Source organism: Cupressus sempervirens, chromosome 5 (genome assembly GCF_028749045.1).
Source record: "Cupressus sempervirens isolate cs-2001-9-10 chromosome 5, ASM2874904v1, whole genome shotgun sequence".
NCBI classification, from domain to species: Eukaryota; Viridiplantae; Streptophyta; class Pinopsida; order Cupressales; family Cupressaceae; genus Cupressus; species Cupressus sempervirens.
Window position 1 is genome coordinate 715136422 of NC_143122.1, and position 72089 is coordinate 715208510.

General features: G+C 36.5%; 1 protein-coding gene and 1 non-coding gene across 2 annotated transcripts; one reads left to right on the forward strand and one right to left on the reverse strand.

Annotated features, from left to right (window-relative positions):
- Positions 1 to 4496: 4496 nt before the first annotated feature.
- LOC149557992 (small nucleolar RNA Z43) lies at positions 4497 to 4591 on the forward strand. Its single transcript, XR_016352513.1, has one exon. It is a non-coding gene; the product is annotated as a small nucleolar RNA Z43 (small nucleolar RNA).
- A 10859-nt stretch (positions 4592 to 15450) lies between these two features.
- On the reverse strand, positions 15451 to 50232 carry LOC149557993 (uncharacterized). Its single transcript, XM_089832441.1, has 2 exons — positions 49369 to 50232; positions 15451 to 16318 (listed from the first exon to the last, which is right to left on the reverse strand). Exons 1-2 carry the CDS (start codon positions 49489 to 49491, stop codon positions 15692 to 15694), a joined length of 750 nt encoding a protein of 249 aa, XP_089688567.1. The 5' UTR covers positions 49492 to 50232; the 3' UTR covers positions 15451 to 15691.
- Positions 50233 to 72089: the final 21857 nt, after the last annotated feature.

The following is a 72089-nucleotide window of genomic DNA, read 5'->3' on the forward strand; positions in this document are numbered from 1 at the left end:
ATCAGCTCTTCAGGCTTTGGTGTTTCATGCCATCTGTATCTTTGAGTTCAGTTGTTTGCCTTTGTGTGCCTCCTGTTTCGATGCAAATTATAGTCTTCTCTACCTGGTCAGGTTCTATTTCAATGGAGGTCTTTCAGATCAGCAGTTACTTTTGATAGAGCTTTGCAGCTTCTACATGCTTCAGTGGTGTTCTACATGATCATCTTTGTTCCTATCTTCTGGGACATTCCCTAGTTTGGAGGCTTCTTCAGTCCTTCACTAGTTTATTTCAGCATGTTTTTCCATCTCTTTTTGGAGTAGGGTTTTTCCCATGTGGTTTTCTCTATTTCTCCTCTTTTCAGAGATTTGGTTGTGCTTGGGTACCTCATCAGGCTTTGTTTGCCGGGACCCATTTCTACTTTTAGCAGTAGTTTCTAGGTTTTTAGCTACTCCCTAAGTTTATCTTAAGGGGGGGTGTTAGAGTTATTAGATATTTCCTAAGTAACTCTAGTTGCTTAAGCTAAACTTTAGGCATCTAATAATTAATTTCTTTTATTAATTATTTTGATGCAACCTAGGTTAGACCTTTTTTAGGGTTTTGATCTCCTTTATAAGGATGATCTCTTATTGTAAACTTAACTTGAGATAATTCTCTTTTGATAATAGCAATTTACTTTTTTGCTCATCAAGAATGTCTCATCTATGGATCTGGCAATTCTTGCCTCCATAGCTTTTTGCCTCTTTCTTCTGTAATAGGTGTTTGCATGCAGGTGATTCTTGGGAGCTGTGGGGTTGATCGTTCATCAACTTCAACAAAATCTACTGTGATGCCTATACACAACCTTCAAAAACTTCTAGACTAGCTTGTTGTCTTTGTAAAATATATTAATTGCAAGATAAAAAATGTCTTGTCAATCTATGCATTTTAATCTTCATCCCACCTTACATTACACCTAAAGTTGAAGGTTTATCTTTGTTCTAATACCAAAATAAGAACAATGAATGCATATTTTGATGATTTCATTTAATCAAACAAAGTGCATTTAAATAACATTTACAAGCACCGATGGTGATAACCAATACAAAGGCAATTTTATAACAGTATAACCATAGAAATAATGTGGTAGTTTTATTAATCAAAGCTAAAATTAAACCTTCATAATGTAATTCCACAACCGAAGGACAATTTGAAGGACTAGCACTCCCATCACCTAGAGACTTTAATTTATTCTTAATTTTATATCTTTGTAACCCATCATAGCAACCATCTGAAAAATGGAAATTGAAAACCTTTAAGGAAGATTTTATCTTCCTTTTTATAAAGGAGAGAACATCCCATAACATGATAGACTGTAACCCTCCTTCTACCAATTATTTAGTCTCTTTTTATAAATCATCATAAACATATTCAACTCATCATCTGACAAGATTAAATATAAATAATATGCACCCCTCACAATGCAATCAAGCAATTTCTAAAAATTTATGTTCACATCAATTAGACTTATACCCATCATGATTTTCATTCTCAACTTTGTCAAAATTATATGTAGAATCTTGTTATTGCATAAAAACTAGTTTGCAAACTTGTTTCAACAAATGGTTTCAACACTATTAGAATTGATATTCTAATTTCTAACATCTTTGGGATTGTATTTTCTATCATCTATTGGTAACAAATCAAAGTTATATACTACATTTGAATCCTAAATCCTACTTGTGTCATCTAATCAAGAGGTTCTTCATCATCCAACTCAAAGAGTAGATTATCATATATAACTTCATCATATACTTCAAACAATGGATCACAAACAAACTGGAAAATTGCTACCTCGTGATTTAAACTCTCATTTTCTATTTTCTCAATTAAAGGGGAAAAAATGTTTTCATCTTCACATACAAATGCAACTATGAACTTAGCTTCCATATTGTATATTAACACCACTCTAGGTTCTTTATCCGATGAAGCTTTTAACACTACCTCTTTCCCATCATCTAAGAGCTCTAATTGTATCTTATGTTGATCCAATGTGTACCTACCAACATATTAAAGCTACCATATGCCTATAACCATGTAAAATTGTTCTAACTTGATCACATAGTATCTATCAATCAATATATAGACCCCCAACTAGATACTTATATGAGGAATTATTTTAGTAAAACTCAAGTTTCCCCTACTAGCAACTATCAAATCTACCCTATTGCTAGAGGTTTTTTTATCGTGAAATTTGCTAATGTTGAGGATAGGGTTGTTGTCCTTTTTTGTGGATTCTCTTGGGAGGAACGGTTCCCCCTATGGCCAAACCTTGGTTTTTGGCTTTTGACCCTACTATGGAATCCTTTGATAAGATTCCTCTTTGGGTTCATTTGCCGAATCTTCCCCTTCATCTTTGGCAGGACTCGGTCTTGGAAGCTGTGGGGGATGGCTTTGGGGATTTCTTGATGGTTGATTCGGTTTCTTCCAATATCTCCAGGCAACGTATGCTCGTATTCTGATGGAGATGGATATCTCTAAAGGGCTCCCTGCTATGATTAAGTTGCCTTCTCCTGGTGGTTCTTGGATCCAACTTCTGGATTATGAAGGTATCCCCTTTAGATGTAGGAAGTGTCACGATATTGGTCATCTTGCTACTCGATGCCCTACCAAGGTCAAAACGAGGAAATCCCCGTCTTGGTGGTTTGGGGCTTCAAATGATCATTATACAGTTCAGAAAGTTGCATCAGTTGAGGAGGGCTTGATTAGTCCTTCGCATAATGATCTCACTTTGGATGAGGTTTTCGCTGATACCTCAGATGTTGTACTTGGGGTCCCTTCTACAGTTTGGCCTCCATGTGCTGCTGAGGTTCTTTCTTCTGCTGATTCGGTGGTTCCTGACTCTTTGCCTTCTTTGAGTTAGGTTTCGACTATTGTCCCTTCTATCCAGAACCTTGCTCCACGCTCTTCGGCTGGGGGGTTTCTGGGGGTTTGCGGGGATTGGCAGAGTATGGCAGGGAAGGTGGAGGATGGTTGGACTACAGTTAAAAGGAAAAAAATGAATTCTTCAATTCCCTTGTTTGATATGGCTTTAAGATCTCAAAAGAAAGGACCAAAATGTAAATCTTGATCGTCTATTTGTGCCTTGGGTTGTTTGCCCTCTTGTTGGGATTTTTGCGTGTCCCTCTAAGTTTGTTGGGTGGTTTTCCATAGTTGTATTTGGTTCTCATTGCTATATCTTTCTTGTCCCTTTGTACAAGGTTTCGGGACCTTTCAAATCCTATTTTTACTTAATCAAAACTATTTCCCTAACACTAGTAATACCTGATAAGTAGGAGATGATTTCCACAGCTAGTCAAATTGTGATGTGAATATCAGGATTTATGTGAATATGGGAAGTCTCGGTGCTTCACCCCTGTGAGCATCACCTAGATCCAATGAGTGCTAAGTGTTCCATTTATTCTCATGAGAGATGGATTCATGTTGAATCACTACTCATGAAACATGGGTCATCGAGTTTGACTCAAAAAATCACACAGTTAAATCTTGATATTCACATCACAACTAGTAATACCTCTAAAAAAACAATTGGGTTACAAATTATTCTTACCTAGCAATTGACTCAAAAAAGTTTTTGTAATTATGGATTAAATTTTAATAAAACCTTTGATTTACATATAAATAATACACACCATGATAATATTAGTCAAATTGTGAAGAGTTGTCACTAAAACACACTACTCAAATTAAGAAAACAAGTGTATAAATTTATTCTTGAATAATCTTTGCAACTAAGCCTAATAGTGAATCATTTTTCTCATCAAACCTCACAAGTTGTTAGGAGAACCAACTCTAATACCACTGTAATTATGCCGAAGTCGTCCCTATACTAGAGTTTCAAAACATCATTGAACAATCAACGGTTGACAATGCTCCTTCGACAATGCAAGACGATTGAAGCTTTCTCAGCCCTCAATTTCAATTCGTTGCCAGCCGTCCATTTTGCCTCAACGGTATGATCTGGATCGTTCAAAATGTACCACCTCTGCCCGGCACTGTCGAATGTGCGTTTGAAATTTAATATACACGCTAAAATCAGTGTGATTGCCACGTTGGTTTTGGTAGTGACAAATGGAAAACCCTCGAAAAAACAAAGCAGATACTTTGAAATGGGTTGTCAGGTAATTATTAAGAAAACACGTTAACTTTCAAATAAGTCAAGGCGAGGAAGATGACAGAAAAAATTTCAGCGTGGAACATGGCGTCAATTAACGGAATAGCCCAAAATATCTAGAGAAAAATATCGACGATAAAGTGGCGAGAAAAACCCTAGCCCTAATCCAATCAGTTTTATAAACCCATTTCAGCGAGTTTCCGGATTGTTGTGGAGGTTAGAAACCTCGTCCGGTGAAGAAACTAATTTAGTTTTGGTTTAGATCAAGTTTGTTTGCTGAAGAATAAATTTTAGCTTCAATTTATGTCATTTTAGTTTGTCGAAGAATCGATTTTGATTTCTCTTTGTGTTGATGGAAGTACTGAAGGGCAATGATGAGCTAAATGAATGGTCTTGTTCGACGTAATGGCGAAAAATCCTTGAAGACAGCTCATATATATCACCACCCCTAATCTGAGCCTTTATGCAACGGTCCTTGTGAGGCATTTGTTCATCTTTTTCTTGTTAGGTTTCATTGTTGATTTGATTTTGCTACAGGCTTTTTTCTGGTTGTTTTTTGAAGGTGTTTTGTAATTTTGTCTGTGATGTAGTGTATAATAGCTTTTGTTGCCTTCGTCCTTGATCATCTATTAGGGTTTGTTTGAAAATTTCTTACAATTATAGATTTGGAGATTTGATCAATAGCTCATGGGTTTGTTGTTTTTCTTTGGCTTTATTTTATTGTTGACATGTAAAACGATCGACAGTTCTGTGGGTTATGTCTATTTCATGGGGATCTTTATGATGCATTAGCTGCTAGATATGGTGAATCTCTCAAGATTTATTTTCCTTGCCAATTTTTATTCCGTGTTATCCATTTTGGATGCTTTTTGGGGTTTGAAGATTTTTTCCTCTAGAATTTAGTTTTGGAAAGTGTTATTTATATTGGAATTGTGCCACTGTGCCTTCTTTGGAAGGGGTTTTAAATCCAATCCTTTTGATTTCAACTCACAGAGATTGCCCTGGCCATGGATCTCAATTGATTTTGAACTTAGTTACATTTTCATTCTCATTCAAATTTATATAAAATGTTAGATTTAAATATTTTGAAGGTAATATTATATATTTATTATTTGTGCAAATTATATATTATTAATTATTAAATTTAGTATAGTAGAAGATAATATAATATATAATTAATTAAATATTAAATTAAAAAATTTAATTTGATATAAAACAAGAATAATGAAATTAATTTTGTTAGCATTATTTATTTTGTATTACAAATATATCTAAAAGATATATGGTCTACTTTTTGATAGCACATAGACTATTTAGTTATATTGTTTAATTATCTAAATTTACTTCATTCAAAATTTCTATTATTATTTTTAGCTTAAATAATGTAAAATTTTGTTTATTTATTAATATTATGTGATCCTGGGTATTATAGTTAGAACAAAAGTTTTCATTTTCATCAAGATTATTGTCAAGTCAAGATTACAATTATGTTTTAGACTGTAGAATTAGGATTATAGTTACTATTATGATTAGGGCTAAGATTTATATCATAGTTTATATTCTTATTAGGATTTGGATTTGGGTTTAAAATTATGATTATGGTTCTCTTTAAAATGTATATTGTGGTTGTAATTATGATGAAGGTTAGGGATTTGATTTAGATTCATAATTAGAGTTAGTAGTAGGATAATGATTTAGGTTTATGTCACAATTATAGTTAAAATTAGTTTTAGAGTTTGGGTTATAATCTTGTTTTGTGTTAGGTTTTAATGTTTGGGTTAGGATTAGAGTTGAGATTAGGAAAATGTTACAATTATGGTTAGTATAAGGGATAACATACATATTATCATGGATTAGGATTAGGGGTAGAATTAGAGTTAGACTTTAGAACACATTTAATTTTATGGTTAAGCATATTTAGGTTTATGTAATAATTAAGGTTAGGGTTGTGTTTATAATCTAGGTTATGATCTTTTCCATAGTTGACCTTCAAAATTTATTCGGCGTACCTATTGCACACTAAAGTGCAATTGCTAGTATAATATATCCCTAGGATAGTTTCTCCAATATTTTACCAAATGTTCTATATGAATTTACACAACATTCATATACAAATTGACTTCTCTTCATCTAACTAATTATATGAAAAATATATAATATTAGACTAAAATAGGATTTTGAATTAATAATGAAGATAAATTATTACAAGCTTATTTTCAAGAAAATATGAAATATGTATCATGAATCCACCAAGGACATGAATTGGGTTTCCGTCCAATCCAACAACAAATATTGAAGGTTTTCGTGCTCAGGTTTCGACACTGAAATCTTAAAGCTCTCAAACTCACCAAGAAAGAATAATAAACCAAGTTTAAACCTAACATGTTATGAATAATCCTCTCCTTGTACTTTTGTATCCTTCTCTAGAAAACTCTTGGCATTCCATTATCCCTTCTCTTGGAATTCTATTTTTATATCTTTTAATTTCAAATAAAGTGACTTTATTCTACAATTCAGGTTCATATAAAAAGTCAAATTAATTATTCTATTAAATAATTAATTTAAGTTGTCATTAACTTATGACAACTTAAATTTTTAACTACGTAATTAATTTCTAATATTCAAAAAAGGGAACATTACATGTGATTAGTAATAACCATGCCAAATGACTACATCATGACAGGTGTCCTTTCTAGAACTAACTAGATCTATTAATTCGGTTTCTTGCATTTTCTAATATAACATAAAATATTTGTGCATGGTGAAAATGGGAGAAAAGTCAAATGAGTTGATTACTCCACCTTTTCAAACTTACATAGTCAAAATGAAGATGCCCCGGTAGGTTCATGTGAGGACCTAACTATTTGCCAAATAAAGAGTTGAAACAAGGTCTAGATTGTTATACTAACTCATGATTTAAATATGAGTTGACTTGAGTTGAGATGAAAACATATATCTCAGGATGAGATGGAAGAATGTATAGATAAAGATCTCTTAGTTGGATGCAAAAAATTGTCTAAGTATCAGACAGTTTTATTGGTAGCACATGAATAGTTTTGCAGATTTCAGATGATAGAGAAATAGTTGACATGTGTGTAGTTAAGGGGAACTATCATAAAGTGTTATGATGACGTATCTAAGTGCGCAAGCCTGTATGGACAATATAGAAGAAGTTATGCAGTAAACACCAGTAAAGGTAGTGAATAAAGCATAACAGAGCATAACAGTAAAACGCAAATTACAGGTTAATGCATTATTTTGGTTACAAAATCATTACTTAACTAATTAGGGATGACATCCTAGATGTTAAAACTAAGAGGGAAAGAATTATTTTTGTATTATGCCAAGCGTGTGAATTCTCAAAGGCCGACAGGGAAAGTTTCATAAAATGGAAAGGTATAAGTAAAAGATCAAGTTATGCAAAGTTGCGTAAAAGTGTGACATATGATATTTGAAGTATTATGTGAAATATAGGACGTGAAATCTAATCAATGATCAAAATATTATGAAGTAAAATAAACAGTAGTAAGAGGTTTTTGTATGTATTCTTTTGTATATAAGAACTACATTGTATAATTGCATGTTTGGGCAATGGGCTCATCTTGCATACATTTTGTAATATCAACTCCTAATAGGGTTGAGGATTTTAACAAGGCCTAGTCATCTATCAAAGACCGAGACACTATATGTACTTCATAGACTCCTAACAGGGTCAACATACTTAACATGATACTTTTGTTTAGTTGATCATTTTGTGGTTATCATCCCCTCAAAGGTTTTACCTTGGCCAAGGTTTCCCTAGTTAACAAAATGGTTTTATGAGTTCTCTTTGTATATGGATTTATATACTGTTCAACATTGTTGGTTTACTTTCATATGCATGTTATAAAGTAATTAACAATATTTAGTTGTGGGCAAAATTTTGTAGAATACTGATTCAACCCCCCTCTCAATATTACTTATTTATAATAATCGATATTAGAGCATAGTTACTCAGAAGAGGCTTAATAGCTTGAGTAAGACCCCTATGAACATGGAGCAGTTAAAGAGGAATCTTGAAGAAACCCTTGAGTAGATTGATCCTCTTACTAAAGAAAGAGACAAACTAAAAGAAAGGTATGTAGATGATAAAAACTACATTGGGAAACTAAAAGATAAGATTGATCATCTCAAATCTAGAAAAGAACCTATAGAGGAGACTAGTGATAGTAAGGAGTTAGCAACATTAAAGAAAGAAAATGAGATTTTGAAACATGAGTTGAAGATTGTCGAACTGAAACAAGGTCTGAAGAAGGATGGTAGAAAAATTGAATCAGCTCTAAAATTTGAGGATGCAGATCTAAGATCTCGTCTTACAAAAGTGAAATCTGAACTTGATTCTATCAAAATAGAGCATGTAGAACTCAAGAAGTACAATATCATTGTAAAATGTGAATTGACCCAGGCTAAGAAACAGTTAGAGAAGCTATATTCTAGTAGTGAAAAGATTGATGAACAAATATTCTATCAAAGATCCTCTTATGATAAAATAGATCTTGGATATCTCATTGGAGAAAATTGAAGTGACAAAGGAATCAAATCCAGTTGTTGAAACCCCCGAACTGAAGAAGAATGCTCATAATGAAATTGAGTCAAGTAAGTCGAAATAAGTATCTAAAGAAATTGAGTAAGTAAGTCAACTTAAGAAATTTGATGATACTAAACAAATAGAGCATGTTGAACCACCTAAAGAAGTAAGATATGAATTCAAAGGTAGATGCTTTATATATAATGAAGCTGGTCATATGAAAAGAGATTACACACGTAAGTCTTTCAATCCTATGACTAATTTCTATTGTTATAATTGTCATGGTTTTGGACATAAAGAAGTTGATTGTAGGAAACCTAAGTTTGGTAGAAATAATGGAAATAGTAAAATGTCTAGGGTAACTAACCCTACAAATAATGAAAGAAGGAGATCCTCAAGCATATATAATGAAGGAGAAAGAACTAATGGAACAAGGAGAAATATTGTGTGTTACAAGTGTAACAACTTTGGACACACTGCGAGGAATTGCAGAGCACCTTTAAATCAAAATGGACCTAATCAGAGGAGTACACCTATATGTCATTTATGCAATAACTTTGGTCATATTACAAGATTTTGCAGAATGGATATGAGGAACATCAACAGGAACTCAAAATTCAGAAGGAACAACAATAGAAGTGATAGAAGGAATGACACTAGCAATAGCAATTAGAGAGAAGCACTCAAAGAACATGTTGAAGAGTTTAAGGAAGTATTTGTGAAGGAAAAAGATTTATCAAGTTCACATGTGGTATTAGAAGAACATTGTTTTGATGCACCTGATGAGAGATTAAAATTAGCCATTGTGTGTGATTCATCTTATTATAATTAAGCACTTTTGAATCTACTAGTTGAGATTTTATCGCAATTAAGAATTTTCTTGGAGAACATGCTAATTTTATTTGGAGAAGATGAAGATGAAATAATCTAGACTAGGCCAAATGAGGAGCATATAACTCTAGAGATGGGTATAAAATCATGGTTGAAAAATAAGGATTTCAAAAGACAGATATTCCTACCTACCTTTATGGATTAAACAGTCTCCCCAAAGTTGGGATCTTCTATTGGGTAGTGCTTCAAAGTAAAAATTTAACAACGAAGTCTCTTATTTGGTGCCACAATAGCTATGAATTTTATTTTGTACTGCCCACATAAATCCAATGAAAGCATTGGGCCCGTAACAACTTGTAATGTCCATGTAAATAATACACAACACACAACAATTCTAAAATAATACAACCCACTGCTAACCCTATAAGTTTTCAAACCATCTCATCATTCAACACAAATTAGAAACAAAATCCCAAACATCTGCATCGACCCAGAAAAGACAGTGTAAACCCACAAAAGACTAGCTTGCAAATTTCATGGGCAAAAATGAACAATGCATCTAAATTTATTGCATGAGAATTTACCTCCAAATCACTTACACCCTGCACCATGCATATGTCTATGCCTTGCCTCTGAATCTCTGCCTCTGCAATCATTTTGGAACCCTAAAAAATATATAACGAAAGATGCAAAAATGAGAACCTTGGAATCATACAAAACATGAATGCTACAAATGACAGCACGCAACCATACCTGCAAAAAATGGAGGATACGAAAGACCACAAACTCCATCGCCTAATACGAAAGACCACAAAATAGATATATGAGAACCTTGATGCAAATATGAGAACCGTCGCCTGATACGAAAGAACACAAAATGGAAATATGAGAACCGTCGCCTGATGCAAATATGAGAACCCTGAAATCATACAAAACACGAATGCTACAAATGGAAGCACACAACCATACCTGCAAAAATGGAAGATACGAAAGACCACAAATTCCGTCCCTTGATACGGAAGACCACAAATTCACGGACGTGAGTGGCAACGAAAGACCACAAAATATTCATGGACACGAGTGACAAAGGCAAATTTGAGAACCACGGACCCGAAATTTTATATTTTTCAACAAAGGAAATATGGAATAGGAATAAGTATTCCTATTCCACCTATCTAGGTGGAATTGCATATGCCAAGTTTTTGGGCAAAATTGGAATACTTATTCTGGTTGTATTCCTATTCACATTTGAAAGTTTTTGCACTCAAACGAGGAATACGGATGCATAAATGCCTATTCCGTTGGTATTCCCATTGCCAAACGGGCCTTAGATTTTTTACATTTATTTTGTGCTTATTTTAAAATTTATCTTAAGTCCAATTCATAAATATTAGATTTAATTTTTTCATTTTTATTTTTTAAGATGCATTGTAGAATATTCTATCATCATTTTTTAATGGAATTCCTCCTCAATTTTTCACACTTAAAAATGATATTCCTTATAACCATATTAGTATGTTAAAATAATATTTAAGAAATTTTTAAAATATTTAATTTATATGTAACACAATCATTTGAATTTTCAAGAAAATTAAAAGAAAAATATTTATTAAAAATAAAAATACAAATAAATTTTAAAAAGATCAATGGCAAGAATAATACAAAATAATTTAATTGTCCAACAACACCAGAAATGCAACCAATACAAAATTAAACTACGTCTTCTGATCATACACTAAGGGTCCGTTTGGATCGTGGATTTGAGATGGAATGAGAATTCTGAATTCTAAAAATTTCCTAATCCACTGTTTGGGTCTGCAAAACAGGAATTGGAATTTGTGAAAAATAGAATCCCGTATCCTCATTTATACTCCAATTCGAGAATTTGGTCTTCCATCCAGATACTTGGAATTGCTCATAAACCTGTTTTAATTCCAATTTGGATGAAAACAAGCATTCCAAATTTATTGAAACCAAATGGTTTTTTACGTCCGCTACAACTCTTTTTGGTTTGGCGCTCATTTTGGGTCTGCAAAATATTGTCGTTGCTGCTTGTTGTTCATCTCCTTTGCTCTATTCAATCAACTTCCATCGGTATACGATTTATTAAGCTTTGGTTTGCAGCTCAGCAGGGTTCGTTTTCTTCATGTCTCCTTAACTTTCGTTGATGTTTACTGTGTCGTTTAATCATTTTTGTAAGCAGACCCTGCGTCACTGCTCTTGTCTCTGTAAAAGACCTTTTTTCCCTGTCCATTTAAAGATACCCGACAGTGACTTCCAGAGCCCTATTTCGTCATTTCACTTCTCCTCCCCTGTCTGCCTGTGAAAATCCAACTCAGTGTTGAGCGCAAGCTAAGTAGGAAAACAATTCTACCATTTTCATCGCTTAGCCAGCAAGGGTTTCATTTTTCAAAAGCCCTAATTTTAGAGCAAATCAGATTTTCTCATAATGAATTCTTGGTAAACTAAAAAGAGAAAATTCATCTTCTCATAATGAATTCTTGGTGAACCAAACGGTCCCAAATGAAATTCCCAAAACTATAATCTGGATTTCAAGTTCGAGAATCCCAAATCACGTATTCCAAATGCCAAACCTGATATCATATTCCAGCAACCAAACGGGCCCTAAATCAATACACATAAAATAGAAATTTAAATTCTGGATTTAGCGCCCCTTTTATACATTCTTGAAGCAATCCGCATTCTGCTGAAGCAAGGCAGTGACCATTTATTGTTCTTGCGCAATCAAGAGTTGTGAATTCAGTTAAGTTCTATGTGACCAAATTTTGTGGTCATTTACCACATCCGTTTGCTCCTCTTGCAATTCAATGTTAAATTTAGTTTTAAACTGAACTTCAAAAATTAAATCACTCGGATTTGGCGCCCCTTTTATACATTCTTGAAGCAATCCGCATTGTGCTGAAGCAAGGCAGTGGCCATTTATTGTTCTTGTGCAATCAAGACGTGTGAATTCTGGTAGTTCTATATGACCAAATTTTGTGGTCATTTACCAGATCTGTTTGCTCCTCTTGCAATTCAATGTTAAATTTAGTTTTAAACTGAACTTCAAGAATTAAATCACTTGGATTTGGAGCCCCTTTTATACATTCTTGACGGCCCCTTTTATACATTCTATATGACCAAATTTTGTGGTCATTTACCAGATCTGTTTGCTCCTCTTGCAATTCAATGTTAAATTTAGTTTTAAACTGAACTTCGAGAATTAAATCACTTGGATTTGGAGCCCCTTTTATACATTCTTGACGCAATCCGCATTCTGCTGAAGCAAGGGAGTGAGTAACCATTTATTGTTCTTGCGCAATCAAGAGATGTGAATTCTGTTAAGTTCCATGTGACCAAATTTTTTGGTCATTTACCAGATCTGTTTGCTCCTCTTGCAATTCAATGTTAAATTTAGTTTTAAACTGAGCTTCAAGAATTAAATTACTCGGATTATTTCACGGAATATCTGAAAATATCTCCGGTTCCCGTAATTTTAGAAATGCGGAATTTATGAGGCATTCATTACTCTTGTGTGAGTCCGTGGACTCCCTTATGATAGGAGTGTTTCCGTCCTATCATGATTATATTAATTACGGAGAACCTATTGTCGGGCGAAATGTTGCCAGTCTCATTTACCACGCTCTCGGAAGTCATGAATTGCGATTGGAAGAATCTTAGAATTCCGAACCCCTGCATTTACATTAGCCTTAAAATAATCTGATCTCCCATATTTTCAGCTCAAAGCTGGTTCGTCTGTCATCCATTACTCAAAATGGAGCACTGAACATTGTACACATTAGAGCTCTATAGTCTCTTTAGTGGAGCATCTTAGTGGTGCAGAGGAAGTTTTATAAATATTTAAGGCCTTCAAAATTCCCGTATACAATGACAAAGTTTTATTGTTTAAAATTGCAATGTAATGTATCCAAAATAGAAGGATTTCGGCCACCAATGTTATCGATAAATTACCATAGGGAAGTTGATGAGTTTGTTTTGTAACTGTCAAGAATCCGAACCATCTTGTAAGACTTCATAACTACCTCAAATGTTATAAGAGGAAGAGATTGAAGGGACAGAGAGGAGAATCGAGAAGGGCAAAAAGATGATATTTTGATAGAGAGTGAGCAAATAGCAGGAAATGTAAGTGGCTCTCTGGCATCCATTTTGTAATCTGCAGATAGTTATATGCAGTGAAAATATGTGTTGTTTTTAATGGTGAATCAGTCTTCTTATCAATTCTTGTTAGGTTCCCTACGCTTTTGGTTCGGTACAGTATGTTTTTAGTGTCAAGTTTGTGATTGCTCCTCATCACTTAGGAATGAAGATTATCAAGTTCTCAAGCTCTCGAGAAAAAATGGACACTATGACTAGACATTAAATCAAACACGTAGAAAGGCAAAACTGAGGCAAAATAAATTTTAGGAACGGTAAAATAGATTATGTTATGCATATTATATTCGAACGCTGATGGTAACTGTCTTGAACTTCCATAGCAATATTTTGTATTCCCACGCTTCTCTACTCTACATGTTGTACTCGGCTTCTTGCTTTTCAACTTACCAATTGTTTTAAAGTGAGAATTCGTGTGCAGATGACTATCCACCTCACTTGATAATGCATTTTCATTAACCTTCTCCTTGTTCCCAAACTTCTCTTGGCTGGCCTTCGTGGAGGACAATGCATTTGTAGAGGAGAATGCATGAGCACTGGACAAGAATGAATGCGGCATAGTTTCTCTTGAAATTGAATTGCTAGAGTAGATTACTGAAGTCTTATGTGATATTTTCAAACAGGATCATCTTGAATATCTTATTCAACGGTTATCTGCCTCATGTTATATTGCAATTCCAAGTTCATTAGCATTTGCTGCTGCTTGTTGTGTTGATGAGTCTTCTTCGCAGTTTTCTTCACCACAATTCATCCTTATTTTACATTCCAGACTACTTATCTGAGAGGTTTTCTATTTTTTCATATATTTATAACCTCTCAGATGGCAGTTTCTTGTTTTCTCTCCAGTTTCCTAAACTGCCACTCATATTCTAATCTCCTTGTCGATTGAATCAACATCTTCATCTGATAGAGGATTAACCAATGATGGCAATTATTGCTTGTGGGCAAATTACGACAAACCACATTTACTTTTAGTGGTTGCCTGCTCGGACAATCCATGCCTCCAAGCTTTATCCATGTTCTCTGCATATATTGTCTTTAGTAATGGTTCTATGGATCTGATTGATCCTGAAACCTCTGTGCTACCATTAATAGAGGAAACTTGACAAGATTGATACTCGTTAGAATTTGAAGGTGTTGATGTTGGAACATACACTCTAAAATAAACATGTCGAGAGTCTTAGATCTTTTGTTAGCTATCCATCAGCGAATGTTTTCTTACAATGTTATTAGTTTGCTGTCAACATAGTTAGCAGATTGTAGGATGCAGTTGAATTTTTTCTTTTAGTCTAAATATGTCTTCCTGTTTACTATGTATGAATATGATAACCACTAGTTATTCTGATGTTTAATTTTTTCTAACTAAACATACCTGAGATTCAGGCGAAGTTGGATCCTCAACAGCAATGCAGTCATGGAAATAATGATAAAGAACATTACGATGATTCACGGAATATTGGAAAGATCTCATCTGCTTAATATGGAGAATTGTTTTTCTGTTAACCTGAAAAGTGACTCCTGAAAGCAACCATGCATAACTGCACATTTAACTTGTCTGCAAAAAGGCAAAATTCCAGGCATGTTGCCAACCTAGTAGCGAGACCCCAGATAATCTAATAAAGAACTGTCATGTGAAATGGTAGAAAAGTAATCACTGTTAATATTATTGTAGCTATGGTTGGATTCCTTCAGGCTGACATAGAGTTTGTGATAATATAATTATTGCATTGACAATTATTATATTATATATTATATTGAATTGAAAATATTATTTTTTCTATTAAATATAAGCCAGAGCAACGGAAAAGATAAAGTTTCAGTTCACCATAAGCATAGACCAGAGTATTAACTACCAACCCGAGAGTATGGGTAAACAAAACACAACAAAAAGCAACGTACTCGGATCGGGGCCTGTTCAGATCACGACATATACATCAGGCCAACAAAAAAACTAAGCTAGATATACTGATTAGCCTGTCATAAAGTATGATTAACCTTCAAACCAAGTGGTCCATGCAAGAAACCCGTCAGACCATCCAAATCTCCGACCCTGATCTCTAATCACAAAGTGAGGATCATTAAGAATGGCAGAAGCAGGGATCCTTGTAGGAATAGGCCTTCTACCAGCCCTTATATCAGAGTTGTTCTGTACAAAGATCAAAGAATTCTCTGCCCTATTGTTTGGAATCAATCTATCTATAACATCCCCAACTGTATTGTATTCTTGATTCCAGTTGTCCACCATTATGTCCTGCTGTCCAGGGATGACCTGCTGCACCGGTCCACTAATCCTATCAGGAACTTGCTGAGCACTGGAACCAGCCTGCTGACTACTAGGAGGAACTTGATGTGTAGTAGGGACCAATTGTTGTGTGCTAGGACTAGAGCTACTGATTTCACCAGCTCTATCAGGTACCCTTTGTTCATTCATTGGCAAAACATTGCCTTTCTTCCTTTGAATAATATGGTTCAGCATTTCCCCCAAGGTACTTTTTGTGGCTTCCTCTTTACTCCCTTTTTTGGCCAGATAGGGTATGCCCTCCTTATCCAGGATCTCAGTACATTTGCTAATGACCTTGGTAAATTGTTTCTCATTCACTTTGAAGCTCAAGGTTACCTGCAATAAGACATGTTTTAATATGAGTCTCCGTAGAGACTTAGTAAGAACCCTACTCCTACCTTTGAAAATATCCTCATTTCTAAGAATCCACAGATGCCAAAACAAAATAGAAGAGACAGTGGCCCAAACTAAGTTAAACTGCTTGCAAAGCTCAGGAATATAACCAGCAATAATATGAAATATCGATGTGTGTAATGTCCCCATCTTTTTAGCATCTCAATGGAGTTCTTAGCCTTTACATTCTCTCAAGGCTAAGTGGAGAAATAAGGAGAAATTGATTAAATTAATTTCTTATAAAGTCATTAAATAAATTAAAATTAAAAGGTGACTTTATATTTAATTAATTTAATTAAAAGTGACTAAAGTTAAATTAATTAATTAAAAGAATCTTCTAGAAGGAGGAATTTAGTATTATCTTATTTCTTCTAGAAGGAGGTCCATCTATTGAAGGAAAAGAATAAATAGGTGGGGCAGCCTCATTGTTAAGCATCGAATGTGTTGCCATCTACTCTTCTAGATAGCTTGTGGAGTCAAGGTTTTCTGCAGTTGTTACATTGATCGTTGGGAACGAACACTCCCATTGATTTGCATAACTGAGGTGGTGAAATTATCTTCCGAAGGGTTGCAACTGTTGCAAAAGACAAATGAGTCTTTTCATTGTGTAACAACTACCTTTTTTCCGGGTGTTAACTAACAATTAACATATCAAAGAAATACAGTGATTACTTTATTTTCATAGGAAGACAATTATATCAGTTACGTTCATGTGAATGAGATTAATGGTTACAATCAGTTAAACAAAATTCCATAACTAAAAATTGAAAACACCATCAATGAATTTATTATGGAAATTAAAATCTACATACCATGGAATTTGAAATTGAAATCAATGTAGGGATGCTTCTGCAATCACCCAGGTTAGCCCACAAATATCACTTAGGATCAAATGACAATTACCATCCAATACCACTATATCAAAATCAATTGATGATTACCATCAAATGCCACTATATCAATTAGGCCATCGATTACCATTGGATCATTTAGCACATCACATACCACAGTATCAATTAGGGCATCTATTATCATTGGATTATTTAGGGCATCAGACACCACTGTATCATTTGGGGCTTCAGATACCACTGCATCATTTAGGGCTTCAGATACCATTCTATCATTCATTTTCTTCTGATTGCTTGACTGTGGCAATAACATAAGATTAGAAGATATGCTCATAATCATTATTCTTATAAATGAAAGACTAAAATAACAATCCATCAGATAAATCTATCTCTTGCAAATAAATATATTCCACGTTCAGTTAGAAGATCAACCAATCTAATTGGTTGCCAATTATACTTGATGATAAGAGTTGCCTTCATTTTAAAAAATAACTGTAACGATGATACAACTCGATTAATCTTACCTTCTACTTGAATATACATCATGAAAGTAAAAATACCTGTTCCCGACAAACTTTTGAATGTATAGCTTATCTTTATTTGATGCACTTCCTGACATCTTGTGGAGAGGGGAAACATTGTCAAGGGCTTAACCACCAAACCTCAGACCATAACTTATCCCCACGCAATCTCTAACGAGAAAGGCCCTCCCTACTCGGAAGTAGACATGGAACAACTTAACCAGCCACTGAGCATCCTGGTACTAGGGTATCATTCCCACCGCTCGACTAAGCATAAGGATTTGAATATTGGACTACCATGAGCCGACTCTTGTTGATTAATATCTTTTTTCTTTTGAGCTTACAATTATTATTAATAATGGTTATTTTCTTTTCATGCAAGAAATAATTCTATGGTACAATAATTTTCATCTCACCCTTCATCTCAGCCAAGATGGCCCTTTTGGATGAATTTTTGGGTGCATGCTTAAGTGTTCCTTCTGTATTATAATCACAATCCAATCTAATCCCCTATCCAAACTTATCACAGTATTATGAAGTATACTATACTTGCATCTTATTTTGCTTGTTGTCCTTAACTCATGGACTAAAAAGTAGAGGTCCTTATTCTGAGGACATTTCACAGATTGACTAAGCAAAAACATGTATCAAGTTTAGATGCATATATATTTCAAAGACTACATAAAAATTCAAACATGAAAAACAAACCATGATCTGGACTGTACTCCACCTGGAATCGATTCATACAATTCGCTGCCATGTTCTATCAAACCAAGGTGCACAACAAGCATCACTTTCCAATGACTCTACTCGGGAACTATATGCACTCAAAATGTAGGAAGAATTCGTATCAAACAGATGTAAGAACTACAACTATAGTTCTGAGAAATAGCGATGCAAATATAGACGGTATTCCATGTTGCTGAGGGTTTGTGCCTTGCAAAACAAATGTAGACTTAGTGAATTTCGAGAGGAAGAGCCCCGCTTCCTAGGCAGTGGAAGAATAAATAAAGAAAAGCCATATGCACATTAATAACAAGAAGAGGGTGGTGGTGAGAGTTACAAATGTAAACAAGAAGTCATTGGCCTCAATATTTAAAATGGCCAACTCAAATTAGTTAAAATGGCCAACTCAAATTATAAGGCCCGATGGAAAAAAAAAATATGAAAGGTTGCCACGAAAGAAATAATAATAGACCACCACCAAGATGAAAGAAGTAATAATGTCTTAGTATATAGCATCATGGTATCTATAGATACCTATATATGTATGTATGCATATACGTGTACATGTGTAAACCCCAGCGATATATTTCTTACGTATACGCCAAATATCAAGTATGAGTATACATCCTTATATATATAAAGTTGGTTTACGTATGTACATGTATAGATATGTAGGTATCGTGATGTCGACATGATAAGACATGATTATACATTAGAAGACTCCAATCAATAACACAATTACAAAGGTACATACTCGCTCAATTTCCAATTCATGCTTAGTAATCTCTTTTACTATTAAATGATATGTAATTTAAAAGTTAGCTCATGGTCGTCCAACATACACTCTTGCCTACCTAGTAGTTATTTGTAATGTCCCCATTTTAGCAGTTGACCAAGTGTGTGCGCGTTAGCCTTGTTCTACATGGTCCCGAGGGCTAACGAAGGGTTTAATGGGATCTTGGAGTGTTTTGGCCTAGTCATTTCCAGTTTGGGCCAAAACGAAGTTGATTTACTCAGTTTCAGGCATACTTACTATTTTTAGTAAGTCGACAGGACACAGTGCAGGTCAATTTTGGGGATTGGATTCGATACTCCTCGGTGAGAGCTTTCCGATGAGCTATCACTCGCATTATTCGGAGTCCGATTGCTAATACATTTTAATGCCTGAAGTTTTATTAAAGTAACGTCTAATTTAATTGTAAAATATTAAAGTGTTACTTTAATATTTATTTTATGGTGATGTGTACCCAAGGGAGACATAAGGGGTAGTTTAATATATGTTTTATATTACACATCTTTTATCCCACATTGCCCATATGAGTTGAGGGGACCCGTGGGAATAGAATAAAAGGAAGCATTTGTGGCTTCATTAGACAGGTTGAATATGAGAAGAAATTGGTGTGTGAGTTGCAGTTTTGTTATTGGCATTTGAGGACGTCTATCCTCTCTTGTAACATTCTAGACGTCATTCCCTTGGGGTTTGGCCTTTGGAATTCTTTCTTATTGGCTTTAGTATCAGGCAGTTTAGTTGCATTTCCGGCTACAGGCAGATTTGGTATTTTGCTCATATCTTCTTCACTACTTGTCCGACGCTTATGCCGCTTTGAGGGAATGGTATTATGAAGGTAGTGGACTGATTGAAGGACAAAGTATTGTAGCAGCAAGTTCAAAAGCATGGGCTGGAGTATTATGTCAATACTGCTGAAGTAATTAGTGAGTTGTTAAATCTGCCATGTATTTGGTTTTATGAATTCTGAAAATAACATTTTATTAGCAGCAGTTCATTTCCACTTTGCATATTATTGTAGTTTCTTTCTTGTTTATGTTGTATGATACCAATTCCATGCACAAAACACAACAAACAAATAAACGTTTGATTTCCGGAGTTATAAGGGGTTTTAAGAAGTTGAATGCAAACTGTTTGACATAATTTCATTTCAGCAAATTGGTTTAGTTTTATGGGACATCCAGGGGTGTCCATTACAATGGTATCAGAGCTATAAGTCCTGCCATCCTGTGGAGGTCTTATAGGGAATTTGGAACAGCCGGATAGAGGGAAAAAGTAAGTAAAAAAAACACAGGCTAAGCATTTATGTTTGAGCATGCGACAGGGGTCTTATAATTTTCGCGATACCAGAGCAAGACAAAATAGGATTTCAGACTTGCAAAGCAAACAGTCTAGTACATCCGTGCAGGGGGACATTGAATTCAACCATACAGACACAGAGGAGATATTCTGTGACCAGGACAATAATATGGGTGATCGAGATGACAGGAATACAGGATTAGGCGGAGGCAAAAATGCTGGTCCAGATCAAGGGGAGGTACTGTTCCGACAGTTACTGGATACATTAGAGCAGGGGCAGCGTATGCAGCAGGAGCAGAATAGGCGAATGGACATGATGTTGCAGCTCATGGCTAGACAAATGGGTGTCAATATTAATCCAGGTGATGCCAACAACAGAAACAATAACAACGAGGGAAACAATAACAACGGGAGAAACAATAACCATGAAAGCCAAGGCAACAACAATGGTCCTGAGAATAACATTAATGGTAATAATGGACACGGCAACAATGGGAATGAGGCTGATAACTTTAGACACGTTGCACGCCCAGCACGGACTGTGAGCTCGAGACCTCTTCTACCCACTTTTCCACCCAGAGATCCGGTTCATCCAGTAAACGAACCGCAGATTACCGAGTTACAGGATCAGTTCAGGAGGGACTGGGAGGCTAGTGGACCAGAGTTTCAGGCAGATATTTCTCTTAGAGATTATATGGACTTGAGGATGAGACACATGCCTAAAGCAGGAGGGAGGAATCAAAACTTTGAGCTGAGGAAGAAAGTTGGAAAACTTTCTTTACCTTATTATGATGCTTCAGGGAAGATGACTGCACGAGCTTGGGTGCAGAAGGTAGATACATACTTGCAGCTTAATCCTATGCCTGAGGAGGAGGCTATCAAGTATGCGGCTATGCACTTGGATGGCGTTGCACATGAATGGTGGCATCATGGCATGGTGACTTTGGGGCATAATCAGATTACATCCTATGAGGAATTCACCGAAACATTGATTGGGAGATTTGACACTAAGGATCCCGAGTTACATTTCAAGGAGCTAGCACAGTTAAAACAGTCAGGTTCTGTGGATGCTTACATTGCCGAGTTTCAACGCTTGTCTGTACTTGTTACTGATATCTCTCCTAGGAGATTGGTGGTGTTATTTTGTGATGGTCTTGCTGATCCATTCCGAGGTTGGGTGAAGGGACATGATCCACTCACGTTAGCTGAAGCAACTAAAAAGGCACGAGATTTAGCCCCTTCGGTATACAAAGGAAAAAACCATTCAACAGATTCTTCCTACCGCAAGGACAAAGACAAAAAATCATTTCAGAAAGAGTATAGCAAACCCAAAGAAGGATCAAAAGGACTAGACAATGAAACCTTGAATGAACTTCGAAAGAAGAAGCTGTGCTTCCATTGTAGAGAGCCTTGGGACTTATCTCATAAATGCTCTCTCAAGGCTAAGGCAAATCAAATGGAGTATTTTTCAGCAGAAGAGTCAGAGTCAGAAGGGGAGGATCAGCACTACGATTCAGATGAGGGTAACACTATAGAGGAGAGCAACATTCCTAAGGATGATAGATCGTTGGCACGCTTGACAGGGGCCCAAAAGGCAATCACATTTAAGGTCAGGGGTACTATCCAAGGGCAGAAAGTGATATCTCTTATTGACACTGGGGCTACACATAACTTCATAGATGCACAGTTGGTAGCCAGGAGAGGGTTACAGACAGAGGAGCATGATGGGTTTAGAGTCATGGTGGCTAACGGTGATAAGTTATTATGCACTCGGAAGATATCTAATCTTCGCATCAGGTTTGGAGATGGCTACGAGTTGGAAGATGAGTTCTATGTTGTGGACATGGGAGATTATGATGTCATCCTCGGCATGACATGGATGGCTTCACTAGTTGAGTTCACACTCAATCTAGCCAAATTGGAGATGAGATTCCAGCATGAGGGGAGAACTGTGGTACTTAGAGGGCTTTCAGATGGAGGTTGCAGAATAGTGTCCTTGAGGAGAATGCAGAGACTTTTTCGTCATGATGACATAGAGTGGGCAGCAAAGTGCCACATTATGCCAACTTCACCAGAGCCACAAGAAAAGAGTCATCCACTAGACGTCCAGAAGATACTTGATAGACACGCTAAAGTATTTAGCGATATTCCTCATGGGGTTCCTCCTGACAGAGGGATGGAACATGTTATTGAGCTCGAGGAGGGAGCCAAACCAGTTATGATTACTCCCTATCGTCATCCTAAGAAACACAAGGATGAGATAGAGAAGGCGATTAAGGATTTGTTGGAGATGGGGCATATCAGGCCCAGTAAGAGCCCTTTTGCTTCAGCAGTAGTATTGGTAAAGAAGAAGGATGGGACAATGCGCATGTGCATCGATTACAGGGCACTGAATAAGAAAATAATTAAAAACAGGTATCCCATTCCTAGGATTGATGAGCTGATTGATGAGTTGCATGGGGCATGCTTCTTCACCAAAATTGATTTGCGATCCGGATACCATCAGATCAGGATGAGAGCAAAGGACATTGAGAAAACAGCCTTCCGATGTCACTATGGCCACTTTGAGTTCATGGTTATGCCATTTGGTCTAACCAATGCACCTGCTACATTTCAAAGTTGTATGAACCAGGTATTCAGGAAGCAGCTGAGGAGATTTGTCTTGATCTTCTTTGATGACATCTTGGTCTTCAGTAAGACCTGGGAGGAGCACTTACATCATCTGGAGGAGGTGTTATCTATTCTGGAGAGAGAGTCATTGTATGCCAAGGAATCTAAATGTGAGTTTGGCATGACTGAGCTCCTTTACCTGGGGCATATCATTAGTGCAGATGGCGTTCGGGTTGATCCCGAAAAGATTAGAGCTATTGTAGAGTGGCCTACTCCCACAAACCTTACACAGCTTAAGGGATTCTTTGGTTTATGTGGTTTTTATAGAAGGTTTGTTAAGGGATTCTCACAGATTGCTACACCCTTGATAGATCTTACCAGGAAAGGAGCCTTTGTGTGGACAGGGGCAGCACAGAGGTGTTTTGAGCATTTCAAGCAGGTAATGTCTTCATGTCCAGTTCTAGCTCTACCGGATTTCACAAAGCCTTTTGAGCTTCATTGTGATGGGATTGGAGCAGTATTGATGCAGGAGAAGCATCCCATTGCATTCGAGAGTAGGAAGCTCCGAGGAGTTGAGAAAAGTTATTCTGTCTATGACCGGGAGATGTTGGCCATAATGCATGCATTGGCCAAATTTCGATCATATTTGGTAGGTGGACGTTTTGTGATCAAGACTGATCACAACAGTATTAAATACTTCATGAGCCAGCGTGATCTTAATGACCGACAACAAAAATGGGTGACTAAATTGCAGGCTTATGACTTTGACATAGAGTTTGTCAAAGGTAAGAAAAATGTGGTGGCTGATGCCTTATCTCGGAGACCTCACTTATGTGCTCTGGCAGAGATTTCAGGAGATTGGAGAGATCGGATTATAGCAGAGTATGTCGGAGATGCTTGGGCTTCTGGATTGATTTCAGGTACCATATAGGATGATCGCTATGAGGTGATAGATGGATTGATCAGAGTTCAGGACAGGGTTTATTTGATTCCGTCATCACATTTGAGAGAGGCGATATTGAAGGCATTTCATGATGCACCCACAGCAGGACATCCGGGGGTCTTCAAGACCTACAGGCAGATCCGAGAGCGGTTTTCATGGAAAGGGCTCAAAGATGATGTTCAGAGGTATGTCAAGGAGTGTATGGTTTGTCAACAGAATAAGGGAGAACACACATTTCCTGCAGGTTTATTACAGCCCTTGCCCATTCCTGATAGGAAATGGGAAAGTATTTCGATGGACTTCATCACTGGTTTACCACGAGTGCAGGGAAGGGATTGCATCTATGTGGTGGTGGACCGCTTGACGAAGTTTGCTCACTTCTTTGCTATTCCGTCCACTTACACAGCAGCACAGGTGGCAGATCTTTTCTTTAAAGAGATATTCAGGTTACATGGGCTGCCCAGATTCATTGTCAGCGACCGGGATAGTAAGTTTATGAGTGTTTTTTGGCAAGAGTTGTTTAGGTTGTGTGGTACAGATCTTACACCTAGCACTAGTTATCATCCGCAAACAGATGGGCAAACAGAGATTGTGAATAAATGGGCGGAAGGATATTTGAGGAACTATGTAACTACACAACAAAAGGCTTGGATCAGATGGTTGCATATGGGAGAGTATTGTTATAACACCACTTATCATATGTCCATCAAGATGACTCCTTTCATGGCACTCTATGGTTATGAAGCACCTAGCTTCATGGATTTAGTTTTGGGGGACAGTAGAGTACCCAAAGCCAAAAACTTATTGCAGGATAGTCAGGACATCCTGAAAGTGCTCAAAGAGAATATACAACAGGCCCAGAATCAACAGAAATTGTATGCTGATCAGCACCGAATAGAGCGTAGCTTCGAGGTAGGGGATATGGTTTACTTGAGGCTACAACCATATAGACAGTCATCGCTCAAGAAGAGCGGAGCTGAAAAGTTGAAACCTAGATTTTATGGTCCCTACAGGGTGATTCGCAAAGTGGGCAAAGTCGCCTATGAGCTTGAGCTTCCAGAGGGCAATCGAGTGCACAATGTGTTTCATGTGTCTAGGCTTAAGAAAGCCATTGGTCAGAGTGTAGTGCCTTCTGCAGATTTACCCCCTTTGGATGAGGAGGGGAAGCTTGTGTTAGTACCTGAGGCTATTGTGGATACTAGAGAGAGGAAGCTTAGAAACAGGATAGTGAAGGAGTATTTGGTCAAATGGAAAGACCTGCCGGAGGAAGATTCTACATGGGAGAGTGAGCAGGTTATTCAGCAGGCTGGACTGAGATTGCTTGAGGACAAGCAATTTCAAGGGGGGCGGACTGTAATGTCCCCATTTTAGCAGTTGACCAAGTGTGTGCGCGTTAGCCTTGTTCTACATGGTCCCGAGGGCTAACGAAGGGTTTAATGGGATCTTGGAGTGTTTTGGCCTAGTCATTTCCAGTTTGGGCCAAAACGAAGTTGATTTACTCAGTTTCAGGCATACTTACTATTTTTAGTAAGTCGACAGGACACAGTGCAGGTCAATTTTGGGGATTGGATTCGATACTCCTCGGTGAGAGCTTTCCGATGAGCTATCACTCGCATTATTCGGAGTCCGATTGCTAATACATTTTAATGCCTGAAGTTTTATTAAAGTAACGTCTAATTTAATTGTAAAATATTAAAGTGTTACTTTAATATTTATTTTATGGTGATGTGTACCCAAGGGAGACATAAGGGGTATTTTAATATATGTTTTATATTACACATCTTTTATCCCACATTGCCCATATGAGTTGAGGGGACCCGTGGGAATAGAATAAAAGGAAGCATTTGTGGCTTCATTAGACAGGTTGAATATGAGAAGAAATTGGTGTGTGAGTTGCAGTTTTGTTATTGGCATTTGAGGACGTCTATCCTCTCTTGTAACATTCTAGACGTCATTCCCTTGGGGTTTGGCCTTTGGAATTCTTTCTTATTGGCTTTAGTATCAGGCAGTTTAGTTGCATTTCCGGCTACAGGCAGATTTGGTATTTTGCTCATATCTTCTTCACTACTTGTCCGACGCTTATGCCGCTTTGAGGGAATGGTATTATGAAGGTAGTGGACTGATTGAAGGACAAAGTATTGTAGCAGCAAGTTCAAAAGCATGGGCTGGAGTATTATGTCAATACTGCTGAAGTAATTAGTGAGTTGTTAAATCTGCCATGTATTTGGTTTTATGAATTCTGAAAATAACATTTTATTAGCAGCAGTTCATTTCCACTTTGCATATTATTGTAGTTTCTTTCTTGTTTATGTTGTATGATACCAATTCCATGCACAAAACACAACAAACAAATAAACGTTTGATTTCCGGAGTTATAAGGGGTTTTAAGAAGTTGAATGCAAACTGTTTGACATAATTTCATTTCAGCAAATTGGTTTAGTTTTATGGGACATCCAGGGGTGTCCATTACATTATTCTTAGCCCTAGTGGTTCAGGGCTTGTACCTATGTGCTCAATGATGGTGGTGCTCCTCCATGCCCAATTCCTTTCTAGCAATGCTTCCCCCCCTTCGACGTGCTCCTGCAAGAGAATTCTCCACGATTATATTATATTCCTCAATATAATAACAATTTACCATAACAAATTATTATTCATAAACCACCATAATAGAAAACTACCATCCCACTTCCCATGATAATAACCAATTTTCTAATATTTCAAGATAACAATATAATAGCATCATAACGATTAACTAGCATGTCATCTTCATATGAAATTATAACGATTAACCATCTTACCATTTCACATGATTATAACAAATTTCAACTGACTTCACGTGACATCTCAACGGCTATATGAACATTTTAAATTAGGTCAAAAATTGGGACGTAACACATTGTGCCAAATTTGTGGCCTAGGGCCAGATTTGTGGAGTAAGGAATAAGTTGGAATTTGCTACAGTGATTTGCTATAGGAAAATTCATATTTTTTGAGCAATTCCAAGTTTTTATCTACTACATTTTGCATTGTTTGAGAGTAGATATTTAGGGGATTGGTAGGGTTTGTAAAATCTGTTGTAATCTGATTTATATCAGAGTTTTATGTTAGAAGTTGTTGCCCTAATGTCTTATTGATGTAGATGCATATTTTCCTATTTGTAATCAGTGTTATTAAAAAACAATTGCATCTTCATTGTTAGTTGTTTGGTGTGTTCTTTGCAAGCATATTTATTACAGTTTGGCATTTAGAAAGCAATCAGAATTTACATATGCAATATATCTCTTGCTTGCAAAGTGTTTGATGAAATGTCAAACAAGTGAATTAGAGAGGACTTTGTGTTTGACGAAGTTATAATCTGCTGGGGTTATTACAATGTGACTACCAATTTGAATCCCAAACAACTTCCAGACCTCTCTAGCAAAAATGCAATCAGCAGAGATGTGTTGGAAAAACTCAAGTAACTAGCAAATAGAGCAAGTAAATGGAGTGGAATCAACTTGAGTAGTAGGGAGTTTATGTAAAAGGACTTTCCATACAAAACACTGGATCTTGGGTTGCACAGGCTTTTTCCAAATATTCAACACTCTGTTATTCCAAAAGGAATCATCAAAGTTGACATCCCATGCCAAATTAAGGTGCTGAAGGATTTCATTGGTCCCGGTTAGGAGATTATATACGAGTTTGGCTTTACAATCTGTCAAAGGGGTGTTATCTGGCCATTTCAAAGTGGATAATCTGTCATCCAGGTCACCACATACACAGGGCAGTTTTAGAACCCTCCAAGCATCAACAATAATGGAGTAGGTTCTTTTTTGGGAATGGGGAAAGTTAAAATCTCTTGAAAGATCCTCCCATGAGATAATATTACCATCCTTGACAAGGTTGTTGAAGGTTTTAATCCCAATCTTGTTCCAGTGTTTGGTAGAACAATCTTGAAGGAGTGCTAGAGGTTTACCATTCCTTTCCAAGCTCCACCATATGGATTTTTCCCCACGAACTTTATTATATTTATCTATTAGGTGGTTTCCTTAGACCGAGTGTCTAATTTGCTCCCACCCTTTCCAAATGGCCTTGAAAACTTCAGAACCACCAACTCTAATCTTCCATTTCCCGGACAATAGTTGACAAATGTGTAGATTTTTCCATGATCTACCTTTTTGAGGGGCAACTCTCGTAAATATTATTTCTAATTAGAACCTTCCAAGGTTCCTCTCCTTAAATAGCTTTGCTATCCATATGACTGCAAGAGCTACTCCTTGTTTCTTGAGGCCCTTCAGTCTAATCCTCCAATTTCTTTCCTCTCACACACTAATCCCATCTAACTGCATGTCCTTTTTTATTCCCTTTACTATCAGACCAAAGAAAGTTTCTGATAATCTTTTGAATGAAGTTTACATGAGCTTGGTTAAAGAGCCAGGCAGAGGAGTAGTAAATAGGGTAAGCTGATAGAATCTTCTGACAAACCTGGACCTTGCCAGCCAAAGACAAGTAATTCTTGTTCCATTCATTAAGCTTTTTATCAATTTTCCCTCGAACCCATTCCCACATATTGTTTAGGTTAGGGGAGATGGAAAAAGCAATACCAAGATACTTGACAAGTTGACAAGGTCCCCCTCAAGCAATACCAAATCTTCCAAACCAATTGGGAGGTTGATATTTCCAGCCAAGCAAAATAGACTTAGAAATGGAAATCTTACTCCCAGAGGCCTTACAAAACAAGTCCAATTTAGAAGTGAGGTTCTCTATATTCTGCTCTGAAAACTCTATAAGCAAGGAGGTGTCATTTGCAAACTGAACATTTGAGATTTCTTCCTCATTAGGCAGCCTAATACCTTTCACTTTTGGAGAGAGATTCATCTCTTAATATATAATGAAGACAATTTGCTGCAATGACAAATAAAGAGGGAGCAATGGGGGAACCTTGTCTTATTGACCTAGATCGAGAGAACTCTTTAGATCTTGCACCGTTAACCTCTACTGCTGCTGAAGCATCTCTCATGAGCACAAAAGTCATCTGGATGAATATAGGAGGGAATCCCAGACTCTCCAACATCAAGCGAATGAAGTTCCATTCTATCTTGTCGTAAGCCTTCTCATAATCTATTAAAAACATGGCTGCTTCTTGTCTTGAATCCTTTGGCCACTCCATAGCTTCCCAACAAGTTATAACTTATAAGATTCTCCAAGATGTATCTTCCCTTAACAAACCTAGTTTAGGTATGACAGATGACTTTAGGAAAGATTTCTTTAATTCTTAGTGCCAAGATCTTTGCAAAAAATTTATATGAGACATTCAAAAGAGTCATAGCTCTCCAATTTTTTATTCGAGTCTTATCCCCATCCTTAGGAATAAGCTTAATCAGCCCTCTATTAATCAGGGGTCCAAGAGATCCATTCTAAATAGCCTGATTATATAGCTCCAATAGATCTTGCCATATCCATTCAGGATGCTCCTTGAAAAGTTCAATGGGTATACCATCTAGCCCCGGGGCTTTATCTTTACTCATCTGGGATATAGAATACAAAATTTCTTCTCTGCACAGGGGCCTACTTAAATGGCTCTGGTCTTCTAGATTGACTTTTTTAGGTACAAGAGACTGAATGCTGGCCCTAGATTCTACCATGGTATTGCCTTGATCCTCAGAGGTAACTAAATTGCATAATATTTGGTAAAGGGTGATGTCCCTTGATGATAGGGCACTACCCTCATATATTAAGGAAAATTGAGTTCTCCAAAGTACATCAACTGAAAAGAATATACAAATAACATGTAGACAATCAAATAAATGACATGGTATCAAAGCAGGACGAAAACTTGGTTGCACAACGATGGTCATTATGAAAAGATTGTGGTGATATATATGACAAGGATTATTTAAGTCTAACGTGCTTGATATCCTTGAAATCAATTGAGGGATTCTCTGTTGAAGGTGAAACCTAACAATCATTGAGCTTTTTTTGACTCTTCATATTCAAGATAATGTTATTATAGCTGTCTATAAAAGAATGTTGTTTATTGCATTGTAATGTGGAGATTTGTATCTCGGGATCAAAGATTAATAAAATTATTGCTCTGTTTGAAGAATGAATTGTAAAATTTGGGTTTTTTTCGAATCTCTACTTTAATTTTATGTTTGATATTTTAACAATTGGTATTAGAGTAGGTTGTGCTCGATCGTGTTTAGCAGGATGGATTCAATTTTAAGGATAAATTGTATAAAAACCCTTCAACACCAAATAAAGTTTTTCTTATTACACGGTTGGTTATTATGAAAATGGCTGAAGGTAAATCTGTGGTAGAACATTTAGTCAGTTAGCTTTTGTAAAAACTACCTTTTGATGAAGAAGTTCAGGCTTTGTTAATCTTATCCTAATTGCCAAGAAGTTGGAATAGTGTAGTTATGACAGTAAGTAATTCTATTTCTGGTTCAAATTCCTTGAAATTCAATAATGTTGTTGGTGTAATTCTAAGTTAAGAAATGCGCAGGAAAGGTGAGGGTGAGACACCAATAGGCAATGCTTTTATTGCAGATGATAGAGCTAGATCGAGAGAAAGAGGAAGGAATCCGAATGATCGTGACATATCACAAGCAAGGTCAAAATCTAGAAGTAGAGAGATTGGATGTTGGTTTTGTGGCGAACCAAGCCATGCCAAAAAGAATTGTTGGACATATAAGAAGGTTTTGGAAAAAAAAAAAGGAGAGGAAGCCAATGTAGCATGTCAATACGATACATGTATTCTCATTCTAACCGCTGAATAAACTACAGATCATGTTTGGGTGCTTGATTCACGAGAATTTTTTCATGTGATTCTATATAAGGAGTATCATGAAAGCTTGCAAATTGGTGACTTTGGTAAGATTCTTTTGGGTAATAATGAATCCTGTAATATTTTTGATCTAGTAGATGCGCTATTGAAATTAAAGAATGGTGATAGTTGGCTGTTAAAATAAGTCAGATATGTTCCCCAACTCACACACGATTTGATTTCAGGTGGGCAACTCTGTTCACAAGGGTGTGATGTCAAGTTTGAATCAGAGAGATGGAAGGTTAAGAAGTGGGCTTTGGCCATTGCTCAGGGCAGTAAAATACGTAGCTTGTATGTAGTAGAGAGTCACAGTAGAGTGGGAATTATTTGTCCCATACAAACTTGTTTTATGTCACTGTCAAAGCCTTTTGTTGAAGAATATGATGAAAACATGATAAAAGTGGATAATGGGAAATTAATGTTGGTTTTTCGAGATTGCTGCAGATGTACTAAGAACTGCCATGCATTTGGGTATGTATTTTCCAAATGGCAGTGACCTCTTATTTATAATGGGTAAGGGCTAAGAAGAGACATTTCCCTTCACGGGGCATGTCTATTTGTTAATTTGACAATTAATATAATAATAAATATAATCATAGTTATATATGTATATCTATGTTCCCCGGGGACGTGTCCCCCCCAAAAAAGCCAACGCTTCGGGGACAGGGATGTTCCCGTCCCGAGGACTTCATTGGGGACTTGCATCTGTCCCCAATTTTTTAACACAAAAAAAAATTAAAAAAACAAACAAAAATGTCACTTTTATCGTCCCCGTTTGCCGTTCCCTCAGTCCCCAAAATCGACAAAAACATTTGCTGTCCCGGAAACCCGTCCCCGTCCTAGAAACTTAGGGGAACATATATATATATATATATCATATTATATTAATTTTTCTCATTTTATAAACTTCTATCTCATATATAATAGCTTTATCAAACTGAAGCTATCAAACATCAACGCTCCCTCTTAGATTAGAAGGATAACCACATAAGAATAAATATTACTTCAACGTAATATTACACACAACAATTTTAAAGATATCTAAGAAGAATTTCACCATTTGATATCACATTCAATATCATGAGTATTGGTCTTCCAGAATATCAATACATGATACTCACCAAGTACTCAAAATAAGGTTTGATATCACATCTGTTATCAAGAGTATTGGCCTCCCAAAATATCCATGATATTCACCAAATACTTAAAATAAGGTTTGGTATCACATCTGATACCAACAGTGTTGGCCTCCCAATATATCAATGATATTCACCAAATACTCTGAGTAATGGCCTTCAAGAATGTTGAGATGCAAGATATTCACCATATACTCAATTTGTTTGATCTCATAATATAAGTTATTGTAAGATCGTCACCTTACAGTAACTTCTACAAATACAAGTGACATCATTTGGAAGTCGTCACTTCCTCATGATGTACTTAGGGGATAGGCCCATTAAAATCACATTGTCGTGAAGTATATTCATGAATCACAGTCGTCTTGACTACTACAATTTATTGATCATTGGACAATACATCACAACATGGTTTACTCCCTCTAAATCAATATGTTCGAGATCACAAAAGGTTGATTGAATCATATCCTCTGTCTACTCCCTCTCTTTCAAGGTTGCGTTTAATGAAATGTCAGTTTCCCTTTGAATCTCAATCTCCCGCTTTTCGTTACCTTTCATAATGGGACCCTCTAGTCCTCGTGGTAGTCATACATGAGAATAACCTAATGTTATAACATTGCACATTCTTACATATCGCATGTAAGTATCTTTTCGTGCAAATTGACTTATGGAATGTCTCAATAAATTTATGCTCAGGGATTTCCCTTCTATCAAAACACATGCCATGGCATTGGGTCTTGTGCTTAGTCAACGTCACAGGGTTGACTGTTCGATATACCTTCTGCCAGTGATGACGGATTCACCCCTTCGACCCTATGCACTCATATCTATTGGAAATCGTGTTTATCAATTCAATTGTTCAATATAAAATTCTACCCGAAGCGCAAATGAATCATTTCTATTGTATTTTATCCTTGATTCATGAATTTGCTTAATCTATCGTTCATGATGCCCAGTAATTTGATGAACAAGAGGTTGCTCAGACTGACATCCAAAACACCCATGCTTGTTTCGAGTGTGAATGGGAATGTGGTTTATTCTTCCACCGTGTCTACCCCGCCCAGCGTAGCGAAGGTGTCTGTAGGATACACACGCTATTTGTAGAAAACAATGACATTCCCAGTATTTCTCGATGGGTTCATTTTTCGTAAGTTGGATTTATGGAGCTTCCATTATCTTCCTTAATTTATTGATTATCATATGTGGAAGAAAGAACTTCTAATTCGATGTTAGATATTATGTAAGCAACAAATATGAGCCCTAATACTATCAATGAAGACACCCTTATATTTATATTGAAGGCTTTGTACTCTATTCCATTTTGCACAATTGCTCTTGTTTTGATGTGGGCTATTAAATTTTGATTTCATCTATCAACAGAGAAAATAAATAGTGTAATGTTTTGTTCTTGTTTGTAGGCGAAGGTTCCGGATTCGACAATTCCCTTAGTTAAAAGTCAATTTGTATAGCATGCGCAATGGACACTAGAAGTCCGTAAGGTGGACAAAAAAAAAGCAACCGCAGGGGTGAAGAAATAGTCTGTATTGCCTAGATACCGTACGGTAATGTTGGCATGGAGGTCGTACGGCCTGGATGTCGTATAGTGATGTGTCTCAGTCGTATGGTAATGACAGTACACTCTGATACCACTGATGAAGGACCACACCACCCTTACTAACTTGCACCAAATAAAATGTCCAAGATCCAAGTGTAAACTGCCTCACATTCGGCGCTCTGTCTACACACTCACAACACTACTACAATCCTGCTGTAAACTGCCTCACATTCGGCGCTCTGTTCACAGACTCAGGAAAACTCACTCTTCACTTCCTCCTTCTCTTTCACACTTTCCAGCTTCACACATTCAAGCTTTTCCTTCTCAAGCTTCTCCTTGAGCTTCCACTTCTCAAGCTTCTCCAAGCTTTCCTCTCGAGCTTCTACTCCTCAAGCTTCCCCTTGAGGTTTCACCTTCTTCTCGAGCTTGATTAGAAATGCTCATATGCCTTGCTTAAATAGGCACTTACCACCCTATGCATGACTTATCCACAACCTTCTAGAATTCCTCCTACACAATATCCACAACCTTCTAAAACTTCCATAACCTTCTAGAATTACAACTAAGCACCACCATGTGGCCCAATTAGAAAATTACATTTCCTTTATGGATCACAACAAATATTAAATGCAAGATTTAAGAAACTTTCCACAAGCTTCTAAGATGCCACCTACACACCTCGATTAATGTAATGACAACTATTTTTTTTTATTTTTCTATTTATGCCACCTATGCACCTCGAAAATAAAAATCCTCTTTTCCTTTCTTTTCTCCTTTTTGTTTTTTATTATTTCTCCTCTAATTTTCGTCACTTTTCTCTCTCCTCCAGAATTTTTTTTTTTTTTTTTTTTTTTCCAATAATTTTTCAATGCAAGATGCTCCTGCATCATATGGTGGAGGCACTATTTCATATGGTGGTCTGTGGGAGCCGTACAGTGATGTTGAAGTAGTCTGTACAGTGCAAGTAGGGAGGGATTCCAGCAGAGAAGGTGGATCTGTACGATGTAATTCGATGGAGGCCATACGGTTGCGTGTATGAGCAAAGGGTGATGGGTTGTAATAACAATAGAATCTTTAAAGACAAAGTGGGCCCTCCTAAGGTGGTCTTTTCTAAAATTGAGAATGCTCTTGCCGAGATTGGTTTGAAAGGTACTATTGAGAACATGTTTTCGGGGAACCCCATTGATAAAAGAAGAATGGAATCTAAATGGACTTTTCCACATGAGGATTGGTGTAAGGCCAACTTCAATGGGGCAGCTAAGGGCAATCCTGTGCTTGCAGGGTGTGGGGGAGTGATAAGGAATCATCATGGTTGTTGTCTTGCAGCAGCGGCTCTCCCCTTGAGAACTCAGACTAACCATTTCACTGAGGCAATGACCGTACTCCAGATAACCAAACTAGCTAAGGCTCAAGGGATATCTAAATTATGGTTGGAAGGAGATTCTTTGAATATAGTCAATTGTCTTAATGGAGTCTCTCAACCTTCATGGAACATAGATAATATCACTAGGGAGACCATTAACATTCTAATTCTATGGAGAGCTACCATATTACGCATGTGTACTGCGAATCCAACATGGTTGTTAATTTATTTTCTAAAGACATTGGGACCACAGAAATTACAACTGTTTTTTTTTTCGCTAACTCATCTTGACTATATTTACATATTTTATTAATTGTGTCGGATAAATAATCTACACTATAAGGCTTGCCTTTGTATGAAATACTTTGAATTTGTTAGGGAGGGTCACAGAAAGAATTGGACATTCTACTTTGTTTTTTCTTATTGCTTTTGTGTATTTTACAGAATCCCATGGAGCTTGAAGGTTTGAGAAACATCCATATACATGATGGAGTTGCTATTGTGAGTTATCTTTCTTGGCTTGACAGACAAGTAATTCTTGTTATATTCTAGTGTTTGTTAATGGAAACTATTACTTGTTTTATTTGCTCTTTGATGTCTACCTGTGGAGAAGATGATAGAATGTATATGAAACTGGTCTCTGATGTGTTGTGGTAAATGTTTTCTGACGTGCTGTTGGAAATGGTTACTTGTTGACATCTTATGTTATTAGTTTATATGATTAACATATATAGCTTTTGGAAGACCTCCGAGTGAGATGGCATATAGAGGATACTAGAGACAATATCTAGATTCAGTTCCGAGCTGATATTTAGAATGCTTTTTATTTTGGGAAATTGTTAAAAAGACTAATAGAGTTATGGAATGAGTATATAACATTTTTCATGAATGGATTATGGTTGGGAATGTTGTTCACATATTATGAATAATGTCTATAATGTTTCTTGTTATAAGGATACTATAGATCTAGAATGACTGCAGATAAAATTATGGAAGTCACGGGTCATTTTGACCCGGCTGAGGTAACTTGACTCGCCGACTCGGACGACTCGCAGTGAGTCTCGTTACTCTGCTCAAGAGGGTTATTGATCCCAATGTGCAGACGTCTTTAAGGTTCGGTGAGGATAGATGGTAGAATAGTGAAATATAATTTATTATTGTATAAATTCTAACATTGGTTTTGCAAGTATTATTGTCCTTGCTAGTGGGGACATTACATCCAAGGATGGAGCTGCAAACTCATAACTTGGGGTCTTTCATTTTTGCCCGAATTCTAAAAGCATGATTGTCAAGAGATTATTATTTTGCACTTCGAAAAGTAGCCAAGAAGTAGTTATCTGGAGTTGCAGTTTGAGGTTCGGGTTTGATTTCTTGAAATCTCATAAGGTTAGGATGAGGCAAGCCTTTAAGAACAGGATAATGTTAAGTCAAAGTTTTGGAAAAAGTTCAGATCCAAACTCGTAACTTTTGAAAGATTAAAATGTTGACCAAACATTGGGATGTTGATTCTCAATAAAAATATTTATAGACTAGTTTGTATTTATTATATATATTTTTTAAATCAGTACTTCGAAAATGATATGTTTACAACGCTTTACATATTTTTATATTGAATTTAAGTTATGAATTCAAATATGTCCCCTCCTTAGAAAAACCTACAACTTTGAATTGTTTGGAGCATTCTCCTAAATTGGAAGAAAAGTTCAAGACATACATAAGAGTGGAGGTGTTTGAATGCTGTCAACTAGACATAAAATTCCAAATTTTATGGTAGGAGTTGATCAAATTTGTGAGTTGATGTTTTCAATCTTTATGTTAATAATTTGGCTATATGTGTGTGTGTGTGTGTGTGTGTGTGTGTATTTTTTTTTTTTTCAATTTATTTATTGTTTAAGTGGTTTGAATAATAAGACTTATGATTAATTCTCATTTTAAATGCTTCTAAACATGCCTACTTCAAACTCAGTGTATGTATGTTATACCAATTATTTTCATGATGCCTTGTTCTAACATACTATTGCAGGTTTGAATCTTCCTAGATCAGCATTCTTCCAAGATCAATCAGCTGTCTTGAATCACAATATTACTCATCTTTTTATTTACCATGGGTGGTTGCCTGCCATTAATGGGTACAAATGATGAGGAAGAGGAGTTGGGGCAGGAAGAGTTGAATGACAATGCGACAGTTATCGCAGAGGAGTTTCAAGAGTGTATTAAGTGCTTCAATGACATGAAAGCTGAAAAAGACATTGATGCTTTAATCTCTCTCATTGAGAAACTACTCCAAAAGAAAATGGTTTTTATAACTTCTTGCATATAAAAGCTTGAAATGAATTATCCTTTTGCTTTTCTCACAAGAATTATTGTCTCCCTTTATTTGTTTTTTTTTCTTTTGCAGTCAACAGAAATAAATAACCCAGCTAATCCTAGCACAACTTCTCAAGAAGAAGGATCGAGGACACCCTTTTCTGATAGAGGCTCCAAAATTCTAAATTATATGAAGGGTTTAGTTGACGAGGTAAATAACATACATGCTTTCATTTGGAATGACAAATCACTGACACTTTAAATAAGTATGAATTTTATGTGTTTTTTAGAGGTGTCACAGTTTAAGTATTAATTTTATATGTATTTTAAGAAACATTTTATTAGTGTACATATAATATATGCTTGTTTAGACTGATAATTGGACCTTTACAATTCTTTCTTTATAGAAAAGTTTTCATTGAGGAATTAAAACAAGTGTGGAAATACTTGAGAAAGTAGCAAGCATGTCATCAATTCTGGGATGGTTATCGGTGGTTTCTTATTTGTTGTCTACTGTTGTCACTTAGGTTTGCACCCTTGTCCAAGGCCTATGCCCGAGGACAACCTAGTGAAACATGGAAACAACCTCCAAGTTGTGGGACTTGAACTACGACGTTGAGTCTCCGGAGAAGGCCGGCTTCCTCTTACTGTCAGGGCGCACCTATCTATTCTCAGAGGGAAAAGGGAGAAAGAGAGCACTAAAGCAAATCTACCTAGTCTAATCTAAGGTGGTGATGCACCGAAACAGAGTGTTTAGACTCATTCCTGCCCATATATGCACTGCAGAACTAGGGTAACATCCAAAAGTCATACACGTCCAGACTTATATCGATCAATAATCACATACAGATCAGGAAACCAACTGAATGACACCAGGAAAAGAAGATTTCACTTGTATATTATTCAATAGGCCAAAGGTAGATACGGCATGTGGACTACTGATCTCAATAATGCATCAATGAGAGGCAAAACAATGCATATGCACATTGATGGCTGAAAGAGATGATACGGGATGTTATCTAACTCAGAGACAAAGGGTTTTTTACACTGCAAATCCGCGAGCAGCAGCAGAGAAAATCAGGAAGAGCCAACCCTTACAAAATGTACAAAACCTGCCTTTATAGTTCAGGCGTAACTAAGATTTTTTGGCTGAAATGACCCTGCAACTACTCGCCATTGAGTACCATGGAAGACAATCATGGAAAAAATCTCCAGAAAATTTGATCTCTTTCGCCAATAATGTCCTGAGAAGACTGAAAACGGCGCCATAACTGCGCTCCGACCTGGTAGATGGATCGACTGGATAGATGGAGTGTCCCTCTGCACCTGATATTCATTCTGAGTTGGTGGCAATTGATTATGAAATCAGATCCACAGCAAAAAAAATAAATAAATGATTTCTATCCTTTCTGGTTCACGAAACAGCAGGGTAAAAAAAAGGGTCAACCAGGTCCACATGCTAACTGGGCCACGTGGGGCAATCACTTTCCTCCCCTTTGCCACCTTGGCAGTCCTCTTCATGCGCTGACCGCACCTTTATGTTTGACTGGGCGCTATGTCGCTATGGGCGCCATGCCCTGAAGTTCCTAATAGCGACATAGCGCCCAACAGTTATCTCTATCCGTGGTGGTAACAAACTGTGACCGTGATGCCCCAACCTGACTGTATCATTGACTTGGCAACTTAACTGTCAATCATAACTATGATGTTAACTGTGCATCCCCCCTGGGCCCCAAGGACACGTGGCAGAAAGGCTCCAACTCGCTATGGCAAACCTCGCACAACTTCCCCATAGCGTGATGGCGCTTGCCCCTGATTCACCATAAAACTAATCGCCATCGGTACACCTTTTCGACGCCGCAGTCTGCCCGTCGTGAGACTTCCGACCTGCCGCGAACTTTTCAATCTGCGACCGGGCCCATTCCACTTGGCACCACCTCAGCGATGCATCCTGGCGAGACTTGACCCTACCAACACGTGGCGAAAGGGCGCCAAGTCGCTATGCAAAAAACCTTGCAGCTTCGCCATGGCGAGATGGCGCCTGCCGCCGATCCATTCCCAATCTGACGGTCACAAAAACTTGACCTCCCGCGACCCACCTTCCTTATTAAATTGCCGGGCCCGCTGGCACGTGGCATCTCCTTGTTGGTCTGTTGGCTACTTGAATCTAACTGCGCCGGCAGCATGAAATGTGGCCCCGCCAGGACACGTGGCGTACGGGCGCTATGTCGCCGACGTTAACTCTCGGGCAAGTCTCGATAGCGAGACAGCGCCAGTCATAGATCCCTGCGGATCCGACGATCGTGAAGACTCGCCATTTCTTTTGGAACTACTGGGCCCGCTGTACGCTGTGCATTGACCCATACACATGGCACTTCCCTGTTTGGTTCAACGAAACATCAGCCGGCAACCCAAGACCTGATCCGCAGAGCGACCACGTGTCAGCTAGGCGCCATGTCGCTATGCAGAAATCGAGGCCAAATTCCCATAGCGCCATAGCGCCCACTGACAGCGTGCCCTGAGATCTACGTGTGTCCCCATCCGTTTCGCCACGCCGACTGCGCTTGCACAGTACCCGCTGGGACCCATCCGTCTGATCATTTCTTGCCATGGTGAACTTTCCGCTTGGGCGCTATGTCGCCATCGAAAAACACATGGGTTTTCCGTTGGCGCCATAGCGCCTCGCCGTGTTTCTGAAACCTCCGGGCCGTGAACCTGTCTTCCCGCCGCCACGAAACCTCTGACCTGCCGTACTCTGCGACGTGCGACCGGACCCATCCCACTCATTGCCATATTCGTAACTGCACCATACCTTGGACGACACCTGGCGATCCTTGGTGAGACCTAGTCCTGTCGATGCCACGTGGCGGATGGTCGCCATGTCGCTATGATAAAATCCGCACATCTTCGCCATGGCGAGATGGCGCCATCCGTTGATGCGATCAAATCTGACGATCGTGAGGACTCGTCGTACCTCATGCTTCCGCCTTCCATGTCAGTACACCTGGCATATGTGGCAGTCCTTCATTGGCCTGACGTAGCACCATTCTGGCGAATTCCATAACACTTGGCCCTACTGACCTTGGACGTGGTACTAAGGCGCTATGTCGCTATGGGAAAATCGAGGCAACCTTCCCATAGCGAGATAGCGCCCAACTGCCATCTCACTCTTTGATGCGAACGTGGTATATTCTGAAATGCTACAGTGGTAGATGAGGTACCACCCTGACCAATCACAAGGCCACAACGCTAGATAGCTCATCCCACATGTCCCGTCCTACGGTCCCACCAAGCCTGAGAGTCCGTCATGGTCTGTTTTCCGTTTGGGCGCTGGCGCCATGGCGCCCCACCAGCATTTCTAAACTTTCCGGCTGCCTGACCTCTTCCCGCCGCAAAATTGGCCCCACGTAGACTTGCTTGCCATCACACCTCCCGGCCGGGCGCTATGTCGCTATCGGCGATAAGGACCCATTTCCCGTTAGCGACATGGCGCCCTCCGGTGATACACGTCATCTTCTGGCCCGTCGTCTTAACACTGGTCTCTGTCCCGCGGACCCACCACGCCACGCGTCATAAGGGCGCCATGTCGCTATGGAGAATTGCGTTGGGAATCTCGATAGCGGCATAGCGCCTAACCATTGATTTGCGCGGATCGGACGATGGGGAACATGCGGGTAAGAGAAAATAGACCTAGGGGACTTAAGAAATATTGCAAGGTTAGAAATATTTAATTTTTTCGTATTCCCTAGGCGATTTTGAATATTATTTAAACTGGAGGGAGGGACCGTTGGGAGGGCACGCACTTCGAAATTTGAAATGTGGCGGGGGGCAAGATGTGGTAACATCTACAATAGAAAAAGGGATAGATAATCAAACTGAATGTTTGAATCTTTTAAAGAGTATGGTTAATCTAGCAAAACATGTTAGAGGTTTGAAAGACAAGATCCCTGAAGAAAAACTCCATAAGGCCATTGAATTGATTGTTATGGGATCAATTACCTGCTACTCTCAATTGAATTCTCAGGTGGCGTTAAGGTTAGAACAATACCATATGACTTTCATCCTATAATTATATGGTTTTGGTCGCATGTTCTATTGTTTGTGTTTTTCTCAAACTGATTAGATGTTTAAAATAAATGTAGGCTTCATGATGAATCTATAACCATTTATAATTAATCCTTTTGTGGGTGTTACAGGAATATAATGGCTACAGTTGACTGTCAAGATTTGAGCAGCATTCAGAGAGACATGGATTTTTTTATTGCAGATCTTATGTTGACCGTTCTCATAAACATTGATGCACATACACCCAGATATGTTCCTCCAAAACAGCCAGTCTATCCACACCATGCAGGTCAATTTAAATGCATTAATATTTTTTGGATTAGATATTAGAATTTTTTGTTATTTATTTAAAAGGGATCTATAGAGTAAGCGCTAATAGATGGTATACAATAATATATGAAAATGCTTACTAATTGTAAAAAAAGTTGTAGTAATTTAGTATATCTTGTTTGTTTAGATTACATGTCATCTTTAAAGAGCCTTCAAAAATTATCTATTACTATTCTTTTATAAAAATTGTCAACAAAGCATTTATTATGCCTTATATAATAAACAAGGGCTGTAGGGAAACCACGTTCCTGCCAAAGCCAGTAAGATCAATTGTGCTTTGTCTGTTTTGTTTCTGGACAGAGCAACAAAAGTAAGCAATTTGGATTGAATCCTTATTGAAAGGCATCTTCACACCTTTTGTGCCAAGCGTGGATGTCAGTATGAATAAAACCCATCGGAGTCAGCACTCATCAATGAGAAGTATCGAACTTATATGTGTGTCTATTTTAGTGGGTAACCTGTTCACATAAGAATCTAAGACCCCTACTTCACCTTGTGTTTGATTTGCTGGATATATGGCATTTATGATCTTTCTCTCTCTCTCTCTCTGACTGATTTAGTAAGTTTCGTACGTGTCTGTTTTCATGGTATGAACCTGAAAGGTGTTTGTGGCTGGTCGCATTACCCCTATAAATCCTACTTTAGGACTAGGCTTCCTGTCCTTATCTGAGGATCGCAGGTTTCATTCTTCTGACTATTTTGGTTGTTGGTGCTAGCAGATTTCAAACAAATTAACATATTTTTCCATTGCTGGTGCTAGCAAACTTTAACAATGATTTTCATTGTTGGTGCTTTGGTGCCATTGTTCTATTTTGTTTATTGCAATCTTTTAGAATTCCTTATCTCAAACGTTTCCCCTATTAAGCTTTATAATTTTATGCACCTATTATTTTGTTAGATTACTCAATTTATAACAAAATACAATATGTATTCCTGCCTTCGGTACATTAATTTTGTAAGGTTGGTAAAAACCTTCTATAAAAGAGGGAAAATTTACAATCAATAATATTCAGAAAGTAGTAAACCTCAAGCAAGGTGACAATTTTATTTTATTAACATGGACCAATATATCTCCCCTCAGCAAGAAAACCAAGCTTAATTTAATTACAAAAAGAGGCATTCCATTGCAAGTAATATGCAAAGAGAATATGTCAAAACACTACCATTATAGTTCTCTTATCAAAATCTTGTGGAAGTGGAAGTCATGCAGTGTACACAACATTCATAGACTGTGACATTCAGAGAGTGAGTATCATTTTATTCATGGTATCCTTAGAAGAAGACAAAAAGTTTCTTCTTTCTTCGGGTACCCAGAGATGCACATATTTCCTTCTATGTATCCCCCTGGTTTTCTTCCAGCCAAGACATCCATCAATCTGAATCTTCCTGCCCACTAACTCCAAACAAGTTGTAAGCATGCCTGGCCTGAAGGATCCCCACTTATGTTGTTAAGGAGCTGTTGTCTATCGTGATCAGCACCTTCAATTTTCATCTCCTAACACAGTACCATCTCTTAGTTCTAGATTTCTCATTTAATAAAAGTTGGGCATGTCACAAATATTGCCAAATAATTAACTTTGTACTTCCAACAAAGTCTACCGCACTGACCTGTGGCATGCCAAGATAGTAGTTGATGTCTTCAAAGGCATTCGATACTGGCCGGAAAGTATGGACCATTCCTTTCATGCAAGGTATGGAGTCTTGAATATCAGTAAGTACTGCATTATGGGTTGAATGATATTCAGAATAGAGACTCTCTCCTCTCTAACATATATGCATGGCCTGACAGAAATTCTAAATGGTGGATCAATAAATGCCAGATCCTTCATATTGTTTATGATCTTGGCATTTCATCATGCTACATAGATTTCTCTTCAATATTTTGTCAGTAACAAAAATATGCATGGCCTGACAGAATCTCTACATTCTGTGAATGAATGCTAGTTTTTTTCGTATCATTTCATAACAGTCAAAAACATAATATCGTTTATGATCTTGGTATTTCATTATGCTACGAAGATCCATCTTTATCCTATTTCTCAAACAAATTGTCGTACTTTAATTTGAGAAAAATAAATGTTTACAAGCTTTCATGTACAAATTAAAACATTTTTAAAGGTCTCTCTCTATGCTTTTTGGTTACAATGTTCTTGTACACAGGGATTGGCACGTACAGTTTATACACTTACATTCAATTATCTTCAACAGCAAGATTTGGAATTGATCGCAAATAACTGTATTTCTGCAAATACACACTTTGATTCCTGTCATGCTCTAACTAATTTATTAACTCTTAAACACTTTCTAACAGTTGGAATAGAAAAAACAGTCAAAGAAGTACTGGATTTGCTGGAAGGCAGAAAAAACTTGACACTGGCCGTTGTTATTTATGGAATTGGGGGAGTTAGAAAAACAACCATTGCCAAAGCTGTTGTTGCCAAAACTAATCTTGATGATTATAATTACACTTGTGTATATATGGTTGAAGAGCAGAAGCCTGATAGCTATAAGGACTTACAGCAGCAAATTCTTCGATGTTGTTTCCCATGTCATAATAGTGGGCTCTTAAACAATTTGGAAGAAGGTAAAGAAGAGCTGACCAGTGCTTTTAAGTGTGAAAAGAATAAGCCCATTTTCCTATTCATTGATAATGTGTCAACCTCACATGACCTGAAGAAGCTTCTTCCAGACAGTAGGAAGCAGAATTCTGGTAACAACCAGAAGGTTAGCAACAACAGATATGTTTCGAGAACAACCCCTGGTGTACATAGACTATCTTCTCAAGCCTCTAGACAAAACATATGCAATGGAAATTTTGTTCAGTAATCCTAATGAGTGTGGCAAAATTGAAAAGCAATATATAGATAGAATCCTAAAGATATGCAGTGGTGTACCATTAGCCCTGAAAATGTTTCGTGTTCAATTACAGAGGACTAAACATGTAGATACAAGATGTGATCACTTATTGAATGATTTGGAAAATGGAGAGGAAATCAAAGCAGAGCAGCTGAGTCATCGTCTTCTAAATAGTGTGGCTCATGATTTGGACCAATATATTTGGGAAGCTTTTCTTGATATTTGCTGTTTCTTCTCAACTAATTGGATGCTTCGAGATGTGATGTATATTGTAGGAGGAGAGGCAGTTATATCCCTGCTCGAGACAGGTTTGGTCACATTAACTGCTCAACGCGACAACTTCAGCACCATGTGTTTCAAGGGGGAGGAGGAATTAATTGTCCCTGACATCAAGCGTTGAAGCTTTTAGCAAAGCAGAAGATGAGAATGTATGCATACGCATCCCCCCTAATTGCATAATCCAATCATTTGGTGGTATTAATATTATTTTCTCTAACTGTTCTTAACAATTCTGCAGAGGCTCGCTGAAATCAAAGGAATATGGCTTAGTGATGACTTTCATAAAAGATTCTTTTTGTCTGATGAAGGAACAAATATATTGAGAAAATCACTGCGAATTCTGGGCCTGGGAGACCAAATTATAATGAGTAGGGCACTCTGTGAGAAATTTGAAAAATTAAGCTTTCTTCATATCGGAAGTTGCATTACACAGTTGCCAGTGGAGTTGAATTTACTTGATAAATTGGTAGTGTTTCATGGACCTGTCTCTGTAAAAGGTGAAGCGATTCTGTGTAAGGCAAGTCCTCCATCATCCACTTCCATATCTACAACATTTGACTACTTCTATATTTTGATAGTTTAGTAGCTGGGTTCTGACAATTGAAATCTACATGCAGCTTCCTTCAAGTTTATTAGCTCTTAAGGTCATGAAACAATCTAGTGATGTGGAATCCGAATATTCAGGGATGGAAAGATCTCGATGTCCTAAATTGGTAAAGATACATTTCTCAGGATTAAGTAAGCTGCCCAAGTTACCGGAGGGGTCTGATAGGCTACATCCATTGAACACTTTCATATTAGATGAGTTCACTTCAATGGAGGAGCTGCATCATCAAATTTGTGGACTGCCTGCTTTAAGTATACTAAGTATAAGCAAGTCTACGTGTTTGAATCACCTACCTGAATCATTTGGAAACTTGACTGCTTTGCAGCAGTTACGCTTATCCGATTTATGGGCACTGGAAGCATTGCCATTCAGTTTCAGTCAGTTGACAGCATTAACACACTTGGACTTAAAAGGTTGCAGCAATTTAAAAGCTTTACCTTCGAGTCTTCAGCAACTCATGGCTTTGACTGACTTGAGTTTAAGTGGGTGTAAGAGCTTGGAAAGTTTGCCTGCAAATTTTGGGCATCTAACATCTTTACAGTACCTGAATTTAAGCTCTTGCGAAAAGCTGCAAGTTTTACCCGTGAGCTTTGGAGATCTAGCCGCTTTGAAACATCTCTGTTTAAGAGATTGCTCAATGCTGAAATCTCTCCACTCAAATTTTGTGCAACTTGAAGCCTTGGAATACTTGGATTTATGTAAATGTGTCCAGTTAGAAACTTTTCCATTTGTGCTGGCTGACTTTAGAGCGTTGAATTGTTGTATATGTTCTATTGAACTGAAAGAAAAGTTGGCAAATCAACTTGGAGAGGTGGAGTTAATGGTTGTTTAATAGATCTTGAACTCTCACTTTAGGCAGTTTTGCGTTCAATTTCCCTGTCATTTCACAACTTTTAGAATACTTGGACTTAGGTTACTGTCTACACTTGGAATAATTGTTAAGTTGGAATTAATTGTTGCCAATTGGATCTGGAACTCTTACTTTAGACAACCTTGCCTTCAAATTTTGCGCAATTCAATGCTTTAGATTAATTGGATTCATGTTGCATGTTCTAAGATAATTCGGAGCTTTGAATAGTTGTCTATGTTGTTTTCATTTTTTATATTAAGCTAGTTTGCATATGTTATAATAATAAAATATGTACTTTAAATATCATACTTTTGTCATGAATTATGTTGCTGTGTGTATAGTTGTAAACTTTGCCTTTTGTAAGTTTACATATTGAAATGCAAATATGATCGGAAGTTAAGTGAGGAAAAGTTTGGTGAACTTACATGGGAATGGCAGACAGTGATCAGAGGCATTCATGGGAATCAAGCCTAGAAAACACATGACAAAGGTCTCTGGCATGGTGCAAATTTCTAAGGACTTCTGCAGCATTCATCTGCAATAATTACAAACTATAAAGCAGAAGACCACACATCTTGCAAGGCCTCTTGCAGGTTTTTAAATGTCATTTGCTTGAATAGAGGATACACAACTACTTCCTTAACACATAAGTTCTCTATTCCACATGCCCTCTTCACTGTTACTTTTTTTCCATATACCATATAAACAGTCCACATACACCCTATAGGCAGTCCACATACCTTGTTTGGAAAGCTAATATATTTTATTTTAATGCTCCATTGAGTAATTATGCTTTCCAGGTGTAAGCTATGAACTCCATTGAGGCCTGTACAAAGTAAAATCCAATCTATCCGAACCTGGTTCTCAATGCTTTGTAAATTCTTGACATTAATTTTAGTTCCACCATCCTGAGCCCTTATATGAATGCTTTTATCCCTCAATGATGTAAATGGAGTTCAAATTCACATACTTATGCGCTCATTATAGATTTTTTACATCATATTTTCAGAAAGGCACTCCCAATGCAACATTTGTGTGCATTTTGTGAGCACGTCATATTTATAGTTGGCAATGCATTTTCCACAGATTTTGAGAAGTCATTAAAACCTCACATCAGTCGTTACCAGCAAACATGTTGCAAAATCAACATTAGCATTCTGTGAAAGATCTTACAGCAAATCCTTCAGACCAAACTCTCATTCTGAACTACCTAAACTTATGACTGGGTGAATACTCGGACTGCCACCATGACAATCAGGTACTTCCCACCCTGGACCAATGTCTGGCATTGCTGCCACATTCTCCTCCAGATTCACTGGATGTTGATCAACATTATTAGCTAGTCCCTCATTCGCTTTCTGATCAGCTTCAGTGACCATGCTCTTTCCTCATCATCTTCGGAGTTCCTCAAGCTTTTCCTTTGCTTCCTATGCCTCTTTTTCTTTTTCCAACGTTTTTGCTTTGCACTTGACCAACAAGACCTTTCTTTGTTTGTTCCACTTATGGAGCATATTATGCCTCACTATCAATGAAATGCATCTGCAACACAAGATTTTCATCCTTGCCTACGAACTGAGGTCAGAAATCAGACATAACGTGACTTTTAAAGTTGCATCCAGATCTATAAGAGAGACACTGTGCTGCACTTCTGCTGAAGTTTCTTGTGGTCTGATTAGAGGCCCATGCAAAAATTGCATATCTTCTTAAATAACCATTAGCTTCCATCATCTGCATATTGGGAGGCTTGAATTCTTGTCTGGGAAGGTCTCTACCCAACATATGGTCACAGCCTCTATTCGTTAAAACCTTTCTATTCTTTATCCTACTTTCTAGCGTAAATATGATATATTTTTTGTATACCTTCACTTACTGAAAATATTATAATATGAATTCACGTGTGCACAAAAAATATTTTCTTTCTTCAAGATCTTTAAAAGTTTGAACCTTCGAAATGGTTGACTGCTTGGTAAGCTCTGAGTTCTCCGTTCTTTATTGATAATTATTATAGAAGGTATGAAATGCTTAATAAGTTTAATGAGATTACGTATTATTTTACAGTCAACTCTCACAGATTTCTGATGAAAATTTATTTTACATATTTTCACTGGTCAAGAATAACCAGGACAGAGTAACAGATTTCATCAAGCTCTTTCAAAGGATTTAGCTCCTCTCGTTTTTACAGAATATTACATACAAGTGTATATTTGAGGACGTATATCATGGACAAAGGTTATACCTTGTTGGCAAATGCTTTAGCCAAAGTCTACTGTAAAAGACCTGTGTAAAGTAATATGTTAGTAAACCGGTTATTCCAGTGGTTTCACATGCAATTTCATTCTTGAGCTGAATGAAAGCTGGTTGTTTTATGAGCGATTGAGAATAATTCTTTTTTATGATGCTCAAGGACAGATATTTCGATTTTTATCCTTTGCTTGGGTGCAGCATCTTGTGTGTGTCAATACATTGCTTTTAGTCTGATTAATTTTTTACCTTTCTCAATGGATGGCACGATTTGTTTGAAAATTTTGGGAGAGGCATATTTCTATTTGACTATAAAATCCTATAACCAAATACAATGTCCTACCCACTACAACTCATCGTTTAAAATAACAAGACACTATTTCCACCAGAACAATAAACACACTAACAAAAGTCAGGATGAGCAAATATTGAAGCTAGAAAGAATAAACAAGGCCCCCTCTATTTGTTTCATTATGCCATCAATATTCTTTCTCCTGCTATATGCCTTCCTTATATAGTATGCCCACTCACAATGAGTTTTGATTTGCAGAATGCCCCAACATTAAGTGTATCAACCATAGTATGTGCGTGACTGCAGACTGTCTTGCCATACATTTCAACTCGTACAATTTGTTAAGCTCGTGCAAAAGTGTTTTTTTTCCAATCTCACGTTATTGAGCTTGCTTTCTTGTATTTGACCTTAAGCTATTCTCAAACATCAGATGAAAAATTTCTAATTTATAAATTATCTAAATCTTATTGTAAATATTCCTGTCACTGAACCTATTTCCGTAAAAACATATTAAAAAAATCAACAGCAGAAGTCTTTCAATTTGATTAATATAAGTTGATAATCATTTACCTTCCAGTCTAAAACTTGTTTCTTGACCTCCAGACAGCGCCTTGAATGATTGATTGCCATGATTGTTAAGGAAGAAGTGTTGCCCACAAGAAAATTCACCATTACCACTTCATTGCCTGGCATGATGTGCAGAAAGTGATTATGTATTGAGAATCACCTAACTACGAAAAAATGTAGAAGCACGTGATTTTCATTGGTCAAGTTTTGTTGCATGAAGTTTCTTTTATGATCGATGATCAATTGATATTTTGCAGTACTGTTACAGCTTACGACTGTCTCTGATTAACCCCTGTTATGCATTCTCCTAATTGCTTTCACAAAACCTTATTTTTTCTCTACCTTGCTTTTACAACTCGACTTCACCTCCAGAATGCAGCACACTATTTGATCTCTATAGACACAGTATTGGATTTGCATTTGAGGGTGACATTTTGGTCATTTATAGACCTGCATGGAACGAATGCCTCTCTGCCATCAACAAATGGCTTTAATAAAGTCTCACGTGAGCGTATAAATCTTGCTTGTCAAATGACTGCTTAAGTAAAGCACTTCGGTGTAAATCTAGCCTGTCAACAGACCAAAAACTGCAAATCCTCATTATGGGGAAAATATTTACACAATCTCTGTCAACGCTCTTACATCTCTGCCTTCCTTTTCTTACCTTCTTCATCTTCTCCTATTTCCCAAAACTGTCATGTCAGCACTTAGCAGGATCTATGCTGCCCTGCAGCTCTTGTTTTAATATTTCCTAGGGTTCATGAAAAGTTAAAGATTTTTTTTTTAATGTAAAAGATTGTTTTCCATATTTTTATTTGTTTTATGCGTTGGGAGACTGAATTATGCTTGTATGTGCACAACTACGGATAATAGACCCTAGGTAAGAATTGAAATCTAAAATATCACATAAAAATTCTGTACTGTTGCTGATGTTTTCTTTTACATATTAAGCTAGTCTGTATAGATTATAATAATTAAATATGTACTTTAAACATTATATTTTTGTTATGGTTTACATATTTATGTGTTTAATGCAAGTTCTTAAATCAAATATGTGTTCTATGAATTTTCATTCTGTATTAGATGTTTTATATATATATATATATATATAATCAAATATGTGTTCCTTGGAATTTTCATTTTGTATTAGAAATTAATTAAATATATATATTGGTGGTTTGACTAATATGACGTAAGATTGCTTGTCATAATTTTTTAATGGTTATGATAGCCATTTGACATTATTTTCATGTAAAAGAGGATGGATTGTCTTAAAAGAATGATTTTCCATATTATAGATAACAAAATCTTATTAGTTTTCAGTTGTGGTACCACAATTAATTTTTATGACCAAAATTACAGAACAACTAAAGTTCAAAATTTAATTTATTTTTAAATTAATTTTTAATCAATAATTTCTAATTTATGATTGGTCAATAGTATTTTTGCATGGGGTAAATATATATTTTTAGTGTAAAAATTAGCAAAATTCAAGCTTTCAAAATCTCGAGCAGATTCTAAAAACATAACAGTTTGCACAACGAAGCCATTTCTTGATAAAATTTATGGAAAATGGAACAAATCCTGAGAGATCATTGTTGCTCGGCTTCATCTTGTAAATTTGAGGCAAGCTACACAACTGCGCTAGAATGAAATCAGAGAGTTTGACAGTCTGTTATTTTTGAGTGCCAATGGACTCTGGTATCTTCTAGTACCACGAAAGAAAGCCCCAAGCTTCTCAAACTTTATCCCAAAAAAAAATCCACACCTCCAACAAAGCCCTATCGAGTGGACTACCGCTTAGATGAAGATTTGCTAAATTTGGCATATTGGCAAAAAATTGAGGGCACACCAAATCCAGAAATTTGAGCGTTTTCAACTAAGCTCAACCAAGAGAAATGGTGTCATTGAGACGATTAAAGCTTAGATCAAGCTTAGCCAGAGATCCAAGCCTGGAAATCTGTAATGACAAGTCTTCTTGAAGCTTATTATGACTGAGATTTAAAATTACCAGCTCACTTAAGAGCGATGTGAAATTTGAGGAATAACATTGAAAGCTAGAACACCACAATGTGACCAATCCCTCCAATAACCTTTGTGTAATCTTAGTGAAACTTCTAGTTTCCTACAAATATATTATATATTCTAGTTGATGCAATATATGTGTTCGCAGTAGCATTAAATTCACAACTGACAATATTGAGTTTGCTGAGATCAAAAAGTAGTATACATAAAGAATGATTTGGAAAGATATTTGATAAATAATGTGGAAACTAAGGCAGGGGTCCCATGGAGGGGGCTTGGGCTCTATTTTTTGGGAACTGGAGGTCCCATGCATATTTTGGTGGGGGCTAAACCTTTAATTAGAATCTTTTCCTATTTTATAAGAGCCCCTACTTTTTAGCTTTTTCATTTTGAGTGGATAAAAAAGGGGTGGGGCTGGAATTAGCCCGACCAGTTTAGGAGAGAATTTTGCCACTTGTCAATAATTTTTTTTCATTTTCCTACCAAAAACCAATTCATCCCGCCAAAATTATGAAGAAATAAAGTTTCCATATTTCATATTTCATTTTAAAGTTCATGGGACCACCAGCTTCCTTGTTTGTAGGAGCTAATTTTTTAAAGCGGATTCGCATTAAAAATTCATGAGACCGCTTCCCTTTAAATGTTCCTTAAAAAACTCAGCGGCACCCGCTCTATTTTTAAGCAAGCGGGTGCCCATGGGACCTTACCCTAAGCTACCTACATATGCTTAACTTATATGGCATAGATAAAAGATGGATTAATGAGCAACATACGATACATTAAAAAAAAAAAAAAAAAAACCTTGTAATAAGAGTCATTATTGAGACTGCTACAGTTTCAAAGGGACGGTGCAGATTCTAAAGATGATCGTAGAATTGATCTTCGCCTTACAAGTATTTTTCCAGAAAATAGAAACTTTCATTAAAGTTGCACAATATCTTTTATCACTGCTAGTTTTGACAAAGATTGTGGTGCATTTGTGGGCATGCTATGTACTTTCATTTAAATATGAGGCATTTTCACCTTTGCACTCATATTCCTTATCTGTAAGGAGATATTTATTGGCCTTTAGGCTCATGTTGCAATCTTCAATTAAATATCCAAATTAGAAGGGATAGGTAATTCCATTCAAATATACTTCGAAAAATATACATATATTAAATATATAGATATATATTTTTATAAAATGATTAAATAATAAGTAATTTTGTCAAAATCATATAAAGACTAAGTTTAATAGTTATTACAATTGAGGCAAATACCAAAGGTATCTATTTATTTTTACTAAATACCAAACATTTCAAATAAAAAATAAACATATAAATAGTACAAAAAAACTTCATCACATAAAATTAAAGATAAATTGATGTTGGAGCATCCGGGGTGTAAGAGCAATCTTGCATCACCCAAAAATATTTTTTTTTCAGTCTTTTCTATTTTAATAAGGACTAGTAGATAGGGTGGTTACTATTGATGGGAACTTGCTATTTTTAGTAAGTTTGTCATACGAGCTTGAAATGTTCTCATTTTCTATATGAAGGTTCATTATAGAGTTATAAGCCTACCATAAAAATCTCATTGCTCTAGCTTAAGTATCAGAGAAGTTATTGCTGATTTTCAGTGGAAACATTTACAGAAAAAATCTTCAAGTTCATCATTGGAGGCCTTAGAGTGCCCAGATGAGGTTTGAAAAATTGACAGAACGACATTACCATAGCTTCAAGCCTGTAGATCAGGAGCTAAGTCTAGTTCAAATGAACAGTATTGAGGAGGCATACCAGTTTGCGCTAAGAGTTGAGGAGAAACTGAACAAGAAGTTTGACAACAAGAATATCAAAAGAGGTTCTGGTAGAAGATCTGGCGGATGATCCTATAGAGGCCGTAATGATGATCAAAAGAGCAAGGATGAGGCTAGAAGTAGTAGTCAGAACAAGAGGGGAAACAATTCCAATCATTTCCATGATCAAAACAATAGATATCAGAGAGGAAGAGGAAGAGGAGAAGGATCTGGAAGAGGAGGCTTCTATGGGAAATGTTTTCATTGTAGAGAAGGGCATAGAGCATTTGAATATTCCCAATGCCTAGGAAGGATAGATCGAAGAACAGAAGGCTAGGCCATAGTTGCACATGTTGATGAAGATGTCAGATCCTCACATTCTAAAGATGCTAAAAGAGGAGAAGTTCTAGTTAACAGAAGATCCTGCTAAGTGGTGAGAATGAACCTGATCAAAGAAGGAGCTTGTTTCGCACAAGGTGTAGATGTGAAGATAATTGTTGTGATGTGATAATTGATGGTGGAAGAGACAGAAACATCTGCGTCATACCATATTGCTTGGGTGCAAGATGACCAAAAGGTCATGGTCAATGAGTAGTGCTCAGTGAAGTTCAAGATTGGAAGCTACCAGGATGAGGTACTTTGTGATATCATACCTATGGACATATGTCATATGTTGTTGGGTAGGCCATGATAGTTTGACAGACATGTTGTACACGATGGGTGAGCAAATAACTACACTCTGACCAAGGATGGAGTGAAACATAAGTTGAAGCCATTGAAGGAGAAAGAAGAAAAGGTATGTAGTGCTGCTAGAATATGTTTTGTTGATGGAAAAGAGTTTCTCAAAGGTATGAAGTGTGAGCACATGTGTTTTTCTATAATTCTAAAAGATGGTAAAGAAGAAGTAGAGGAGGTACCTGCAAAAGTTGTAAATATGTTGGGAGAGTTTTTTTATATTGTATCAGATAATGTACCTGATGGATTGCCCCCAATGAGGAAGATTAGTCACCAAATGGATTTGATTCCAAGAGCCAGTTTACCAAACAAGGCAGTGCACAGAATGACACCAATAGAAAGTGAAGAGTTGAACAGGCAAGTTCATGAGTTGTTGCAGAAGGGGTTGATTTGAGAGAGTCTAAGTTTGTGTGTTGTACTAGCAGTATTATACCCAAAGAAGAATGGAGAATGGAGGATGTGCATAGATTCTCACGCTATCAACAAGATCACAATCAAGTATAGATTTTCATTGCTGAGGATGGATGATATTATGGACTGTTTGAGTGGAGCTGAGTATTTCACAAAGATAGGTCTGAAGAGTGGATACCATCATATTCATATCAAGAAGGTGATGAGTGGAAGACTGCTTTCAAGACAAAAGAAGGACTGTATGAGTGGTTAGTCATGCCTTTTGGGCTAACCAATGCATCGAGCACTTTCATGAGGCTCATGAATGAGGTACTGAAGGAGTTTTTGGGTAAGTTTGTCATTGTTTACCTAGATGATATTTTGATCTTTAGTAAGACATTGGAGGATCATTTGATCCATATTTGCAAGGTGTTTGATAAGTTGAGGGAAGAAAAGTTGATGATAAACCTGAAGAAGTGTAGTTTTGTAAAGAAGGAGTTGGTGTACCTTCTCAGCAGAAGGTCTGAAATGGACCCTATGGTCATGTTTTTTGCCCTATGCCTTCATAAACGTATCGTGCTATGAATTACTAGTTTTGTATGCAAATTAGGGTTTGGTCTTATCAAATGTTGGTTAACCTTCAGAAAGAACCCTATTTTAAATAAAATTTGTGCCCTAAACAAGCCCTTTAGGTCATAACATTGTCACCTCTTAGTTGAGCAGGAGAAAATCATTTGAAAAAAGTTATAATTTGTTGGAACCCTTTAAGATTTTTGTTTTGACTCCATAATTCCCCAAAAAATATTGCGCCATCAGATCTTTTTAAGATCTACGGTGGTCGCTATATCACGATGAAAATTTTTGGTCACTTTATCTCATGTGACATAGCGATCAAATACAGTGTTACACCAAGGACCCAGCTAATATTTAATATCATTTTAATGTGTTTCACCCGAGCCGTTGGATCCTCTGAAATCAATGGTGGTTGCTAAGTTGCGACCGGAAAATAGGAGGGTTTTACTGGTAGCAACATGTCAACCTCCCGCCAAAGTGAAACACGACGGGCCCAAAATTGGATACGGTGTCGAGATCTTGCCTATCGTAAATGAACTTTCCTAGCGCGGTGGGTTGTTAGATGTGTCAAGCGTAGTAAAGGACCAACCAAAATAAGAATGTGTTGTTTTCCTCTTCACAATGACGATTTTTCTACAGAATCACAAGGGTCACTATGTTGCGACTAGGAAATTCATCATTTTGGCCGGTAACGACATAACACCTTCCCAAATAAATAAAAATTGTGGAATCAACATGTAGGATGGGTGTCGTAAAGTGTTTTGTCATCAATGAAGCCATGTGATTATTATGGAATGTTAGGAGCATTGAATATAGTAACAACAATGGGAACATGCGCATTTCATATGGTCGGATTCCTTCAAAGAATACAGTGGTCGCTATGTCACTACTGGAAAACTCTTGGTTCACGTCGATAACAACATAACGCCTTCCCGTGAAAACAAAATACGATGGAACCTAAGTTTAAAAAGCAACGCCAAAAGTTTAAAATGTCTTGCCAGAATGTCAAAATGATGTCATGTCATGAGCTAAATGGATTTGATCTTAGAAGTAGGATACATGTTGTTTATACGCTGTCAAATCAAAGATACATTGACGGTGGGCGCCAAGTCGCTATAAGAAGTTGCTTGATCTTTAGTGATAGTGATGTGGCAACCAAAGGGAAAACAAAAGGACCCACCATAGTTGCATTAAAGCATTTGTGAAATACACATCGTCAGATAAGGGAAGAATGAACAATGGTCGCTATGTCGCATGCAAAAGTTGCTCGATGTTTATGCATAGCAACATAGCGAGAGTGCAACACATGTCCGCATGCATCAATGGGTCAAGAGAAAGTTCCTCATAGTAGAGGGAAAGGCTTACATGGAGAGATTTTTTTGGGTTGACTACCAACCTAGCAAGAGGAAAATGAGTCATTCACAATTTTGTTCCTGGATTGTTGGATTTTTTGGAATCGACGATGTGCTTTAAAAAGAGAAGGTAATGCCACCCTATTTTTTCTTGATGATTCATTTATGAAGATTGAAGGCTCCTCGTGCGAACCAGAAATAGAGTATATTGCAAAGATTTCACCATTTCTTCTCTAGACAAACAAATTTCAGACTTTCAGAGACCTCAGAGACATTGAAGAATTGTGCCTTATGTGATTAGAGTGCAAAAGAATTTCCAGTTTTCACAGTGCGTCGCAAAATTACAGTGAAAGAGTAGTGAATAGCCAAGTAAGTTTCTCAATTCACCATATATATATATATATATATCAAAACTTTATAGTATTCTGCAAATTTTATCCATCATGCCTCCGAAGAAAGTAGTCTTGGGACAAGTAGATTATGCTAACAGAAACATACATGATGACCTTCTTGAATTATTGCCTGAGTCTACAAATGAGTCTGCCCAGATGAAAAAGTTAATTTCTGTAAACCCTAGGCTCAAGATTGTAGATGGTTTATATGATAGGGGGAGTTGGATTAGGGATGCTACTACTACCAAATCAAGGATTTTTCTTTTTAAGAAGTGGTTTTCAGATAGAAATTTGTTCGCTCCCCATGGAAACATTTGGAATTTTGATTTAGGAATACTAGTGGTCCCTGGCATATTCGTGGATGTTGACCTACTCATGGCCATTGCCCAAAACTATGACCTTGCAACCATAGTAGTAAGAAGATTAGATGGGGAATGCTTGATGAGTATAAGTGCTGAACAAATTCGAAAGGTCTTTGGTTTGGAACCCTTTTCAGATTACCATATACCCATTGACTTGCCAGGACTAGAAAAGGAATACTTATCAAAGAAGGATAAGGTCAGGCAAGGTGCGTTGAGGGCACATTTGGCCTCAATTGGGAATCTTCCATTGGTCACAACATCTACAAAGGAGCCTTTTAAGAAGGAATTTTTCACTTCCAGGGCCCTAGAAATATATATGACTTTATGTAGAGTTTTTGGCGAAGATGAGCAGAGTTTTATGCCAGTTAAATTTATGTATATGATGGCTCAGATTTCTTCTTTTGGTGTGGATATTGTTTTTGATTTTGCATCCTATATAATAGAAGAAATCCATATAGGGCTAGTTGGAATTGCCAAAAGTAAGGTAGAAAAGACTTTTGGCCATTACTCATTGTTGATGCATATGTTCTTGTTTAAGGGGGTAACATATTAAGGGGGTCACTTCTCAAATTACCCCAAGTGTCTGATGTAAGAGCATCCTAAGTGTAAGAGCAATCTTGCATCACCCAAAAATATTTTCTTTTCAGTCTTTTCTATTTTAATAAGGACTAGTAGACAGGGTGGTTACTATTTATGGGAACTTGCTATTTTTAGTAAGTTTGTCATACAAGCTCGAAATGTTCTCATTTCTATATGAAGGTTCATTATAGGGTTATAAGCCTACTATAAAAATCTCATTGGTCCAGCTTAAGTATCATAGAAGTTATTGCAAATTTTTGGTGGAGACATTTGCAGAAAAATCTTTAGGTCGAGTGCTCGGATGAGGTCTAAAAACTCGATGGAAAGATGCTAGTGCCGATTTGAGCCTGTAGATCAGGAGCTTGCGTTTCCAAAAAGTGGTTATAATAGCCAATCAAAGCAATAGTTCATGAGTTATGGTCTTTCAAAGTTTGGCTACCCAAAATATTCAAAATAATTGTCAAAGATGTATTTGGCGGACTCTATATGTATTGTTAGTGTCTATCGGCCCTAAGTATTAAGTTTGAGCATCTAGAACCTTCCCGAGCAACATAAAATTGCCTATTTAAGAAAGGCCCAAACATTCTCTAGAACAACTCTGGGTGGTAGTTTGCAGCTTAGTCTTGTAGATTACTGTAATGAAGGCTCCCATGTGGGTTAGCATATTGTACTTGTGAATTCTGTAATTCTGCATTTGCGACACAAATAAGAAGTGCATATTTTGTTCTCACATTTGATGTTGTTTCTTTATTTATGTTATGTGTTTAAGGTATTAAGGGGAGCACCATTCATCATAAATCTAGCATTATAGTTCATCACATAAAATTAAAAATAAATATTATAATTGATTTCTTTCAATTTTATAAATATGCTCAAACATGGATTTGTAAATTACAATTGTTCTATCCTTGTTTAATGACCTTACATTTTCTTATTCAAGGCTTAGAGTTGTTCCCTTAATTCCATTTATAATTTAAATATTTGGCCAAATCTATCTATTATTCTAGACAAAAGGCAAGGACTCAAGCTCTATCAGAGCTCTTGTTTCTTTTATGAATTTAGAGATTGAGTTTTGCTTGTACGTGTAATAGAGCCTGTGTGAGGATCAAAATGTAAAATATCATTTGAAGCTCATTTTTTCAGGTCCTAGGCGTTGAAATGAGGCAATGGCTATGTAGGCACTAAAACTGTTGAGCATAACAAGTGGAAACACTTTGTTTATTTTCAAAATGTTATAAAATGTTATGTAATGCAAACGGTTTCCCTGGCTGGATAGTCGCTACCTTGAAATAACACCTTAGGTAATAGTAGCCTACCCACCTAATGTGTTGGTTTGTCAATTCAATGCCATGAAGAGTGGAATGCATAACATCAATCCAAGCACCATTTCAATAAATTAAATTCGACTATTTTACTATAGTGTGTTTGTCACCACTATGGGGGCTTCTTAATACATATTTTTTGTGTAATATAGCTTGAAAGAATTAGGATGCTTGGGTAGTGAAAGACACCTCTAGTAATAGTAAGACATCCACTAGAATGTCTTGGGCATCAAGTGCATGATACAAAATATCACTGTCAGTCCACCCCTTCATTGAACAAAATTAAAGCAATTCTCACAATTATTTTTTTCACCATTACAAGAGAATAATTTTTTTTTTGATAAAAATTAAGAGGTATTTTAAACTAGATCTATCATTTACCGATTTATTTATCCTAGGTGTCATAGTTTGACAGTATGGTCATGCAAAAGTTTAGCACTATTTGTTTTTGTAGGGCTCTTACGATACTTAATTGGTTCATTGTAGGTTGGAAGGATTGAAAGTCTTAACAACTACAAAAATACCTATAATGGTGCCAACTCACCAATCTAGCTCGATGTTCACCTTAGCAATTCAATGTTGCAATGTATGGAGTAGAAAATGTCGCTTCTATCACCCTCTCACTTAAAAACCTAAAATATTTTACAATGAATATGAATTTTAATGAAAGGTAATGTTTATTTTTATAGATAAACCTAACATTCACTTGTAGATTCAAGTGAGATATTCCTAGGTTCCACAGTTTGAGGGAATAGTAATGCCAAATTTAACACTTTTTTTTGTTCCTATAGTTCTTAAGAGTCTTCATGAATTCACTGTAGCTTAGAAGGATCAAGATACTTAAGAACAAAAAAGACACCTATATAAATAAGCCACTTATGCTTGATATATATAATCTTGTAGGGAAAACTATTGTAGAAAATATGAAGGGAGATTGGGAGTTGATCTGAAGGTCTTGGGAGGAGTCATTGGAAGAAGCCTAGGTATCTGCTCAGAGAGGTGGAAAGACATTAGAGCCTAGGGATCTACTTAGAGGAGATTTTTTGCAAGATCTTAAATAGGGTCTAAAATCCTAGAAGAAAATACTATAAGCAATACAAAGTAAATATAAATTGTACATGTGAATAATTTATTAATAATTTGTGTGTGTTTAATTAATTACTAGTATATTAAATATGACAAATAGGAAGAATAATGGAAGTATAGGTTGTGTTGATTCCACAAGTCTAATTGGCATGCAGCTTGTAAAATGGTGTTGTCATTGATTGGAAACTGATCGAAGGAAGAAGAAGTTACAAGGTAACATGGTCACTAGTCGAAGAATAAACCGACATGCACATATATGTCATGCCACTAGAGGCAAAGAAGTGTGAAGGGTAGTTGATTACAAATTATCTATGAAGTGAGTCATTATGGATATGACAAGATATGAGAGCAATCAGAATGGACATGACAAAAGAAAAGAGAGTGTTAATATGAATGTTGATGGTATTCCTATTGGGGGAGTATCCTAAGATTTTCTAGAGCATGTGGATATTGTTAGCATGATTGACAAATTGCATTCATGACTATGTTTGTCATTGATGACAACATAGTATGGTTTCTGTAAAGACCGAAAAAGTAGAAAACATAGATCTTTGTTCTACAGACAAGGTTTTGATTGTCAGGTGATGCATGGTCATGGACATGTTCTATACTGTGTCTAGATGATGTGATTCAATGCACATCAAGTATGTCAAAGATGTATGGAAGTTATCCCTAATTTACAGAGAGCAGTATAGAGATAGAGTACCTAAAAAGCAGTTACTGGTGTTTGCATTATATATTCTAACAGAGATATAATCTGGTGATGCATGGTCGGCCAATGACATATGACAGTCTTATGATGATGTCAACGAGTGCACAAGCCCTAGTGTCGCACATGTGGTAAGTTGTATAGACTATGAGCCGACAGTGCTATTGTAACTGAGAATTAATTAATTATCTTATTATAATTAATTGGGAAATATTGAAGACTGACTCAAGGAATTATTGTGTAGATAGGGTATAAAGGAAATATGTTTTCCTTGTTTGTAACATGATTGAATTTGTTTCAAGTGTGAAAAGGAGCAGAGTGTTTAGTGAATGCGTATAAGCGATCCAAGGGATTATTGGATGCGAGATTTGTAATTTGGTTACAAGATCAAGAGCAGAAGTCTAGTTGACAGGATAGAGAAAGAGGAAGGAGCAATACTATTCATTTCTATTATTCTACAAGGAATGATACAAAGATCATTAGGATAGTGGGTTCATTGGTCTTGCCCCTGAAGCTGTTTGGACATTGGGTCTAGTTGTCTTCTACAACTCCTAACAAGGTTGGCACAACTCCTAATAGGGTTGGCAAAACTCCTAACAGGAATTTAAAGTCTCCTAATAGGGATTGATATGTACTAAATGTTATTATAGACTCCTAACGGGGTCCATCCTCTAACGAGGAATATTTATATTAGTACATCATCTTGTGGGTACCATCCCCCCTGAGGTTTTCTCTTTGATCAAGGGTTTCCATAGTTTTCTCTTTGAAACATATCTTATGTTAATTGTGCAGGAGTATCTTGTGATGGTTTATGATTATATTGCTCAAATGGTTAAAGTTTATTAAGGTTGATTATTTTAATAATAGTTATATAACTTATTCATCCCCCCCCCCTCCCCCCCCCTCTTAGTTATATTGGTGGACTGTACATTCTAACAATTGGTATTAGGGCATCAAGTCCTTGAAGGATAAGCTTAACCACTTTGGGAGATCAATGGTGAATCTTTTCAGAAAGGATAGTTCTAAGACATATAGAGGAAATTTCATCTCACAGTAGATGGAGATTCTTGGTGAGCTATCAGATTTGTGTGAAGAAGAGATCATTGAGTTTCTAGATCCATAATCTTTTGTTGCATACAAAAGAATAAAAGCACAAGTAAAGACAGATCTGGATCTAAATAATACATGGAGATCAAAGAAGCTATTGATTTGCTTATGAAAAGAGAGCTAGAATGTATGGAAATTTTTGTTTGTTAAAAGAAGGCAAGAAAAATATAGATAATGGGAGGCCTATATGACGAGGTAATAAAAGAAACATAAGAAGTAGTTGTGGAAGTAATAAATGAGCTTTTAACAATGGATTAGCCACAAGATAATATTGTTAGAGAAACTAAGAAGAATTCACAAGATCAATAAGATGATAGTGTGATCATAGGAGGAGCTAGAATTATAATTGACACTAGCAAGGACCCCTTTGCAAGCACACCAAAGAATCCACTTACAAATCAATATGATTTCAATGTTGGAAATTTGGTTATTGGAAACATTGCTGACTACTCTACTTCAAAACATGATGAAGATGATACAAAGAAGAGTCAGTAGGACCAAAACATTGTGTGTAGTCAGGAATCACCAAAATTAATATAATTAGCACCTAGTTTAGTGAGAACAAATTTTGACTATCAAACATATTGGATAAAATTAGAGATAAAATTGATGAGTTGGATAAACTTGCAGAAGAGTTGAAGAACCCAAAGGCAAATATCCTTGAGATTGAATAGAAAATCAGTTAAATCAATGACGAGTTGAGAATTCTTGACTTGAATAAAGAAAGAATCCTAATAAGATTTTCACTACTAAGAGATCATCTCACACTAGAGATTGATTTTGTTTAGAGCAATTGGATGCTTGTTTAGAAAAAAAAGAATCATATGCCAAATTTTCTTATTCAAGCCTAGATGTAGCAAAGGTAGCATCCTGTGGACTTTGTGCTCTTACAAGCATTGTAGAAGTAGTCAAGGACAATTGGGACAAAGAATTTACCAGTCTTAAAAAGAATTTTTCAAATATAGAGGGATAGCTTGCAGATTATAAAGAAATATAGAGGGGGATATAAGTTAGAGGTATAATCTAAAGGAGAGAATATATGTAAAAGATTTTAAATGAGTATACAAACGGTCCACTTTTGAAAATTTGATGGACATGTGAAGTATTTCACAAATTTTGAATTTTTACAAATTTGGAGACTTAGCAATTTTTTCCACATGTTTCCAATTATGTTATATATTAGGGTTTTCCTTTTTGGCAATGTATAGCTTACTTTGAGAAGGAAAAATGAAAGGATAAGTTTGAAGCATAATAGTTCAAAAAATTGTCTAAGTACATATCAACATAACAATGTACAATTAGTCTATTTTTTTAGTGTAGTTCACTGGGGCACTTGGGCTTATGCGTACTTACTCATAGGAAGTACATTATGTATATGACATGTGGGTAAAGAGCATAAACTTTTCTATGTATAGACAAAGTTATTGTAATTTTTCAAGGTAAAGGTTAGCATAACATAATAGAGTTAAAGACAGAATAAAGGCATTTTGGTTAGAGAATTGTTTTAGTTCACCAAAATAATTACTTGAAAATGTTAAGATGACATCTTAACCTACACATGGAAAAAAATAATTCAAAATATTTGGAAAAGTATCAAGCAACAAGGCCTACAAGATGGAATAATTTGATATAAAGGAATAACACTTTTTGTTTAGTGAAGTGTGGTGTTGTATTGTAGTGGTATAATGTGCACTTTATATGGATGTTATAGATGTGAATTCGATGCTAGTTTAGAGTTTTATGGTTGTATGATTAGATATTGAAGATATTAACACTATATAAAGGTTTTTGTATCTATCTCTATTAATAGCATTATAAAATTGTATTTTCTTATTTGAGTAGTGAGCTTTTTTTGCATACATTTGTATTGTAATATCAACTCCTAAGAGGGTTGATGCTTCTAACAAGGCCTAGTCCTCTAACAAGGAAAAATACACTATATGGATGTAATAAACTCTTAACAGGGTCAATATCTTTTACAAGATACTTTTGATTAGTAGATCATTTTGTGGGTACCATTTCCACCGTGGTTTTCCCTTGGTCAAGGTTTCCATAGTTAACAAATAATGGTGTTATGAGTTGCATTGTGTTAAGGTAATGTTTACTTTTCAATTTGATCATCTATACAAGTTTAATGATTTTTTTTTGATAGGTAACATTATTGATATTAAAGAGAGAGATTACAATATTTGAAGTATGGCCATATGCCTTACTATCATATATCTACCCGTCCAAAGGCCATACATTTTTACATTACAAAAACTGCAGAGTATTAACACCCTACCATAAGCATAGACCACCCAAACCAAACAAAAACACCAAAGACTAAATAAAAAGGTGCCCACATGCTACAACTATTTATCACCACTATCTACATGTAGCTAATCCTTGAACCAGTGAGTCACCTCCTCGCGTGTGAATGTTGGTGTAGAGCGATCATCCAGCAAAGAAATCCCCTACCTAATCCTATGATGCTTACTACAACTTTCTCCCACCTCTTCAAGCAATGAAGCATCCACCCAAACACCTTTTTTTGTAGATACTCCCCCCTCCTGTTGGTTCTTCTTCATGAGCTGATGACATAGGGACTGCCCTAGAGCAAGTGTGTTCTTGCGCTGTGTAGCCTTCATGAAACCTCACTTGCTCTCAGCAGACACCCAAATTCTCCCAAGCAGAAAGTCCACAATCTTTTTCCAGCCCTGCTCTGCCTTTGGGATATGCACTCCTTGTGGATTTGTAGAGGAGCATACCACTAGGGGCTAAACATATGACTCATCCAAGGCTCCTCTCCCATCTCTACTCTCACTCCCAAGACAACTCATTCAATTATATCTTCCAACCCCAAAAACCACTATGTATCTACACAAGTTGCAACTAAACAACAAACTTCCTCCTTCATTTCACCCACCGTTAGTGCCAGCACTAGAAATAGAGATGCCACGTTCAAGTTCAATTGCTACTTTCAATATGTATTAGGGTGCTTTGGCCCAAACATCTGCTAGATGCCCTCCAAGAAATCTAGAACATTAAACACGAATATGTTCTTGAGGCATTGAACATTGATCTTAACCTCGCAAGTTTGTGTCTAATTCTCAGAGCCCAAAACAATATTTGCCTCCATTTTCATCACCTTTGATGAAAAACTCTAAGATTTGGCTTGTCTTCTACTTGAATTTAACTTTCTTGGAACTCTTTAGAAATAATCATACGCCAGGGTACCGAGAAATGATTTCCTAATCTGACACGTGCAGAGGATTGGGATCTCTGCATGCCGTAAAATGATAAATACCATTGGGGGTAGGAGTCATGATGCCTTCCCCAAGAAATTGGCTAGGATAAAAAGATTATTCTTTACAAATTTGGCCAAATCATAACATTTTCTCACTTTATTCTAATACAAGGAGTCTAAGGTCCTCAAATATTTCATTCTGAGTTCTCATAGCTGAATTTGCACACATGTTAGCCAACATGTCCACCACCCTATTTGCTTCTCTATAGGTATGGAAACCTTGGAGTCTTCAAATTCCATTACAAGTTCTTTGATCTACTAAATAAATTTATTGAGGTACCAAGCATCCACTGTCCCTTTCTTAATGTCGTTAATGATTATATTCGAGTCCCCTTCCAAATGGACTCTTCTAATGCCCGATTTAGCTCCTAAAACAAGAGCCTCTTTTGCTGCACAATATTTAGCCATATTATACATACCATGAGGTAGACGTTTTGCCACAAAGGCAAGAGTGTTTCCCTTGTCATCTATTGCTAGACAACCACACCTTGAGACCCCCAAGTTTCCCCTAGGCGCCCTGTCAAAGTTAATTTTAACCCATCCTTCCTTTGGTGGTGTCAAGAAAGCCTTTTCCCTTTTTAGAGTAGGATTAACCCTATCAAGCCCATAAATGAGCCCAAGTTTAAAGATTATTAATAATATCCATAGTTGGCAAAAAAAAATTGTGGAACACAAATTCAGCCCCCCTCCCCTTTGCCCCTTCTTAATATTTCATATTTCTGAAAATAAGCATGTGTGATCTTAAATGTGTTTATCTTTTGAGCCAATTTGTAGAATATGTCATGTGCCTCTCTCTTCTTCCTGGAAAAACTTCCTTCATTTTTTGGCTAAGATATTTTATTATAATACAACATACTATAGAGATGTAGTCAACAAAATATTGGACTATTAAATCTAGAAGTTTTATCTAATAACACATAATAATATGTATTTTACTTCTCATTTGACATATTAGCAATAAAGAAATTGGAGGGTGGATTGTTAGAAATAGGAAATACTGCGGGGGGGGGGGGAGGGGCGGTGAATCAGTAATTTACAAACTTTAGTCACCAACTAGATGTTATTTCTTACTTTAAACCATACATAAAAAAGTAATAAAGTAATGTTGAACAATAATAGTAACCATGCACAAAGATAACTCATAACACCATATTTTGTTAACTAGGGAAACCCTGGCCAAGGGAAAACCCTGGTGGGGATGATACCCACTAGATAATATATTGATATATAAGTTCCTTGTTAGAGGATGGACCGTGTTAGGAGTCAATGAGAAAATTCAGTATATAGAGTCATTGTTAGGAGAATTTGAATCCCTGTTAGGAGATTCCAACACTGTTGGGAGTTGTGTGAACCCTGTTAGGAATTGAGGTTGGAGTATAAAAAGTTAGAATAAGTGTCCTTGGACTTGACACATTCCTCCAACTGTTTCTCAATAATAGATATTTTCAGAGCAATAGACTCTCTGAAATCTGATACTCTCTTCAAAATGTGTTCCTTCTGAAGTTTCATTTTCCTGATAATCTTATGAATATTGGCCACTTGTCCTTCAAAATCATCAATTTTACTAGCAGTATGCTGTAACTGGCTAGATAGAACCTCAAGCTCACTCATCTTTCCTCCAATCTAACTATCAATATCTTTAATCAACTTGTGAGATAGAGTACACATGATGTACAATATCTTGCCATCCTTTTGACACTTCTAAAGTTCCTTGATACAAGTATGAAGACTTATCAAATCATTCTTGATATTCTGACAAATAGTGCTAAACAAGTTAGCATCATGTGAGATTTATGCCTTTATTTTTGCAACATTCAACAAATTTGTGAATTCTTCATCAAAAGATTTTAGCACTGCCTGTGCCTTCTATTCTAGATCTGCTTCTGAGTGCTGCACTGCCAGAGTACTATGTAATGTGTCAATAACCTCCATCATGGTTCTCTATAGGCTCTTCACTATCTTGTTCTTCCGAATAAGTTTTGACAAAGATGAGATCAAGTCAGTTTGATCATCATCATCAGTTTCCAGGCTAGCAAGGAAAAGTGGAGTAGATGAACTAGAATGTTTAGTTTCATCTTCCCTTTCCTTCTTTTGAGTTGCCTCTTTGACTCTTCTTTCTTCTTCCTCTTTCTTTTCTTTTGCCTTTCTTTCTTTTTCTTTTTTTTCTTCCTCTTGAAATCTCTTCCTCTCATCTTCTATTTTTGTTTTCATTTCTTCCTCAAGCAATATTTTCTTTTCTTCCTCTACTTTTATTTTCATCTCATCCTCAAGCAATTTCTGCTTGGCCTCTTCTATTTTCTTTTTCTCTTCCTCTAATAACCTCTTTTCCTCTTCAATCTATCTCAATTGCTCTCCAATATCCTCAGTGTGAGGGTCATTCTGCTTAGAACTTTCAAATGGGTTAGTATCATCAATGTTAATGGTAACATTGGTCTGATCTATCTGCATTGTGTCATTGCTCACTGACACTTTCGAGGTTCTAGGTGCTGGTGAAGATGCTATCTTGGACTCTGTCATCATCTGACTTATAGCTACTGCAATCTCACTTCTTATCTTGTCTTTTTCACCCACCATAAATAGAAATGGTCTTACTTTGTTTCTCAAGGAAGCTGCTAGATTGCTCAATAATCTCTCGACTTCTTCTTCATCATCAATCTTGCATATTGTTCTTACCATAGACTTCTGAAGTTCTATGTCCTCATCTCTAGCTGGTGCCTTCTTTTCAATAAGTCTATCATAGATTTTCTGGTTTACTGGTCCCTCAATATCTTTTAGTTTCAGTATATTATCTATAACGTATCTCATAGTAGAGATATCAATCTGAGCTTTCTCAACATTATTATACAAATCATAAAATTTGTTCATCTGAACAAACTTGCCTTCATTAGCAATAGCTGAATTTATCTTCTCTATCTTTAGCTTCCAGGGTTGCTGAGCTTTTCCTACTGACTGCTTATAAGTAGTTACCTTCTCTATCTGTTTGGCTTCTTGTTCTTTTTCTTCTTCTTTGCTAGACTCAACAATTGTCAACAATGTCATTTGCCTCTTTCCTAGTCCAGTGGCTTGTTGCTTGACCCTTTTAGTCTTTGTGGTAACAACTTCCACTAATCTCTCTAATTTCCTATTTGGCTTACTTGTCTGAACATTTGATACTGTTGCATAAGGAATCCTCTATTCTGAAGATGTCTTTGCAATAAACACTGACAAAGGTTGCACATATGTTATACCTTTCCTCATGGTCAACCTGATTGGGTAATCTCATCATAGGTTCCAAATCTATATTTAGCTTGGTCCTTCTCTAATTTCAATAGTAAATCAATATATCCAACTACTGTTTCATCACTCAATTCATAACCTAAGGGATCAAGAAATGTTTATCAAGGTTCCACTGCTTGAATATAAGTAAAATCTATATCAAGCATAACACAAATATCTTCTTTAAATCTGTCCACAATTGTAGGTGCAATTCTGAATGTTTCCCTCATTTCATTCTAAAATGTTTTCATTATCAAGTTTCCATTATCCAATATCTTATCTGCTAGATGTCTTCCACATACATTTGTGATTTTCTCCATTTTACACCTCCCACTACTCATAATCTTTGTGACTGACAAATATGGAAATCTTTTACGCACATGAAAGAATATGTGATTGATCAGTGACTGAAATCTAAACACACCATTCTTATTCCTTTTGATCTTTTCTAGGTTCTCAAGAAGTCGCATTCTTAAAATTTCACTAAGATTAACTTGTTCCTTCTCAACACATATCTTGTAGGCTGCATAGATGAATTCGGCTGACAATTCATGAATCTTTGAACTTGTACGTATAGAGCAGGCAATGATTCTACTCAGGAATCTTACACCATCTTGTTTAATGGTGCTAATCACCATGGTCTTTCCATTATACACTGGCTTTGTGTAGCTCTCAACTTTCTTCTTAACCAATTTCTCACCTATAGGTACACTGCCTTGTTTACAAAGACTAGTTATCTCATGAATAAGGTCGGCTAAAATATCAACTACACTATCTTGCATCCATAGTTTTCCATCATGTATTCTACTCTGTACGATCTATGTCCACTCATCTATGTCCAATTCTCGGTAGAAATGATATTTGAATAGGTCTAGTTCCTTCAAGTGTTCAAATCTGGGTTTCACAGTCATATCATGATTAAAAACTAATTCCATATCCTTGTTCATATATTCACTCCCAATAGATTCATACTTACTAGAAAGATAACTTCCAATATCATCCAAATAATATACATTGTTCAGAGTAATGGATAATTCTATGTTAGGGTTTCCTTCTACGTGTTTCATAGAAATAACCTTCAATTTTGGTCTCTCCTCATTCTCAACATTGTTAACTACTGACATATCCATGATTCTATCAAATATCAACTTTTACCAAATAAATTTTGCGAAAAAATGATAAAATACTTTTTCCAAAAATAGGGTTTGCTTTGAAATCGCCTTGTCAAGTCGCTTCTAAGTGCTCTATGCTTCTAATGTGATTGCAATGAAGTGAAAAATCATGTTTGTACTCCATATATTCCTTCAACCTGAACTTGCATTAATTGCACACTTTGCAAACATGAAAAGTTGTCAATCACATTTTGAAATTAAATTATTTCTCAAGATCTTCTATCCGATCTTTAGATGCTACCCGAGGTTTACTATAGCTTCCTCCCATCATGACAATGTTCCACAAAACTTTTCTTGATGAAATTCTCTTCAAAAACATAGTTTTCATCTTCTGCTACACAATTAACTTTCTCTATAATAACGATTACAGTTAATTCCTTTGTAACTAGTTTAGATAAGCTCCAAATTACAAGCAAGCTTAGGTACCATCTAAACTTATCTTGATACATCTTTTCCCATCTTTGCTACCCATAATATTATCTTTGAATGAAGCTTTAAAATTTTGGTACAGTAAACAATCTTAATTCAACTTAATTGAATCAAACTCAATTACTAACTTTGATCTCCATGTCTCACCATCATCTAACTTATCTTTTGAGATGTCTAATCATTTTACAAATGGCTCATTTGAGTTCTTTTCAAAGTTCACTTACTACAGTTCTTTGTTCCTCATTGTCTTTCTTAGTTCCAGAGTTCCTCTCATGGTTCCTTCTATCATTTTTGACATTTATTCCATCATTCCTTCTATTTCTGAAGTTTCTTCCATTATTCCTTCTATCTCTGAAGTTTTTGTCCATTTTGAAATACTTTGTTGTATGTATGAAGTTGTTGCATAACTGACATACTGGTGTTCTGCTTCTAGGATTATGCTGATCATTAGGTGCATATCCTTAAGTGAATATCATGTTTTAATGTAGAGCCTAATCAAACTTATAGGTTAATTTTTTTCCCACTTCTGTCAGCATGGTTTCCCTCTAGATTTATTTTATGGGTGTTTCGGGGAAACATACCCATGATAAGGGTCAAGGGGCAATGCCCAAGGTAGGGTCCTAGGGTAGTGCCCTAGGCATGTTCCTTGTCGCGATATAGGACAGTGTCAATGGGCATTGGACCAGAGGCCTAAAATGAATTTATTATTACAAAAGGCATCAAGAGTTTTTTTCTATTGGACAACATATTCTAGACCTAATTTTGTAACTTCCATAAGTCTTGTACAAAATGTCTTAGGGTTAGGTATTTTATGATTTATGATGATTTTATAGCTTCTTATGGCAGTATTGAGTTTGAAGGGATTATATATTGTAATCAAGTTTCAAAATTACTAAATAATAATATTGGACTTTTTTTGGTGGACGTAGCCTACGGACTCGATGAACCATGTTAAATCTTTGTGTCTTTTGTTAGTCTATGTATGCTTTATTCATCTGTAATTTTGGTTACATTTTCATGTAATTTTTATTTATGTCTCTCTAATCCTAAATATCATGTCATAAATTTCTTGGTTCCTATACCTAGAAGTTCAAGACAAGTAAACCTATACAGTTGCATTCTTGGTAGATTTACAAAGTGTGCAGTTTCTGAGTTTGTGTCAGAATCCTTGAAAACGTAGATGAGGTTTGTAGGGTGGAAAATGAGCGTAACAAATATTTCTTTTGTAAATACTGCAAAGTATGTATTCCTTTAACTCTATGTTTTCTTTCGGAGTGGTCAAGTGTGCATAATTTGCATCACAATCATGGAAACAAGACTCAACATCTTCAACCTTGCTATTATTGCACCCTTCTTTGTTTTCTTTTATTGTTTGTACCAAAGGATGTTAATGTTGTCATTGTTCTTGGTAACATTTTTCCAAATCGAAGAGTCCATAGTCAATTATTTTAGGTGGTCCACCAATTTTGTATTCTAGTGGGTTTCCTTCTCCAGTTTAACTTATTTTCCTTCTAACGTTCCCAAAATCCCAAACAAGACTCTATTATGTCTCTATCACTTCTCATCTACCACAATTTGAATCATTTCACACCCAAATCAAAATTCCAATCACATGGAAACACCAATTTACCATAATGTTGGTTATCAAAAATATGGAAGAGGAGAGCATGGGAACATAAATTCTGTAATAAAGATCTGGCATGGTTGTATATATGATCATAAACCAAATTTGATAAACAAAAAATAAGAGAATGATCTAAAGGAAAGTATAGGTTAACTTCACATTTGATGTGAAAGCACATTGTTGTTGTTGATATTTTAAAAATTTATTTGTAATTTTGGCTTCAAAATAAAATTTCCCCCCTACCTTTATTATTGAGAGCCAATAGAAACTTAAATAAATAACTTTTTTGAAATGTAATGCTATCTCCCAGGCTCTAAAGATTCCATATCTTAAATTGCCCCAATGACTGTAGAAAATGTATATTTATCCGAGCAAACAAATTGAAAGCCTTATCACTAAATACATCATAGCAATGTATAACAAGTATATCATTCCGACAAAACATATCTGCCTCATGAACTCTATCAAATAATTGGTTTAAATATTCCAAGCTACCATATTTAGCATACATATGAATTAGGGCATCTTTTACAATAAAAGTGATAT

Excerpts from the sequence above, each read along its gene's own strand:
- LOC149557993 (XM_089832441.1), bottom strand. The coding sequence starts at position 49,491 with ATGCCAGGCAATGAAGTGGTAATGGTGAATTTTCTTGTGGGCAACACT. Across the intron at positions 16,319-49,368 it reads AACAAGTTTTAGACTGGAAG|GTAACCTTGAGCTTCAAAGT; the intron begins GTAAATGATTAT and ends GTCTTATTGCAG.